The 55,485-nt window shown below is 42.2% G+C and overlaps 1 protein-coding gene across 1 annotated transcript; it reads left to right on the top strand.

Annotated features, from left to right (window-relative positions):
* The first annotated feature begins 19,177 nt into the window (after positions 1-19,177).
* LOC106602213 (GTPase IMAP family member 9) lies at positions 19,178-22,848 on the top strand. The gene is made up of 2 exons (XM_082974124.1): positions 19,178-19,208; positions 20,338-22,848. Exons 1-2 carry the CDS (start codon positions 19,202-19,204, stop codon positions 21,342-21,344), a joined length of 1,014 nt encoding a protein of 337 aa, XP_082830250.1. The 5' UTR covers positions 19,178-19,201; the 3' UTR covers positions 21,345-22,848.
* The last annotated feature ends 32,637 nt before the right edge of the window (positions 22,849-55,485 follow it).

Raw genomic sequence — 55,485 nt, 5'->3', positions numbered from 1 at the left:
TGTGTATGTTTATATTGATGTGAAATTATTATTTTCTAAATACAAATTCACAAAATCCCCTCTCAAAACTACAATTTGACCAAATCAACCAGTATTGCATAGGTCCATTATTGAATGATACAATATGTTTTGCTTTTTAAATGTCATTTTGTGTCTTTCTGGTTAAACACAAAATCCATTCTGTAAAACAAGAGACAATAAACTTAATACTCTTCATATTCAAAAAGAAAGTCAACCAGATGTCTGTAATTGTAGCATTCATTTGATTTGACCCTCTCATATGAGGGAAATGTTAGTATTTTCCAACCTTCCTCTATCTCCTCATTATTAGGTTAATGATTACGTACATGGTTCCTCCTGCTGCTGCTGCGAGAAGCAATGCCTTCCCAGCTATGCTATCCTTCACCATTTCCCAGCGTCTCTCCTGTCTTACTGGCTAGCACTGCTGCTTTCTCCAGAGGAGAACATGTTGTTTTCATCTTGTATATGACCACTACTGTCATCAGCACTGCTGCAAAGATGAGATCGGCTTTTTTCCATGACCAGCTATTTTTGTTTTTCATTCGGGTTTCTATTTTCTCTAAAAGCTCTCTGACCTGGTTGTTGGTGCCGGTGTCATGATTTCTGAACAGATGGTATCCACCACCGCTTTTCTTAACCAGCCTCTGCAGATTTCTATCCTCTCAGATAAACTCATCTATGGTTGTTTCTGTCAGTCTCTCCCCATAAGTGAAAAGCACCACTGCGTCTCTATGATATGGGGTAATCCAATGAGCAACACTGCAGATGTTGACAGCAAGTGGTCATCATTCACGACATATGCTTCTAGGTCTTCTACTGTACTGTGGTAGAAAGTGTTGACAACAGAAAAATACTATACATCAATAGTTCAAAAGAGGTAGCTTATCTTTGGCCGGCTGTCATATTCAAATAAATGAGCTGATGATTTTTTGACGATGATTTTTATCCAATAAAGTAGGTAAGGTTATAGACATAAATTTAACTCATGACTGTGCATGCATCCATTGCATGATCAATGTTGCAACGGTGAAGTGCAAGCCATTGATTACAGGCCTATCACATGTGGATGCAGGAAGAGATATATTTAGATTTCTAATATCAGATACCTATATGAATGAATAGGCAGGTCCATGTTAATTCTGGTATGAGGCAATGGGCTATCGGTTTCATAAAATGTATGAATCCTTTTCCTGGTTATTTCTATGGCCTCTTCTATAGTAATATACTAATAAAATTTGATTTGATTTGAATATGCGCTGTTGACTGACAGGCTCTCTGAGCACCCTCAGCGGGTTGATCACAATCGGAGGCATCCGGTTTTCATGGGAAAAGGAAGATGGCCTGAGATGTGACTTCTGGTTTTGGACGAGAGCATCGCTGTTAACAAGGAGGAAGTTCTATTATACTGACCCGGGGTAAACGGGGCTTCGCATCACCCGGCAAAAGCGGTGAGGGAGGAGCGCCTAGCTAAAATTGAGTCATAATATCAACAAAACAGCATGAATCATTATTCAGGAACATAGAACATGTATTTTCTATCCAATTTTCAGTCGTTTTCCTTGGGAAGGCTGGTAAAGCAATATATGTTTCTTTATAAACTGGGTGGTTCGAGCCCTGAATGCTGATTGGCTAACAGCCTTGGTATATCAGACCATATACCACGGGTATATACCACATTTATTTATACTGCTCTAATTACGTTGGTAACCAGTTTATAATCAAATCAAATGAATTTATATAGCCCTTTTTACATCAGCTGATATCTCAAAGTGCTGTACAGAAACCCAGCCTAAAACCCCAAACAGCAAGCAATGCCGGTGTAGAAGCACGGTGGCTAGGAAACACTCCCTAGAAAGGCCAAAACCTAGGAAGAAACCTAGAGAGGAACCAGGCTATGAGGGGTGGCCAGTCCTCTTCTAATAGCAATGCACCTTGGCTAAGGGCTGTATCCAGGCACTCTGCATTGTGTCGTGCTAAGAACAGCCCTTAGCTGTGGTATATTGGCCATATACCACACCCCCTTATGCTTTATTACTTAAATAAAACACTTAAGATTCAGTGCCATCACAACTTATTACTACGCTTGCTTGACATTCGTCACTTTTGTTTTCAGCCGACTTCACCGTCGGCTTTGACCGTGGCACCCAGCTCACCCTGGCAAGGCAGCCCTGTCTAACTAAACCCGGTTTACACATTAATCGAATCCCCTCATGGTGACACTCCATCTTAACTCCTCCTCCACATGTACTGGATTGGTTGAACAGTGCAGAATAGAACCCCATCAGTTTTTTATTCTTCTCCTCAAGACCAGGAAGTGGGGCATCCCGCTCAGGTGTTTCTGTTACACCTGCTACATTAGGTTATTCCCAGTAACAGCATGCCATTGTTTCAGAACGTTCAACGTCCAGAATGTTCAAAAGTCCTTTGCAAACTGTTGATTTTAAAATCATATTGTGCATTTTGTTGTTGTTGATCAAATCAAAAACAATACTATGGTGCCTGGTGAAGGGTTTCCTTCTCCATGACCTCTTGTTTCATGTACAACCTTTACATTGAAAATGTCATACACAGTCTTCATACACTGAGTATAGCAAACATTAGGAACACCTGCTGGTGTCGTCGCAACATGTCGTCGCAATCACAAAATAGTCTGAACGATTGGGAATTATTTCACGCTGGGAAGATTTTTACACGACACTGTGCACCTTCCCATTTACACCAGAGATCTGTATATAATGATGAGATGCTCATGTCTCCGCCCTAAAAATAGGAGTTGCTGTCTCAAAGGCGGGAAGGCAGGCGACAAGGTTAAAAATAAACACAAAGAAACTAATTGGGCTTATTTTGGACAGATTTTGGCGAGAGTGAAACCTCTCGCTTTGCCTCTTTCTCCCAAGTCCCTCCCCTACCACTCACAACAACACAGATGAGAGCTCACTTCTTCCTCTGATAAACTGTTTCAACTCGCTATTTGCATTTGAGGTTTGGTCCAAAATAATCGGTCATATGGACATCAAAACACACGGAGACATTATTGTACTGTAATGGAGGAGAAGTTAACCTTTTGAACCATACCCTCGGACTCCTGAGTGGCGCAGTGGTCTAAGGCATTGCATCACAGTGAAAGAGGCATCACTACCGACCCTGGTTCAATCCTGGGCTGTATCACATCTGGCCGTAATGGGGAGTCCCATTGGGCGGTGCACAATTGGCCCAGCATTGTCCTGGATAGGGTTTGGCCGGTGTAGGCTGTCATTGTAAATAAGAATTTGTTCTCAACTGACTTGCCTATCTAAATAAAGGTTAAAAAAATCAACTCTTCAAATTTCAAGCAGAGCAGACTCTACTAAAACAGATGTACCATTGAACATTAATTCTGGAAAATAAATGCTCAGTTTGTTGCTCACGCATTACGGTGCCACGTATCGCTAGCAGCATTTTAATAAAATAAAGATTGTTATACTAGCTGTTTAGTCTGTATTTTATAAATGTGCAATAAGCATAAAACAATTATATAAGGATTCGGCAACTCGTTCTCATTCTGAGAAATAAAGTAGGCCACTTGATTTCAACATCTGAACAAAGTGGGCAAGCTAGCATGCTGTTCAAACAGTTGGAGATGGACAGAAGGATGTGTTCATAACAATTCAACTGTTTTGCCTTGTTAACTTAATTCTGAGCTTGTGAAATTATACCTAGATCCAAGTTAACTAAACTTGAAATATAAATATTAGCTGGCTACTCAGTACCACGTGGGCTTGTGCTTGAGAAATTGTTTATGAGACCTGTGTAAATGTTCTATAATGCCTACTACATTATTAATGAATGTGCATTATGCATGGTTCTGGTTACATTAGTAACAAAAAGGGCATTTTTAAAGACAGACCTGAAAGCCAGATCAGTGATTATGATCTTATGGTTGTTGAAGGCCTATATTCAGCCCAGGTTTAATTAGCCAAGCTCTGAATTCATTAGATTATTGCTGACTGTTTTAAATACAGTGGATTTGACCTTTAATTGTACAACAAAGCTTAATTAGAGAACATTTAAAACACCCAAAAGTAAAAAATAAATAATATCTAAGTATGAGTTTTAAGCCATTTCGTCCACACCTGCCCTCATTGCTGAATCATATCCTCATGAAATCATGTGATATTACATCTCCCGTCCTTGCCACCTCCCCTCGTATCACCCTTCCCCCTGTCCCTCCTTTCTCTGCTGTCACCCTTCCTGTGTCTCCCATCACCCTTTTGAGTGCTCCCGAGTGACGCAGCAGTCTAAGCCACTGCATCTCAGTACAAGATGTGTCACTGTACTTCCTGGTTCGGATCCAGGGTGTATCACATCCGGCCGTGATTGGGAGTCCCATAGGGAAGCGCACAATTGGCCCAGTGTTGTCCAGGTTCGGCCAGGGTAGGCCGTCATTGTAAATAAGAATTTGTTCTTCAAAAAGAAAGGAGGACCAAGGCACTCTTCATATAATTGATTAAACTGCCTTTATTAGTATGGCATGTTCAATAGAAACAATGTTTATAAAAATCCGACGCGTTTCGGCTGCATGGCCTTCGTCAGGGAGTACAAAGAAATAATACAATGTTCTCTTTTTAACAGCTTTTCCAATTAACCCTAATTTGAAGAGGGAGTGGTTAAAATTGATTGGACACACCTAGTAAGCAATAGTATACACACTTTAAAGTGAAATACTGTAGCTATGTTATCATAAAAATTTAACTCCAAGCTAGAAGTATCAGAACAGTTAGAAAGGTAGTTCTAACCTTAAATATGTCTGGGAGAAGTGTCAAGAATAAGAAAGCAATATATTCCATAGTACACTAGAACACAGCAAAACATGAACAACAAGAGTCTAAACATAGCTGAGGGCAATTGAGCAAAATATCCACTAGATGACAGCAAATGTACCCATCACAACCCTACAGGAAGGGTGAGAAATCCATATCTTCATTTAAACCCGGGTATTTAGTGGCCTGTAGTTTGTAAATCCAAAAACTTTCCATTTGGTTTAACTGTTTAAGACGGTCCCCTTTTCTAATAGAGGCCGGGATATGATCAATACCCATAGCTTGTAGGGAGGCAGGGTTGCCATGGTGTAAGGACTTGTAGTGCCTTGCCATGGGGTAGTCTTCATTGCCTACCCGTATGGCATACTTGTGTTCCACTAGGCGATCTTGAAGGCGTCTCTTTGTCCGTCCAATGTAGAACACCTTGCACTGTGGACATACCAATCTATAGATGACATGAGTGGTTTTGCAGTTAATGAAATGCTTGACGTAATACTCCATTTTGGAAGCTGTATCAACAAAATACTTTTTCTGTGCAATATTTCTGCAATGGTTGCACTGGTTACATTTAAAAGAGCCCTTGAGTTTGTGGCCAAGCCAAGTTTTTTTCAGAGTCACCCGGAAGATAACTGTGGACTAATTTGTCCCTAAGGGTAGGACATCTCTTAAAGCGTATGACTGGTGGCTCAGGAAAGACTTGGTGTAGTAGCGTATCACTTTGGATGATTCCCCAAGTATTTTTTATGATTCTTTTAATGTTCTCTGCTTCAGTGCTGTATTTTGTAACAAAATACACTCTCTCTGATGCATCACGAGGCACTCCCCTTCGCAACAAGTTCTCTCTGTCAAGTAATCCAGCCCTTATACCTGCATCTTTCAGGACCTGGACGCTGTAGCCCCGATTCAAGAAACGATTCTCCAATTCAGCAGATTTGACACTATAGTCTGTTTCCTGATCGCAAATTCTGCAGACTCTTTGTAATTGGATTTATGGAAAATTCTCTTTTAGCCTTTTGGGGTGAAAGCTGTCTGCCCTCAGAATGGTATTCCCATCTGTAGGCTTCCTAAAGATTGATGTGTGCAAACAACCTTTGTCATTTTTACTGATGTCGAGGTCCAAAAAATGAATGTTATCCTTGCTGTACTCCATAGTTAGTTTGATGTTAGGGTTAATGCTGTTAAGGTATTGGTGGAAGGAAATAAGTCCATCTTCTGAGCCGGACCAAAAAAGGCAAACATCATCAATATAGCGTCCCCACCATATAATCCGGTCAAAGAAATGGTTATTAGAAGGATCCAAAATGAAGTCATTTTCCCATTTACCCAAGTACAAACCAGCGTAGGAAGGGCTGTAGCAAGCTCCCATGGCACATCCTTTGACCTGTTTAAAAATACGGTCCTGAAAGATAAAGATCTTATGATTAAGAGTCCATTCAGTCAGTGAGACAATGAATTCTGTAGGAGGCATCTCAGTTTCAGGTCGGGTACTCAAGAAATGGTGCATAGCTGCCAAACCTTGTTCATGTTCAATGGTGGTGTAAAGAGACTCCACATCCATGGTGACTAAAAAGGAAGCTGTACCTATATTATTCAATTCCTTAATTTTGTTCAACACATCTGTGGTATCTTGAAGATAGGCTGGGAGTGACGTCAGAAAAGGCTTAATGAAGTAATCAATGTACTTAGAGATGGGTTCTGTCAGACTTTCATTACCACTAATGACTGGCCTGCCTGGGGGATTTTCAAGATTTTTGTGGACTTTTGGAAGAAGGTAAAAAGAAGCCATACGTGGACTGCCATTGAAAAGAAATTTGAACTCATTGTCTGAAATGTAGCCATTCTCCTTAGCTTCTGTGAGGATCCCTTTCAACTCAATTTTTAGGTCCTCTGTAGGGTTGAAGCTAAGTAGGTAGGCTTCTGTCACATATTTGTCTTTACTCCACACTACTGTAGCGCCACCTTTGTCTGCTTTTTTAACCACAACCCGTTCATTTTTGGTCAATGATTCAACTGCATCCCTCTCTATCTTAGAAAGATTACGTCGTGATTGGTTGGAGTCAATTTTACCCTTAAACAGATTCTCCACATCAAAATTCACCTTCTTGGCAAATGTATTTAGTGTGGCATTCTGGACAATGGGACAAAGGTGGACTTGGGCTTAAAAGGTGTTTTTGAGGGAACAGAAACTGCCTGACCTGAGACATTGGCGTCTGTAGTTGGAGAGATGTTTTGCTTATACCAGGCCTTCAGATGTAGATTCCTGTAGAAACGAAATAGGTCAATCTTTGTATTAAATTCATTAGTTGAGTATGTGGGGGCAAAGGACAGTCCTTTAGACAATACCCTTACGCAATCATCAGAAAGGGGTTCTCCAGAAATGTTGATCACAGCCTTGTTCTGGTCCTGCTCTGTGTGGTTGGATAGTCTTGATTTCTTCCTCCCCCTCCGTGTTGGCCTCTTCCGCGTCCTCTCCCTCCCTTGTTGAGATACCTGCGTGACTCCTCTTCCTGATCTAAAAAATCTTGGGAGGAGCTGGCCTCTGAATGTATGGGGTGATCCTCCTCGTCACTGCTTGTAAGGTTGAAAGAGACAGATCTAGGCTTCCTCCTCTGCAGATGTGATCCTGAATTCTTGCGCGTTGGTTTTCTCCAGGCAAAGACCTTGCCATCTCTATAGTCTACTTCATCTCTTCTAAATTTTCTTAGCTTATCTTGCTTCAATGTCAAAGTGAATGTGTCTACTTTCTCTTTCAAGATCTCATCACATTGTGCTTTGTTGGAATTGTCACTGTGTTCTGTGATTTTCTTTTTTACTTCTTTTATTTCTGTTTGGACTACTTGTCTGTCCTTTTTAGATTCTTCTATTAGAAGTAGCATTAGGTAAAAATAACACTTGTTGAGAATAGCCTCCCATTTATCTCTAAATTCAGTTGTACCTTGTGCTCCAGTAGCTGGAAACTTCATAATACAGAGTCCTCTGGGGATTAGGCCTTTCCTCCAATAGTCAGACAAGGTAATAGAATTGAGGTCAAGTTTGGTATCTTTCTCCATAAGCTGTTGCAAGTCTCTGTAAGCCTTGTTTAAGTCCATTCCAGTATTCTCTGTGGCTGTCATCTCATCTAGCAATGAGGTAGTGGTAATAATCCTTTGGCCCTCTTCATGGGAATAGGAAAATCTTGTAGCCTCTTGGGTAAAATCCATAGTTTGAGTTGAAAAATGTCCCCAAAAACACAGAAAAAATTACTGTGGAGCTGCTTCCTCTAAGCACCACCCAAGTGCTATGCTTAACTAGTAGAAAGAGGAGGGAGGGAAGCGCTACTAAGGTACACAATAGTAAATGTTGGTAGACAGAAGGTGCTCTTTGGTAAAAGGGGTGAGTTGGTCATCAAAAAGAAAGGAGGACCAAGCCACTCTTCATATAATTGATTAAACTGCCTTTATTAGTATGGCATGTTCAATAGAAACAATGTTTTTAAAAATCTGACACGTTTCGGCTGCATGGCCTTCGTCAGGGAGTACAAAGAAATAATAGAATTTGTTCTTAACTGATTTGCCTAGATAAATAAAGGTTAAAAAAATAAAAATACCTTCCTGTCTCTATCAGCCTTCCTGTCTCTCCCATCACCCCTCTTGTCTCTCCTATCACCCCCCTCGTCTATCACCCCTCCTGTCTCTCATACCACATCTCCTACTCCTCCTGTCACTCCAGTCACCCCTCCTGTCTCTCCTACCACATCTCCTACTCCTCCTGTCACTCCAGTCACCCCTCCTGTCTCTCCTATTGCCCTTCCTGTCTCTCCTATCACCCCTCCCTTCTCTCCTATCACCCCTCCCATCTCTCTTATCATCCCACTAATTTCTCCTTCCACCCCTCCTGTCCCTGCCATAGGGGAACATTCCTGAAAACAATAGCAGTTTACCTTGATCAAACCACTGCCAGTTCATGTCCTTAAAGATTGGTGTTCCAATGTGGTTAGCCAAAAAGATTACGAGATAATTCACAGTGTCATCATATGATCAATAGGCTAAACATATCGTAGATCAGCACTTCTACTCTGAGATGTGATGAATACGTGCCCAGACTTTAAGTCTGCTATTGCAGCACATTCTTTAGAATGTAGGTATGTCTGCATATTTATTCTACAACAACAGGGAAAGAGAAAGATGAAAAGAGGAACGTATTGTGAAAGGAAAGGAGAAGTGGAAGAGTGGTCAGGATTATAAGACATCCCCCTAACAGTCCACTGTGGTACCATGTGACTCATTTTAAGTCCTATACCATTTATTGTAAAACTATCTTTCTTGACCTTCAGTAGGCCCTACAAGGCCTTACAATAAACAAGCCATTGACCCTACAATAGGCTAGCTAGCAACTCTACAATAGGCTAGGTATCAACCCTACAACAGACTAGCCATATGGGGGCTTTTTTTCTATCTATGGTCTTTGTCTGTGACAATGTGAATAGTTATTCAGGGTCTTGTGTGGGAAATGTAGGTCTCAATCTTTTTCAATAACTTTCTTCACACCATGTAAACTCTGCCAGTCAACTTTTTTTGGGGGGGTGAACTTCACACGTGTGCTTTTACTTGATCTTTGGTGTCAAGGCCAAGTTACTGTAAAAGCAGCTCATCCTCTAAAAAGGGCTCAGTCTCAATAAGTATTTCTGGGATTACTCGCATCCTATCTCCTCTCCTCCTTCTCAACCCTATTAAATGAGAAGGTCTAAGGTCCCTACCCTTGGACTGTATTCTCCAATGAGTTTTGTGAAGGGGCGAGGAGAGAGGATGTGAGGACTGGAGGAAAGTTGAATTGAGACAGAACCAAGATCTCTACAGTTTCAGAGATTTAAGGGAAAGTAAATTAAAATATAACATGATCGAATATGAAGGGGGAAGAAAAACTTCCACACAGTGTATTATGAAAAGAATATATGTTATCTTTAAAGTCTCTTAGTACAACAGAATATACATATACATGCCAGTATCTATAGTCACTAACTCTCATTATCTTAGTTAGTTATGAGATAGCACAACTGATTGCGCATGACATCAACCTACATGAACTAATATACAACTCTATAGCTCTACTCTATTCCACAGGACGAGAGAAAGCATCACACAGATCCAGGGACAGAGTCAAAGGTGGCCCTCTGGTGGATGAAGTACTAACTACAGGTACAGCTGTAGTGTTGATGACAGAGACCTGGGTGGATGTAGTACTGACTACTGTAGCTCAGTTGGGAGAGCACGGTGCTTGCAACGCCAGGGTTGTGGGTTCGATTCCCACGGGGGGCCAGTATTTAAAAAAATCGTAATAAAATATATGCAGTCTACTGTAAGTCGCTCTGGATAAGAGCGTCTGCTAAATGACTAAAATGTAAAATCATGGTATTTGTAGTTCTTTATGATAGCCACATTAGCAGACAATAGGCATCACATTTTTCAAGGGGTTAATACAGGTGAATATATTGATAAGTCACTTTGTCCTAGAGAGATTTACACAGTTATCAAAATGTCACTCCAGGGTAAGCCACTGAAACACATGTTTGTTGTTGTCACAATACACTATTTTGAAGTTTTTCTTCCCCCTTCAAATTCGATCATATTATGTTTTAATTTAATTTCCCTTAAATCTCTGAAACTGTGGAGATCTTAGCTCCGTCTCAATTTCCTCCAGTCCTCGCATCCTCTCACCTCGCCGCCTTCACAAAACTCATTGGAGAATATACTTTTTTTTTTATTTAACTAGGCATTCCAAGGGGAGGGAACTTGGACCTTCTCCTCATATAGGGTTGAGAAGGAGAGGAGATAGGATGCAAGGAATCTCAGAAATACAAATTGAGACTGAGCCCTTTTCAGAGGATTGGCTGCACACAGTGCTTTCACAGTAACTTGGCCTTGTCCTGAAAGAACAAGCAAAAGAACACGTGTGAGGTTCCTCCTAAAAAAAAGTTGACTGGCATAGTTTACATGGTGTGAAGAACATTATTGAAAAACCTATTGAGAAAGACTGAGACCTACATTTCCCACACAAGACCCTGAATAACTATTCTCACTAGCTAGCCTATTGTAGGGTTGCTAACTAGCTTATTGTACGTGTTGCTAGCTAGCCTATTGTAGGGATGCTAGTTAACTGTTTTTAGGGTCAATACCTAGCTTATTGTAAGGCCTTGTATGGCCTACTGTAGGTCAAGAAAGATCAGCCTGTTTTACAAGAAATGGTATAGTACTTAAAATAAGTCACATGGTACCACAGTGTAGTGTTAGTGGTATTCCTTATTATCCTGACAGCTCCTCCACTTCTCATTTTTTTCACCATACTTTCCTCTTTTCATCTTTCTCTTCCCCTGTTGTTGTTGTAGAAAATACAGACATATCTAAAGAATGTGCTGCGTTAGCAGACTCAAGTCAGGGCCCGTATTTATCACGTCTCAGAGTAGAAGTGCTGATCTAGGATCTGTTTAGCCTTTTGATCATATGAAGACACTGAATTATCTTGTCATCTTTTTGGCTAACCACATTGGAACACTGATCTTTAAGGACATGAACTGGCAGTGGATTGATCATAGTATACTGCCATTGTTTTCAGGAATGTTCCCCTATGGCAGGGACAGGAGGGTGATGAGAGGTGTGATAGGAGAGACAGGAAGGCTGATTAGCAGTGGCAGGGACGGGAGATGTGAAATCACATGATTTCATGAGAATATGTTTCGGCAGTGAGGGTGTGTAATGCTCCTGAGTGGCGCAGCGGTGTAAGGCACTGCATCTCAGTGCAAGAGGGGTCACTGCAGTCCCTGGTTTGAATCCAGGCTGCATCACATCCGGCCGTGATTGGGAGTCCCATAGGGCAGTGCACAATTGGTCCAGCGTCGTCTAGGTTTGGCCGGGGTAGGCCATCATTGTAAATAAGAATTTGTTCTTAACTGACTTGCATAGCTAAATAAAGGTTAAATAAAATAAACAAAAAAATAAATAATGTGAGGTGTCCTACGATGAATGTCAACAAGATGTATAACCAGCGTTGTTAAAAGACCCACACATCTAACTGAAGTGTCTGTAGGCTGAGAGACAGTGATGGCCTAAACAATGGGGTGACTGACTATTGGCTCTTTGCCACCTGGAACACAACAATGGTTTCTGTTCCGCACCCTCCTCATAATCCCCATGAAACAATGTTTTGATTAAATCTGAACATACCAGTTCATGCCTTTGAGAAACAATAAAAAAAAGCACTCGCCACGCTTGTTTTGGTAAAGAGAAACGGGCCTGGAGAAATATAACCACTCTCAAATTCATAGACAGAGCTATGGCTGCAAGGACTGTAGTTTAACCATGTCTTAAGGCTTTACAGAGTTAGTTACATTGAAATAAATACTATTTTATTTGTCACATGCGCTGAATACAACAGCGTGAAAGGCTTACTTACAAGACCTTAACCAACAATGCAGTCCAATAAATAAATAATCTAAAGTAAAACATTAAATAAAAAGTAACACAATAAAATAACAATAATGAGGCTATATATAGGGGTTGGTACCAAGTCAATGTGCAGGCGTACAGGTTAGTCGAGGTAATTTGCACACGTAGGTAGGGGTGACTATGCATTTATAATAAACAGCGAGTAGCAGCAGTGTAAAAACAAAGGGGGGGTTCAATGTAAAATGTCCGGGTGGCCATTGATTTATTGTTCAGCAGTCTTATGGCTTGGGTGTAGAAGCTGTTAAGGGGCTTTTTGGACCTAGACTTGGCGCTCCGGTATGTAGCAGAGAGAACATTCTATGACTTGGGTGACTGGAGTCTTTGACAATGTTTTGGGCCTTCCTCTGACACCGTCTAATACAGTGGGGGAAAAAAGTATTTGATCCCCTGTTGATTTTATACGTTTGCCCACTGACAAAGAAATTATCAGTCTATAATTTTAAGTGTAGGTTTATTTGAACAGTGAGAGACAGAATAACAACAAAGGAATCCAGAAAAACGCATGTCAAAAATGTTATAAAATGATTTACATTTTCATGAGGGAAATAAGCATTTGACCCCCCTGCAAAACATGACTTAGTACTTGGTGGCAAAACCCTTGTTGGCAATCACAGAGGTCAGACGTTTCTTGTAGTTGGCCACCAGGTTTGCACACATCTCAGGAGGGATTTTGTCCCACTCCTCTTTGCAGATCTTCTCCAAGTCATTAAGGTTTCGAGGCTGACGTTTGGCAACTCGAACCTTCAGCTCCCTCCACAGATGTTCTATGGGATTAAGGTCTGGAGACTGGCTAGGCCACTCCAGGACCTTAATGTGCTTCTTCTTGAGCCACTCCTTTGTTGCCTTGGCCGTGTGTTTTGGGTCATTGTCATGCTGGAATTCCCATCCACGACCCATTTTCAATGCCCTGGCTGAGGGAAGGAGGTTCTCACCCAAGATTTGACGGTACATGGCCCTGTCCATCGTCCCTTTGATGCGGTGAAGTTGTCCTGTCCCCTTAGCAGAAAAACACCCCCAAAGCATAATGTTTCCATCTCCATGTTTGACGGTGGAGATGGTGTTCTTGGGGTCATTGGCAGCATTCCTCCTCCTCCAAACACGGCGAGTTGAGTTGATGTCAAAGAGCTCCATTTTGGTCTCATCTGACCACAACACTTTCACCAGTTGTCCTCTGAGTCATTCAGATGTGCATTGGCAAACTTCAGACGGGCAGGTATATGTATTCTTGAGCAGGGGGACCTTGCGGGTGCTGCTGGATTTCAGTCCTTCACGGCGTAGTGTGTTACCAATTGTTTTCTTGGTGACTATGGTCCCATCTGCCTTGAGATCATTGACAAGATCCTCCCGTGTAGTTCTGGGCTGATTCCTCACCGTTCTCATGATCATTGCAACTCCACGAGGTGAGATCTTGCATGGAGCCCCAGGCCGAGGGACATTGACAGTTCTTTTGTGTTTCTTCTATTTGCGAATAATCGCACCAAATGTTGTCACCTTCTCACCAAGCTGCTTGGCGATGGTCTTGTAGCCCATTCCAGCCTTGTGTAGGTCTTTAATCTTGTCCCTGACATCCTTGGAGAGCTCTTTGGTCTTGGCCATGGTGGAGAGTTTGTAATCTGATTGATTGCTTCTGTGGACAGGTGTCTTTTTTTACAGGTAACAAGCTGCGGTTAGGAGCACTCCCTTTAAGATTGTGCTCCTAATCTCAGCTCGTTACCTGTATAAAAGACACCTGGGAGCCAGAAATCTTTCTGATTGAGAGGGGGTCAAATACTTATTTCCCTCATTAAAATGCAAATCAATTTATAACATTTCTGGCATGCGTTTTTCTGGATTTATTTGTTGTTATTCTGTCTCTCACTGTTCAAATAAACCTACCATTAAAATTATAGACTGATCCTTTCTTTGTCAGTGGGCAAACGTACAAAATCAGCAGGGGATCAAATCCTTTTTTCCCCCACTGTATATAGGTCCTGAATGGCAGGAAGCTTGGCCCCCTGGTGATGTACTGGGCCGTACGCACTACCCTCTGTAGTGCCTTACGGTCTGATGCCGAGCAGTTGCCATACCAGGCGGTGATGCAACCGGTCGGGATGCTCTCGGTGGTGCAGCTGTAGGACTATTTGAGGATCTGAGGACCCATGCAAAATCTTTTCAGTCTTTAGAGGGGGAAAAGGTGTTGTCGTGCCCTCCTCATGACTGTCTTTGTGTGTTTGGACCATGATAGTTTGTTGGTGATGTGGACACCAAGGAACATGAAACTCTTGATCCGCTCCACTACAGCCCATCGATCTTAATGGGGGCCTGTTTGTTTGTTGTCATGGTACCACACTGCCAAGTCCTTGACCTCCTCCCTATAGGCTGTCTCATCGTTGTCGGTGATCAGGCCTACCACTGTTGTGTCATCAGCAAACGTAATGATGGTGTTGGAGTCGTGCTTAGCCACGCAGTTGTGGGTGAACAGGGAGTACAGGAGTGGGCTGAGATGTGTTGTTGCCTACCCTTACTACCTGGGGGCGGCCGTCAGGAAGTCCAGGATCCAGTTGCAGAGGGAGGTGTTTATTCCCAGGGTCCTTAGCTTAGTAATGAGCTTTGAGGGCACTATGGTGTTGAATGCTGAGCTGTAGTCAGTGAACAGCATTCTCACATAGGTGTTCCTTTTGTCCAGGTGGAAAAGGGCAGTGTAGAGTGTGATTGTACCATATGTGGATCTGTTGGGGTGGTATATACGAATTGGAGTGGGTCTAGGGATTCCGGGATGATAGTGTTGATGTGAGTCATGGCCAGCCTTTCAAAGCACTTCATGGCTACCAACGTGAGTGCTACGGGGATGTAGTCATTTAGGCAGGTTACCTTCGCTTTCTTGGGCACAGGGACTATGGTGGTCTGCTTGAAACATGTAGGTATCACATACTCGGTCAGGGAGAGGTTGAATATGTCAGCAAAGACACCTGACAGTTGGTCCACACATGCTCTGAGTACACGTCCTGGAAATCCATCTGGCCCTGCGGCTTTGTGAATGTTGACCTGTTTAAAGGTCTTGCTCACATTGGCTACAGAGAGCGTGATCACACAGTCGTCCGGAACAGCTGGTGCTCTCATGCATGCTTCAATGTTGCTTGTGTTGCATGTGTTACATGTGTGTTAGTTTACATTTACATGTGTGATGTGCATGTCTTAATTAACCCAGGTGTATGTATCTGTCTCCAGGTGCAACTCATTGCAATTAGGGACGGTGCTTGGCTGATTTAAATCTTGCGTTTGGGTCAGTCTCATGCATGCTTCGATGTTGCTTGTGTTACATGTGTGGTTCAGTCTACAGATCCCCATGATGTATGAAGGTTGGTGTACCCTGGGAGGATAGAAGCTGAGATGGTGTCGTTTTTTTATTAAATTCCAGTGTGGCTGACTGGAGTTTGATGTGTAGCGGTGTGAGGGTACAATCACTGGGGAAGCAATAACAATAAGAAGACACAGTGGCAGAATAAATTAAACCACACCGCTGTTTCATCACAAAACCGGATAATAACCTCTGTCCAGTGAAGTCCACAAACCATATTGCATGTAACAAACAGTTTCATGACCTACAGCATGGTCAAGCAAGTTAATGTTTTCAACATTTTTGGACCACTCAACATCTATTGATTTAGAACCACAGAGAGTTACTGCTTGTCACCAAGAAAACAGGAGCTGCCTCCACTATTCCGGCACCATTTCAACTTCAACATTTAAACATAATCAAATCACCTCTGCTTAGTCTAGTGACAACTAAAAGATACCAAAAACTATTTAGTCCAATCAACAGAAGCTAAAAATTATGTGGCTGTCCACGGTTCTGATTTCTGTGTGCGTGTGTGTGTGTGCGTTCGTGCAAGTAGAAAAACATGTTGACTCACCCTACTTGTAGAAAAATGCCAATGCCGTCTTCCTCTCTTTCATGTGAACGAAACGGTCAATCACTCTGTTATACAGTACACGCTTTTTATTTTTTGTTGTCTTAGGCTACCTGGTTAAAATGCTTGCTCGCAAGCCTAACTTCCATTAATGGACAACATTAGCTAGTTAACATTAGCCTTCTACATCTAGCTACATATTGAACTTCCATCCTCCTAGGCCAGGGGCACAATGGTTGGATCAGAATCGCCATTATAATCATTGGCCAGTAAGGAGAACTAAGTAAAAAAAAAGTCAAAATCCCGATCTCCATCCATGGCTAATTTAGGAACGGGGAAACTAGACACTGGAGGACAACAACACAACGAGATGCAACAATTCAAGTTTGTCTGTCACGGACACATGCTCTCAATAGGATTTGATAGGAGTGACGCCAAATCCAAGCTGGCTTCCCCCTTCCCCTTCCCTTGAATGTGCACCATAATTTACAGAAATACTCATCATAAACGTTGACAAAAATATAACAATTAATTAAAGAAGTATAGATTAACTATTCCTTTATGCAACCGCTTTGTCAGATTTCAAAATAACTTTACGGAGAAAGCACATTGTTCAATATTCTGAGTACTGAACACCATGCTATTCAGTTAGCCGTCCAGCCACGGCATCCCCAAAACGCTGAAATATGGTAAAAATATTATCGTACCTTTGCTGATCTTTGGCTGAATGCACTCAGAAGGTCTCCCACTTCCACAAGAAATGTTAATTTGTTCGATAAAGTCCATCATTTATGTCGAAATAAATCCGTTTTGATGGCGCGTCCAGATCACCATTCCAAAATGCATCTTTCCACAGTCGACGAAAAGTTATAAAGTTCCCTCAGCGTTTGTAGTAACATGTCAAACCATGTTCACAATCAATCTTTAGGGTGTTTTAATGGTAGAATTGCGATAATATTCCAACCGGACAATAGCAGATTCATTACAAAAGAAAAAGAAAAATGGCTAATCCTTCGTGAGCGCGCACGAGGTAAAGCAATGACACCAGGTCGAATACTTACTGTTCCGAGTCTTATTCAATCAAATTGTATTGTAGAAACCTCAAACGAGGTTCTAATGAGTGTTGACATCTAGTGGAAGCCTTAGGAAGTGCAAAATGACATCACAGACACTGTAGTTTAGATAGAACATCATTTGAAATGACCACAGCCATCTGAGGTCAAACTTCCCGTTTGGATTTTTCTCAGGTTTTTGCCTGCCATATGAGTTCTGTTATACTCACATACATCATTCAAACAGTTTTAGAAACTTCTGAGTGTTTCTATCCAAATCTACTAATAATATGCATATGCACCCTACCTTCTGAGTCTGAGGCCATTTAATTTGGGTACGTTTTTCATCCGGCCGTGAAAATAATGCCCCCTAGCCCAAACAGGTTAATGGTCGATTATTCTGTCACATTGGTATAAAGGGATCGGGAGACAGGCGCAGGAATGCGTAATAGGGGTTTTATTTACCCAAATTACAGCATGTCATGTAAAGGTACAGGGACGAAGACCAAACAAACACGTATTCAAAACGCAGGGTTGAAACCCAAACAAAAGAGCAAGTTGCATGGCTTTGGAACATTGTCAGCACATTTTAAGGAACTTGACAAAAAAAAACATTGTTTTCTTCGTATTTCATTACATTAACAGAACGTTTCCTAAAAGTTCAAACTTGGTTATATTTAATTTCAATTTTGGTTATGTTCTAGGAATGTTCTCCAACTGGTTTGACATTGGTAATGTTCTCACATTGTTCAGGGAACATTAAGAAACAACGTTCTTCTGTGCGAATTTGGTGCTTCTCCATAATGTTTCCTACAGGTTATTTTCTCTCTCTCAGTCTTGTGCGTCCATGTTGACAGTGTTGTGTGGCATCAGTTTCTAGGAAATGTCATAAATTGCCTCCGCAGTCTAATCTTGCTTCGTCTTTAAAAAAATGACAAAAGTGAATGACATTTTGGAGAGATGGAACAAAGATACCCTGGGAGCAGACTGGGGAATTCTTTCATTTCACCTTTGGTTTCAGTTGGCCCCAAGCTAATAAAATACCACACCTGACCAACGGAAACCTACAGACACTATTTTGAGTCAACACAAACATGTCTAGAGGCTACGGAGTTCTAATGCAGACACATTTTCTATGAAATCATGTGACTTAGGCTGCTACACACTCAAAGAGATGGCAGCATAATGCAAAGTATAGGTCTAAAAGGGAGGTAACATTGTTGCAGAAGAGGTATATGGTGTATAAACTGTAATTTCCTCTTCTAGTTTCTGTGCTTTGAGTTGTAGTTTTCTCTTCACCCTTTCACATTAGCAATTGTGGGCCTCTCATGATGACAGGGGCAGGGAGTTGAAATGTGAAATCATGTGAGTTAAGCTGCACTTATGGTGGCATGTCATATTATCAAAATATATTGTTAGTGTTCACCCACATTTTGGATTCAATTGTTTAACCAACCAAACAATCAATAAACCACTGACTGCTGTAAACAGGCAACACGATCCTGACCCAAACTGATCAACACAATACCCATTTACTGTACTGTACACAACTCAATCAGCTTGAGTTGAGTTGACACACGTGGACACAGTCAATACAGAATAACGGTGAATGAGACCTTACTCTTTGAAGTCTTCTTAATAGCGCTAAAACCTCAAATAAAGAGAGATCTTCTCTGAGGATGAGCCAGGAACAGCATAACTGCTGTTTGCAGGTAAAAATAACAACATCACAGATATTGATGCTAAGTTGTATGTTCCATGTTTGTATTGTGATTATTGTTACATTTAGAAAAATACTAAATAAATATTGTTGCACGGTGTAATAAAGTGGTTATGAGTATTTTCCATTTAGAAAAGGAAGATAATATCAAGGTGTGGGTGTGTCTTTGGGGCTGAGCACCAGAGTGATACAATACAACTAGCAGTTCTCTAGACAGACCACAGCTGACAGCACACCAAACATGACTGGTGAGTAGTCTTCACTTCACTCTATGTACAAGACACTTTTACATTTTTATAGATCAGTTTTCTTGATATTTGTTTATTTATTACTATTATTATTATTATTATTATATTACTATTATTTAATTTCAATGTAGACCTACATGTAGGTAGCTTAATAATTGATATACAGTATAATGTATTTGTTAATTACTTACAGTTTATATGCTATAGATCATTGGACGAATTCACATAGTTCTGAGCAATAGTTCGAATCAGAGTTTGATTATTTGTTACATTGTATTTTTTTAAATAATTTGCTCCGGTTGGTTTTACATTGCCAAATTAACTAAAATGCTTAAACAAAGCCATGTGTTCATGCAAGTCATTTGTTTATTGGAGAAAAATGCTGAAGTTAAATTCATCTATGATTATCAAGAAGCATAACTTGTGTGTACCAAACTTTATATTACTTACACTTTTACACTTTTGGTACAACAACAAATCAAATGTTATTAGTCACATGCACCGAAATGCTTACTTATGAGCCCCTAACCAACAATGAAGTTTAAAAAAAATAGAGATAAGAATAAGAAAGTGAGGAAACAGCGCAATAGATGCAATAGATGCTCCAACTGCGATGGAAATAGGCTATAGCCTATTCAGTGTCTATATCCCCAGTATAGCCCCAGTCTCCCCTAATCTGCATCGGATGAGATACTACTAACACAATGTTTCAGAGATATCACGTTATGGTACTGCTTGCATTTGATCAAATTCTCACAGTAAAATACCTAATAATACTGCGTGCCTCTGGTTCTTTTCCTGTGCTTGGTCCGGACTGCGTTCTCACCGGCAACCAACCGCAGCACGATACGAATTGAATCAGACCAAGACCACCCTTTGAGCGAATCACGTGAATTGTTTAATGCGCTCCCGAGTGCGGGTAGAATGTTCACACTAGTCCAAACAAACGAAAATAATGGGGAAAGGTGCCAGATTTCAGAAAAACCAAATCCAAATCAATTTGGTGTGAAAGCCCCCTAAGAAACAATGCGAGGCTGAAAATATAGCTGTTCTGCAAGATGCCCCCCAGAAAAAGAATGTCAACATCAGACTTCTCTCTACAGTAACACATATCCTTTTTATCCAACAGAGACACACAATAATGAGGCCCGGATGGTTCTGGTGGGGAAGACTGGAGCTGGGAAAAGTGCAGCAGGAAACACCATTGTTGGGAAAAAAACTTTCTCATCAAAGTTTTCCTCCAATTCTCTGACAAAAGACTGTGATAAGGCCAGAGGGGAGGTGACTGGGCAAAGTGTAGCTGTTATCGACACCCCAGGTTTGTTTGATACTACAATGTCCAATGAGGAGGCACTGAAAAAGATCGCTCTGTGCATCTCTCTCTCTGCTCCTGGTCCCCATGTGTTCCTGATTGTGATCAAGCTGGGAAAATTCACTGAAGAGGAGCAGAACACTGTGGAGTTGATTCATAGATTCTTTGGTGATGAAGCATTGAAATACACCATGGTTCTCTTCACACATGGAGACCTTCTTGATGATGATGATGATGATGTAAGAATTGAAGACTTCCTGCTTGAAAATCCAGGTCTGCAAAGTTTAGTTGACCAATGCAAGGGGGGATATCATGTCTTCAACAACAAAGATAAGAATCGCTCCCAGGTCACTGAGCTGCTTGAGAAGATAAACAAGATGGTCATGAGGAATGGAGGAAACTATTACACATCTGAGATGTTCCAGAAGGTTGAGAGAGCGATTGAAGAGGAGAAGAACAGGATCCTGAGAGAGAATAAAGAGAAGATATGCAGAGAGATGGAGGAACTGAATAAAATATGGGAAGGAGAACATCTATATGAAGAGCAAGAGAAGCTGAGGAAAATGCATGAACGAAAAGCTAGAGAGGAAGCTGAAAGATCGAACAGCTTTGTAAGGGAAGTTGCGGTTGCAGTAACGATCGGTGTTGGAATCGGGTCGGTTTTGGGAATAGTTGGAGGCCCAGTTGGTGTGTTATTGGGGGCAGCAGTGGGGGCAGCAATAGGTAATGCAGTAGGAACTGCTAAAGGTTGTGAGAGAATAGGGATACCACTAGGAACACAATTTGAGAGGAGGTTGGCAGAGAATAAGTGCTGTATACAATGAAAATCTGAAACGATGCTGTTCCATCTAACAATGCTGTGCCATCTAACAATGCTGTACCATCTAACAATGCTGTGCCATCTAACAATGCTGTGCCATCTAACAATGCTGTACCATCTAACAATGCTGTACCATCTAACAATGCTGTGCCATCTAACAATGCTGTGCCATCTAACAATGCTGTGCCATCTAACAATGCTGTACCATCTAACAATGCTGTGCCATCTAACAATGCTGTACCATCTAACAATGCTGTGCCATCTAACAATGCTGTGCCATCTAACAATGCTGTGCCATCTAACAATGCTGTACCATCTAACAATGCTGTTCCATGTAAATACGAAAGGGAGGCCAGAGAGGAAGCTGAAGGAGAAAACGGCTTTATAGATATATTTTTTTTAAAGGAGTGATGAAAGCAGTGGGGAAAGCAGTGGGTGAAGGAGCGGTGACAGTGGGGAATGGAGTGGTGAAAGCAGTGGGGAAAGCAGTGGGTGAAGGAGCGGTGACAGTGGGGAATGGAGTGGTGAAAGCATTGGGGAAAGCAGTGGGTGAAGGAGCGGTGACAGTGGGGAAAACAGTGAAACCTTGAATAATACTACAGTACACAATGACAATCTGAAACAATGCTGTTCTAGAGTCCAAAGCTTAGTCATATTGAATTTAATTGTAATTACAACTGAATTGCATTGCATTGAATACTGGCATATACAGCTTACACTGTTGTCATTCTAATGTTATAGTCTAACTGTGGACCCATTGACTTCTATAGATGTATATTATATAGCTTACATAAAGCTCTAAGACATTTAACCTGGCTCTGTTTATGTCACCAGTAAACATGATGGAATGATCAATTAACACAAATGCCAGATAAAAACATTTAATGACTATGTTATTTGTATTCAATGAGGACGTTTTCTTTAAATAACATGAATAATTATTATGTCTGTTTATTAAAACTGGTAATTCCCAATGATGATACTTACAGTAACAATGCCAATCAGAAGTGAAAAATTGGCTAATCGGGAGCCTGTAGGTCAGGCTGAATACGTGTAGTGTCTGCCCGGCTTTAGTTTCACAAAGTCACACCTCAAGTGACCCCATTTGCTATAGTCTATAGTTTGGGTATTGAAAGCCCTATAATGTGAATAATAATAGTTATAATGACAATACTGAAAATAACGCATTTATTTGTAAGGCAATTGTCCTACACTTCAATATGCAACGCACAAAGCAAAGAATAACAAAATGAAAGATAAGTAGGTCTAAATCTATGCCACCATTAGTGTAATGAAACTACAGCAGCATGGTCTGAATTGGCTGCTTCCTCTAAGTCACGTGATTGTATAGAAAACGTGTCTTTGCATTACAACTTCCTGATCCCTGACACAAAGCGTTTGAATTGAGTCGTACTAAATTATCTTTACTGATGAGGTCTACTGATATACCCTCCACTATATGTTTTTGTACAGTGACGCTAAAATAAAGAATGTGGCTCTATACTTTAGCATTTTGGATTAGAGTTCAAATGTTTCATATGAGGTGACAGTACAGAATGTCACCTTTTATTTAAAAGGTACACTGTACATTATTTATTTTCAAAAAAAATTGTAGGGGTGGATCAGCTTTAATATTGCAGATAGATTGTAACTTCCATCAATGTAATTGTCTGTATCATTTCCAATCCCTCATATATGTTTTTGCAAATAAATAAATATATATATATATATATATATATATATATATATATATATATTCCAATTAAGGGAGGGGAGGTAGGGTAAGAAAGAAATAAAGAAAACATAATTTAAAAAAGGATATGTATATTTTTTGTATGAATATGTATGTATGTATGTATGTATGTATGTATGTATGTATGTATGTATGTATGTATGTATGTATGTATGTATGTATGTACAGTTGAAGTCGGATTTTTACATACACCTTAGCCAAATACATTTAAACTCAGTTTTTCACAATTCCTGACATTTAACCCTAGGCAAATTCCCTGTTTTAGGTCAGTTAGGATCACCACTTTATTTTAAGAATGTGAAATGTCAGAATAATAGTAGAGAGAATGATTTATTTCATATTTTACTACTTTCATCACATTCCCAGTGGGTCAGAAGTTTACATACACTCAATTATTATTTGGTAGCATTGCCTTTAAATTGGTTAACTTGGGTCAAACGTTTTGGGTAGCCTTCCACAAACTTCCCACAATAAGTTAGGTGAATTTTGGCCCATTCCTCCTGACAGAGCTGGTGTAACTGAGTCAGGTTTGTAGACCTTGCTCGCACACGCCTTTTCAGTTCTGCCCACAAATGTTCTATCGGATTGAGGTCAGGGATTGCAAACTATTACAGACAACAAAGGGAAGCACAGCCGCGAGCTGCCAAGTGACACAAGCCTACCAGACAAGCTAAATCACTTCTATGCTCGCTTCGAGGTAAGCAACACTGAGGCATGCATGAGAGCATCAGCTGTTCCGGACGACTGTGTGATCACGCTCTCCGTAGCCGACGTGAGTAAGACCTTTAAACAGGTCAACATACACAAGGGTGCAGGGCCAGACGGATTACCAGGACGTGTGCTCCGGGCATGTGCTGACCAACTGGCAGGTGTCTTCACTGACATTTTCAACATGTCCCTGATTGTGTCTGTAATACCAACATGTTTCAAGCAGACCACCAAAGTCCCTGTGCCCAAGAGCACAAAGGCAACCTGCCTAAATGACTACAGACCCATAGCACTCATGTCTGTAGCCATGAAGTGCTTTGAAAGGCTGGTAATGGCTCACATCAACACCATTATCTCAGAAACCCTAGACCCACTCCAATTTGCATACCGCCCAAACAGATACACAGATGATGCAATCTCTATTGCACTTCACACTGCCCTTTCCCAACTGGACAAAAGGAACACCTATGTGAGAATGCTATTCATTGACTACAGCTCAGCGTTCAACACCATAGTACCCTCAAAGCTCATCATTAAGCTAAGGAACCTGGGACTAAACACCTCCCTCTGCAACTGGATCCTGGACTTTCTGACGGGCCGCTCCCAGGTGATAAGGGTAGGTAGCAACATATCTGCCACGCTGATCCTCAACACTGGAGCTCCCCAGGGGTGCGTGCTCAGTCCCCTCCTGTACTCCATGTTCACCCACGACTGCATGGCCAGGCACGACTCCACAATCATTAAGTTTGGAGACGACACAACAGTGGTAGTCCTGATCACCTACAACGACGAGACAGCCTATAGGGAGGAGGTCAGAGACCTGGCCGGGTGGTGCCAGAATAACAACCTATCCCTCAACGTAACCTAGACTAAGGAGATGATTGTGGACTACAGGAAAAGGAGCACCGAGCATGCCCCATTCTCATCGACGGGGCTGTAGTGGAGCAGGTTGAGAGCTTCAAGTTCCTTGGTGTTCACATCAACAACAAACTAGAATGGTCCAAACACACCAAGGCAGTCGTGAAGAGGGCACGACAAAGCCTATTCCCCCTCAGGAAACTAAAAAGATTTGTCATGGGTCCTGAGATCCTGAAAAGGTTCTACAGCTGCAACATCGCGAGCATCCTGACCGGTTGCATCACTGCCTGGTACGGCAATTGCTCGACCTCCGATCGCAAGGCACTTCAGAGGGTAGTGCGTACGGCCCAGTACATCACTGGGGCAAAGCTGCCTGCCATCCAGGACCTCTACACCAGGTGGTGTCAGAGGAAGGCCCTAAAAATTGGCAAAGACCCCAGCAACCCCAGTCATAGACTTATCTCTACTACCGCATGGCAAATGGTACCGTAGTGCCAAGTCTAGGACAAAAAGGCTTCTCAACAGTTTCTACCCCCAAGCCATAAGACTTCTGAGCAGGTATCCAAATGGTTACCCGGACTATTTGCATCGTGTGCACCCCTCCCCCAACCCCTCTTTTACGCTGCTGCTACTCTGTTTATCATATATGCATAGTCACTTTAACTATACATTCATGTACATACAACCTCAATTTTGCACCCCAGTATCTCTACTTGCACATCTACCTTTCCAGTGTTTAATTGCTATATTGTAATTACTTCGCCACCATGGCCTATTTATTGCCTTAACTTACCTCATTTGCACTCACTGTATATAGACTTTGTTTTCTTTTGTTCTACTGTATTATTGACTGTATGTTTTGTTTATTCCATGTCTAACTCTATGTTGTTGTATGTGTCGAATTGCTATGCTTTATCTTGGCAAGGTCGCAGTTGCAAATGAGAACTTGTTCTCAACTAGCCTACCTGGTTAAATAAAGGTGAAATAAAATAGAAAATGTAAAAATTGGCCCGACCAACCAGTGCTCCTGCACATTGGCTAACCGGGCTATCTGCATTGTGTCCCAGCACCCGCCAACCCCTCTTTTTACGCTACTGCTACTCTCTGTTCATCATATATGCATAGTCACTTTAACCATACCTACATGTACATACTACCTTAATAAACCTGACTAACCAGTGTCTGTATATAGCCTTGCTACTGTTATTTTTCAAATGTCTTTTTACTGTTGTTTTATTTCTTTACTTACCTACACACACACACACACACACACACACACACACACACACACACACACACACACCTTTTTTTCGCACTATTGGTTAGAGCCTGTAAGTAAGCATTTCACTGTAAGTTCTACACCTGTTGTATTCGGCGCACGTGACAAATAAACTTTGATTTGATTTATGTATGTATACATATATTTCTTTCTAACCCTACGTCCCCTCCCTTAATTGGAGTAAACAACATCGCTTAGGCCTATATTCCTAGCTTATACATACTATATACATTTTATGGACTCAATTTTACAATAGTTTGTTAATAATTTTGTTTGTTTTTACTCCTGTATTTGAAGGTATTTTGATACATATCTGATTTACCGTTTGGAAAATGAATGCACCTTAGAGATCTAGTCCCCCCATTTGAAGATGTCATAAGTATTTCGACACATTTCACTTACAGTGCACCAAAATAGTAATGGTCCAATATTCCTAGCACGCAATGACTACATCAAGCTTGTGACTCTACAAACTCGTTGGATGCATTTACAGTTTGTTTTAGTTGTGTTTGGGTTAAGTTTTTGCCAAATAGGAACATAATGGCAAAAATGCAACATTGGGCTTCAGGAAAAATGTGTATTAAGAAAATTGTGAAATTCTACAAAAATCTGATCAAAATGGATCAAAAGCATTTACATGTGATGGAAGATATTGTCTAATGGTATAAAAATCTGAAATGAAGTTGTATTTTGTCTGAAATATACATATCGATCAACTCGATCCAATATTTTGTATTTCACTATCAAAAACATATATTTTTGTAAGAGTAAACCATTTTGTGGGTTTTATTTTGTTGTCCTTTCTGGCTTAATTTGGAGATAGCCTCCTGTCATACTTCTTCACCATACCATTAATGGTCGGCAATGGCCGAATTCCGACCTCAAAAAGCACACATATGTTGTTTTTATGTGTTGAGGGAACATCAAAGTACTCTTGAAGAATGTGGTTGTCCATATTTGCTGAATTTGGAAGGGAAACAGTCTCTCTAGCTTGTCTATCAATATGTGAATGTGGCCTTCTGTCTCAGTTTGGGAACCCTTTCAGCCTAATTGTGTTTTTTGCAACACTTACAAAACTAGCTATTGCTCAGAGTTTTTGTTTCTCAATTTCCTTTTTTTATACACAATTAATACATATTAGAGAAGACAGGAACAAATATTTCAAGTAATGTTCTTGCATGGAAGGACTACAACATATGCGTGTGTAGGGGGACCCGTGTCGTGTCAGATGAGTAGACAGGCTTTTAATGTTTCAGTGACTACGATTCCACAATAATCATACTTGCACAACACCTTTTCCAGAATGACAGGGAAGGCAAGGCCAACTTTCACTCTTATTCTTTGTCATTCAGGCTTGGGGTCAATTCCATTTCCATTCAATTCAGGAAGTACACTGAAATCCAATTCCAATTATCTTCAATGCTTTTCAATTAGGAAAATTTGGAATTTGGTGTACTTTCTGTATCAACTGGAATTGAATTGGAAGTAATCCCAACCATGCTATCAGTACTTCAAAACCTCAAGAAAGATTCAAAACACCATGATCGTGTAATGAAACCATGAAACCATACTTTTCATTGGAACTTTACACACTGAACCACACAGGCACACTGTAAAAAATGATTCTGTAGTGAATTTCACAAATAAAAAAAACATACTTACTTAGCAGCATGAAGAAGGGGTGCAGAAAAAGAAAATCAGAATAAAACATTTTTTCTCCACAAAAGTAGTGCACTGGGCCTTTAAAACTTCTTCCGGATTGATGGGTCCCCTGCGGGATGATGAGCTAACATATGCTAATTGCATTAGCCTGAGGTTGTATGTAACAAGAACATTTCCCAGGACATAGACATATATGATATTGGCAGATAGCTTAAATTCTTGTTAATTGTGTTGTATTAGCGGACAGATAATGTGTCTGTTGTGCAGGCAAAATATATTTTCAGCACCCCCACCCCCCACTACTTCCTGTGGCTATATATACACACACTTGAAAATACCCCCTTGAAAATAATTATACCAAATAATACAAAAGAAAAACGCAGCACCACCAATGTTCTTCCTATATACTTAATAACAATGAATACAAGTAGTTTCAATGATTTACCCCAAACATGTCAGGATAAATCCAACTTAATATGTTGCTCAAAATATAAGTATATTTTATGAGGATAACCAAATATAGAGAAAATGTAGTGATTGAACTAATTGGAATTCTGGTTTTAATCTGTCAGTGTTATCTGGAATCCTTGGGACATCTCTATCCTAAATCCTAGCCCCTACCTCTCCCTAACCTTAACCATAGCCATTTCATAACCCTAACCTTAACCATTTTCAATGTAAACTTCAGTGGGGTAGGGAAGTCTCAAAGATTATTGATAGCACAGACCGTTTAATCTTCTTGCACTTCCTATCTTGCCACAATGGCTTTTTTTCAAAGAATTGTGGGAAATTCAAAATATTTAGACTTACTTATTTTAAACAATGTATGCATGCTTGAAGAATGAAAATTATAATATCTATTAGTATTAAGCAGTGTGTTGTGCCATGAGGTGTAGGCCTAATGTATGATGAACAGATATCGAAACCGTCTGATAAAATGACATTCAATGATGAGACGACCCATTCCCACATCTCTGACGTTTAATGGTAGAGGCAAATGCAGCGTCATACAACAATTGCTGTAAAACCTGCAGTCACTGGTGGGTTAAGCACTATGCCTGCAAAAATGGGTTAAACTGGTAAATGATCAGATACATTAACCAATGTTTAACCTTAAAATACTCCAGAAGAAGTGGTCTAGTTTTATGTTTTATGTGAATAAATTGACTGTGGTGCATAGTGGACAATGAGGCTTTCTTGCAATTATGAGAACCATCGTTCTGAGAGGTCCTAAGAATAACACAATACAGAATTATTACATGGATGAAGTAATTAATTACATTTTGTCCCTTAGGGAAATTTACTTGACAAATGCTTGATGGCTGAAATGTGTCCATTGTGAGTATTAATAATAAATCTAAGTAATACTTTATTTGTGAGTTTCTCCCATATTTTTCAGGAGTCTGTTACTCCTGATAAAATGTAACTCAATACAACAACCTTTTCCAGTGATCACCAAAAAATAATAACAAAAACAGCTGAATATTTGTTCATCAACACCCTAAGTATCATTCTTAATGTAGGATACAATAACAGTAGACTATATTTATTTGTATTTATTACGTTTATTTGAACAGGGACAATGTACAACAAAACATAAGTCTCAGAAGTCCCTTTACATTTGTTCTGTGTAGATTATGTATGTGTTTGATGTATTCCCAGCAAGACTAAAGAACACACAACTTTTAATATTTAGAGAGGTGAGTTATTCTTGTAGATATTATTAAGCACAATCATGGAGAAAATATATTTTTCACTACCACAAGGATAAAAAGTCATATATTGTACATGTGGAAATCAGTAACACAATTATGTATAGAAATATTCCGGTTTCTATACAACTTTGAATGTGAGTGAATCACTGATTGTATATGTTATAGGAATCCATTGCCCGACAGCACAGTCGTGGCAGGCAACCATTGGTTGATGCATGTAACATCTGAGAAGGGGAAAGTGACCTAATTCTGCATTCATAACCAAGTTGGAAGGTGGTAATTACCAGTTGTGATGTCGTGAATACCAGATGGATACATTCACATGCTTTGAACTCGTTGAGAAACGCTGATTGACTAATAGCCAACAAGCTGCATCGACTGTAAACAAAAAGTACAGCTATCAATTTTATAAACAAATTATTAATAGATTTATTTGTATAAATAATGTGTTGTTGTTGCATGTAACTGCCAAATGCTAAAGTAAGTGTTGTTGAGGTAAATTTCTTAGTAGGTGATGTCAGAGGTCAGCTACTACTGCACAGTCGATAAAGTGGCACGCAATGTTAGTTGATTCATGCATCATCTGAGCAGGGGAACAACTTCCTGCCCCTGTCACCATTAGACACCCACAATTACTACCGTTAGGGGGTGGAGAAAGACTAAGACTCAAAGCACAGAGACCAGAAGAGGAAATTACTGTTTATCTCCCCACTTCCTCCTGTTGAAGCCAGCCATCATTGTGGAAAAGTCCCATGATTTTATCAAACATGTGTCTTTGCGTTATAACTCCCTGCCCTCTAGACACACAACTTCATTTTTTAACTCATAATACATACATGATAGCATTCACTGTGCAACAATGTTACTTCCCCTTTAGGTCTATCCTTCCTATTATGCTGCCCTCTCTTTCAGTGTGTAGCAGCCTAAGTCACATGATTTCATAGAAAATCTGTCTTTGCATTAGAACTCCCTGCCCTCTAGACACGTTTGTGTTGACTTCCAAGTGTCCATAATGTATCAAGTTTCTACACTGATACAACATGAGGGAATAAATTAACTGTGGTGCATAGTGGTTAATGAAGCTTTCTTTCAATTATGAGAATCATGGTTCTGTGAGGTCCTAAAAATAAGACAATACAGAATTAGCACATGGATGAAGTCATTCATTACATTATGTCCCTTGACAAATTGCTTGACATATGCATGATGGCTGAAATGTGTATAGTGAAAATGCTTACTTACAAGCCCTTAACCAACAATGCAGTTGTATGAAAAAAATCAGTGTTATGTAAAAAATTTAAATAACAAATAATTAAAGAGCAGCAGTAAAATAGTCAATGTGAGGGGGCACCGGTTAGTCGAGGTAATATGTATGTGTAGGTAGAGTTAAAGTGACTATGCATAGATAATAAACAGAGAGTAGCAGCAGCGTTAAGGGGGGGGGGGGACGACGACGACGACAACGCAAATAATCTTGGTAGCCATCTGATTAGCTGTTCAGGAGTCTTATGACTTGGGGGTAGAAGCTGTTAAGAAGGCTTTTGGACCAAGATTTGGCGCACCAGCACCGCTTGCCGTGTAATAGCAGAGAGCACAATCTATGACTAGGGTGGATGGAGTCTTTGACAATTTTTAGGGCCTTCCTCTGACAGAGATGGCAAGAAGCTTAACCCTAACCCTGTCTTGGTGTGTTTGGACCATGATAGTTTGTTGGTGATGTGGACACCACAGCCCCGTCGATGAGAATGGGGGCGTGCTCGGTCCTCCTTTTCCTGTCGTCCACAATCATCTCCTTTGTCTTGATCACATTGAGGGAGAGGTTGTTATCCTGCCACCACACGGCCAGGTCTCTGACTTCCTCCTTATAGGCTGTCTCGTCATTGTTGGTGATCAGGCCTACCACTGTTGTGTCGTCGGCAAACTTCATGATGGTGTTGGAGTCTTGCCTGGCCATACAGTCATGGGTGAACAGGGAGTACAGGAAGGGACTGAGCATGCAGCCCTGAGGGGCCCCGTGTTGAGGATCAGCATAGCAGATGTGTTGTTACCTACCCTTACCATGTGGGGGCGGCCCATCAGGAAGTCCAGGACCCACTCGCTGAGGGAGGTGTATAGTCCCAGGGTCATTATCTTAGTAATGAGCTTTGAGGGCACTATGGTGTTGAACGCTGAGCTTTAGCCAATAAATAGCATTCTCACATAGGTGTTGCTTTTGTCCAGGTGGGAAAGGGCAGTGTGGAGTGCAATAGAGATCGCATCATCTGTGGATCTGTTGGGGCGGTATGCACTTTGGAGTGTGTCTAGGGTTTCTGGGATAATGGTGTTGATGTTGTCACAGTATCTAACGAAGGTGGCGCCCCTCCTCGGTCGGGCGGCGCTCGGCGGTCGTCGTCGCCGGCCTATTAGCTGCCACCGATCGTTGTTTCTGTGTCTTTTGGTTTTGTCTGTCTGTCTATCTCGCACCTGTTTTGTGTTTGTCATTAGTGGGGGGTTATTTAGTGTGTATTTTCAGTTGGGGTTCTCGTGCGGGATTGTTTATTGTCCACTCAGGACAGTTGTGATTGTAAATTGTTATTGTCGATTATTATTGCCGGGCTGCGCCCCGTGCGCTTTTTGTTTCCAGTGCGCTTATTTTGGGAAGGTGTTTTTCCCCTGGCAGACTTCGCCACGCGCCTGGTGCCCTACGGCTATTGCGTGTTACTAATATTATTAAAACACAGTTGCTCCGGCCCTCTGTCTCCTGCTCCTGATTCCACATCTCCACTGGTCCTAGACAGCCGTGACAGATGTGAGCCATGACCAGCCTTTCAAAGCAATTCATGGCTACAGACATTATTGCGATGGGTCGGAGGTCATTTAGGCAGGTTTCTATATTGTTCTTGGGCACAAGGACTATGGTGGTCTGCTTGAAACATGTTGGTATTACAGACTCAGTCAGGAACATGTTGAAAATGTCAGTGAAAACACTTGCCAGTTGGTCAGCGCATGCTCGGAGTACATGTCCTGGTAATGAGTCTGGCCCTGCGGCCTTGTGAATGTTGACCTGTTTAAAGCTCTTACTTACATCGGTTACAGAGAGCGCGATCACACAGTCATCTGGAACAGCTGATGCTCTCATGCATGCTTCAGTGTTGCTGGCCTCGAAGCGAGCATAGAAGTCATTTAGCTCGTCTGGCAGGCTTGTGTCACTGGGCATCTCGCGGCTGTGCTTCCCTTTGTTGTCTGTAATAGTTTGCAAGCCCTGCCACATCCGACCAGCGTCGGAGCCGGTGTAGTACGAGTCAATCTTTGTCCTGCATTGACACTTTGCCTGTTTGATGGTTCGTCGGATGGTATAGAGGGTTAGAGTCCCGCTCCTAGAAAGCGGCAGCTCTACCCTTTAGCTCAGTGCGGATGTTGCCTGTAATCCATGGCTTCTGGTTGGGGTATGTACGCGCGGTCACTGTGAGGATGACGTCATCAATGCACTTATTTATGAAGCCAGTGACTGTTGTGGTGTACTCCTCAATGCCATCGGAAGAATCCCGGGAACATATTCCAGTCTGTGCTAGCAAAACAGTCTTGTAGCTTAGCATCTGCGTCGTCTGACCACTTCTGTATTGAGCGAGTCACAGGTGCTTCCTGCTTTAGTTTTTGCTTGTAAGCAGGAATCAGGAGGATAGAATTATGGTGAGATTTGCCAAATGGAGGGTGAGGGAGAACTTTGTACGCATCTCTGTGGAGTAAAGGTGGTCTAGAGTTTTTTTTTCTTTTGGTTGCACATTTAACATGCTGGTAGAAATGAGGTAAAACGGATTTAAGTTTCCCTGCATTAAAGTCCCCGGCCACTAGGAGTGCCCCTTCTGGATGAGCATTTTCCTGTTTGCTTTTGGCCTTATACAGCTCATTGAGTGTGGTCTTAGTACCAGCATCGGTTTGTGGTGGTAAATAGACAGCTACGAAAAATATAGATGAAAACTCTCTTGGTAAATAGTGTGGTTTACAGCTTATCATGAGATACTCTACCTCAGGTGAGCAAAACCTCGAGACTTCCTTAATTTTAGATTTTGTGCACCAGGAGTTGTTTACAAATATACACAGACCGCCACCCCTTGTCTTACCGGAGGCAGCTGTTCTGTCTTGCTGATGCAGCGTAAACCCCGCTAGCTGTATGTTATCCATGTCATCGCTCAGGCACGACTCGGTGAAATATAAGATAATACAGTTAATGTCCCTTTGTTAGGATATTTGTGATCGTAGCTCTTCTATTTTATTATCCAATGATTGTACGTTGGCTAATAGTACTAATGGTAGAGGCAGATTATCCACTCGCAGTCAGATCCTTACAAGGCACCCCGACCTACGTCCCCGATATCTCTGTCTCATGTGAATGACAGGGATTTGGGCCTTGTCAGGTGTCTGAAGTAAATCCTTTGCGTCCGACTAGTTTAAGAAAAAAATCTTCGTCCAGTCTGAGGTGAGTAATCGCTGTCCTGATATCCAGAAGCTCTTTTCAATCATAAGAGACAGTGGCAGAAATATTATGTACAAAATAAGTAACAAATAATGCAAAAAAAACACACACAATAGCACAATTGGTTAGGTGCCCATAAAACAGCAGCCATCTCCTCTGGCGCCATGAGTTAGTAGTCCATTGTGAGTGTTAATAATACATCTAAGTAATACTTTATTAGCGAGTGTTAATAATACATCTAAGTAATACTTTATTAGTGAGTGTTAATACATCTAAGTAATACTTTATTAGCGAGTGTTAATAATACATCTAAGTAATACTTTATTAGTGATTGTTAATAATACATCTAAGTAATACTTTATTAGTGAGTGCCTCCCATCTTTTTCAGGAGTCTGTTACACCTGATAAAATGTAACTCAATATAACCACCTTTTCCAGTGATTACTACAACATAATAACAAAAACAGCTAAATATTTCCTAATAAACTCCAAGTGTCATACTTATTGTAGGCTACAATAACAGTATAATATATTTATTAAGTTTATTTGAGCAGGAACAATGTACAGTATGGCTAAGCATGAGTCTCAGAAGTGAGAAGTGTAACATCTACTTTACATCTGCAGTCTTCCTGTAAACGTGCCTTGTGGTAACCACATTACTTTCCATCTCTCATTACTTGTCTCTACAGTAAGACGACCATTTAGATGTCTTTCTCCAAGTGTTCAGTGTAGATAATCCAGTGAGGTTCTATCCAGCAAAATACGGTCTATTGTCCAATGTTCCCTTTGCATACCTTATATCTCCATCTCCCTATACTGTCACGTCCTGACCGGTAATAGGGGTTATTTGTTATTGTAGTTTGGTCAGGACGTGGCAGAGGGTATTTGTTTTATGTGGTTCGGGGTGGTTGGTTGTTTAGAAGGGTGTTTGATTTATTATTTCCGGGTTTTTGGCTATGTTCATTCTAGTATTAGTATTTCTTTGTTTAGGTCATTGGGTGTTGGACTCTCAATTGGAGGCAGGTGTTTCCTAGTTGCCTCTGATTGAGAGTCCTATATATAGGTATGTGTTTGTGTTGGTAGTTTGTGGGAGATTGTGCTAGGTATAGCCTTTATGCCTTACCGGCCTGTTATTCGTCATTGTGTTTTGTGTACGTGTTTATTTAGTTTTTTCCTTCTTTGCCAATTTAATAAAAGAAGATGAGTGCATATAACCCCGCTGCGTTTTGGTCCGACAATGATTTTTCTTTATCATCTGACGAAGAAGAATGTGACATATACCCTGTACTAGTTAGATGATAGCACGGAAAGGAAGAAGTTAAGGAGATAGTCCTTTGCTTTTTTATTTCGGAATTGGCAATAAAAACAATGGGTATAAAAATAGGGAGGTATTTTCAGTGGACCTTGATTTTATAGTGCCATGAAATAACTATGAAATGAATAGTAATGGTTTGTGCTTAAATATTGAATCTCCATTCATCATGATTCTGAGGCAGCAATGGGAGCTGTGACTGTGACTGCAACTGTAAATTCATTTTACAGTAGCATATAGCTTATACCACCTGACAGGCAGAAAAACGTTTAACTTTCACCTTTACTCAGGGGGAAATAAAATTCTGCGCTGTCAAATGTGCAATACCCAGATCTATCTTTATGTTCATCCTCTAAGTACTGATGACAGACATTTCCAAGGATTCTATCCTGTAAACGATGAGAGTTAATGTCTGGTGTTCTCTGTCTTGGCTGAAGAGCTTGGCTGCCCTGACGTGTTCCAGTTAAAATGTCTTTAGGCCTGTTTCCAGGCTGATAGGAAGGGCAAGGCCCACTTTCACTCTCTTAATCGCTATCAGTTCTTCAAGAAGTCCACCTAGGTTTTTTTCTGCCGCTTTCTAGTGCCCTCTAGTGGCTATGCTAGTTACATTTGTTCCGTGTAGATTGTATGTGTCTGATCCCTTCACACACATACCTCCCCTTAAACAATTTTACCACAGTATTACTATGGTGCTTTCATTCATACCATGGTATAGTCTTAATCATGGAAATGTAGCATGGTTTTAACCTTGAAGTATGATAATACTACAATAGTACTAACATTATACCTAAATATGACCATGGTCTTGCATCATTTATACCATGGTATAGATCTGAATGACCCTGAAGAAGGAACAGTGATGCCAAAACATTGGTGGTGTTTTACCGAATAAATTACTGGGAGGTTATACATATGGAGTGAGCGACTCTTTGTTTTTATAGCTTACAGTCAATCAATTGTATTTATAAAGCCCTTCTTACATCAGCTGATGTCACAAAGTGCTGTACAGAAACTCAGCCTAAAACCCCAAATAGCAAGCAATGCAGGTGTAGAAGCACAGTTTATTCTCCGTTAGTCAGCACCTTTACACTAAATACTTTTCTCTGGGTGTGCGCCAGCTCATGCTTTTTAATAGATGATTTTAGCTTTGAAGTATGATGGAACTGCCATGCACCTAAATAATACCATGGTATTGCCTCATTTATACCATAGTATAGATATGGAAATAACATGGTTTGAAATTAGCAATGTGGGTCGACACAAGTTAACTTGACAATCTATGAATACACAGACAAGCTTTCATGTTTAATTGAAGTGACGTTTATTGTACTTATCAATGTTATGGATGAGCGCCATGTTTGTTTCTGTAAATGTGTTATATTGTTCTATATTGTATTACGATAAACCGATTGCAAAGGTTCAATTAATATAATTCCTGAGATGTTTAGCTGAGTGGCTTTGATGTTTGCAATGGCTTAAATAATGAAGGAGTTTGGTATGTTCTGATGGGAGGGGCTTCCCCTAGAAAATGAGCCTCTCTTTCAGTTCAAGGGAGGGACCGTTTTGATTGAGCTGTTGATGGGGCAGCACTGTTTTAGCTGTCCCACAATGTATACTTTAATGGCAGTACTGTTTTTCTTCCAGAATCACATACTTTTGCGGCTCTGCCATCGTTTTATTTGATAGAGGTTAGGTTCTTCAGTTTAGCCTTCTGGCCTACTCTACGCGACAATGATAAATGGTACCAAAAATTATCATATGGTACCATCTTTTGGAATTGTGCATTACCATAGTACAATGGCAGTATAATGCATTAAATAAATAAACCCCAAGGTCAAGAGGTTGGTTTGTAGTATACTGATGAATTTATATACCAGTATGGACAAGTTTCTGATCAAGTCTGAGGCAGGCTACTATTGTTGGTCCTAGTTTGTCTGTAACATCAAATAAAAAGAGTCAGTTGCTGTGAGAAAAGGGTACTACTTTATGTATTAGTAGTTTTTTGCTCATGTTTGGGCGCGTGCTTTGAGTGGGTGTTGCTATGGTGACCAGTGAGCTGAGAAAAGGCGAAGCTTTACCTAGCAAAGACTTATAGATGACCTGGAGCCAGTGGGTTTGGCAACAAATATGTAGTGAGGACCAGCCAATGAGAGCATACAGGTCGCAGTGGTGGGTAGTATATGGGGCTTTGGTTACAAAACGGATGTCACTGTGATAGACTGCATACAATTTGCTGAGTAGACTGTTGGAGGCTATTTTGTAAATGACATCGCCGAAGTCAAGGATCGGTAGGATAGTCAGTTTTACGACAGTATGTTTGGCAGTGTGAGTGAAGGAGGCTGTGTTGCGAAATAGGAAGCCGATTCTAGATTTAAATTTGGATTTGAGATGCTTAATATGAGTCTGGAAGGAGAGTTGACAATCTAACCAGACACCTAGGTATTTGTAGTTGTCCACATATTCTAAGTCAGAACCATCCAGAGTAGTGATGCTAGTCGGGCGTGCAGGTGCGGGCAGCGATCGGTTGAAGAGCATGCATTTCATTTTACTAGCATTTAAGAGCAGTTGGAGGCCACGAAAGGAGTGTTGTATGGCATTGAAACTCATTTGGAGGTTTGTTAACACAGTGTCCAAAGAAGGGACCGATGTATACCGAATGGTGTAGTCTGCGTAGAGGTGGATCAAAGAATCACCTGCAGCAAGAGCGACATCATTGATGTATACAGAGAAAAGCGTCGGCCCGAGAATTGAACCCTGTGGCACCCCCATAGAGACTGGCAGAGGTCCAGACAACAGGCCCTCCGACTTGATACACTGAACTCTGTCTGAGAAGTAGTTGGTGAACCAGGCGAGGCAGTCACTTGAGAAACCAAGGCTGTTGAATCTGCCAATAAGAATGTGGTGATTGACAGAGTCGAAAGCCTTGGCCAGGTCGATGAGTACAGCTGCACAGTATTGTCTTTTATCGATGGCGGTTATGATATCGTTTAGGACCTTGAGCGTGGCTGAGGTGCACCCATGACCAGCTCGGAAACCAGATTGCATAGTGGAGAAGGTACGGTGGGATTCGAAATGGTCGGTGATCTGTTTGTTAACTTGGCTTTCGAAGATCTTCGAAAGTCAGGGTAGGATAGATATAGGTCTGTAACAGTTTGGGTCTAGTGTGTCTCCCCTTTGATGATTGTAGATCTTTGGGGATCTCAGACGATACGAAAGAGGTTGAACAGGCTTGTAATAGAGGTTGCAACAATTGCGGCGGATAATTTTTGAAAAAGAGGGTCCAGATTGAAGCTTGTCATCGTCACTGACCTTTATTGCCACATGGGTCCCATCCACAGCACCACGGACATTGGGGAAGTTAGCCACCTCAAACTTTTGTTTAGCGCTTATTTGTTCAGCTGATGGGAACTTGGTGAATCTTTGCACATGACGACACAGTGCATCACACACTGCACTAACAACCCGACTCACAGAGGACTGACTAACTCCCACTGTCCCTGCAAGCAAGGCTTTAAAGGATCCCGATGCTAGGAATCTCAGGGCTATCATTATTTGTAGAATGATTGGAAGAGGGCACGATCTCATGGTCTTTCTTTTTATGTTTTAATTTATAAGGTCAGCCAAGTACATGATAGAGTGTCGTGGTAGTCGATATTGCCTCAGTAGAACATGGTCAGGGACATGTAGGAAATCCATCCGATTTCTGAGAGGCCGCTGTGGGTTCTCCCTCTCTCTAGCAGCTACCCAAAGAACTTCCATCTTTTAATGTACAGTATCATAGTAAGCTTTGAATCACTAAATATTCCTGGTTGATTTTTCAGTCTTTGGACTATTGTTTTTTTAATAACTTTTCTAATCAATACAGTTATAATGTATTTTTAAAATGCTCACCTCCTGGGCCCAGTCTGCACAATATAAGGGTTTAGCTGTCCTAAAGTTAAGGACATTTCCAAGAAGAAATCCTAAAGCTTTTTTTTCAAGAATCCCATTTCTTCTTAACTTTTTTCTTAGGAAGAAACTTAAACCTTAAGAACATTTCCAATAACTTTATTAAGGAATAGCAACTTTGCTTAACTTTCATCTTAAGTCTGTAGTTAAGGAAAAAAAATGGCAGTTAAGACATTTCTTCTTAAGAAGGTTTTGTGAATCTGGCCCCAGGTCCTTGCTGTTACTATAGTATGCTTCACCACTACTACTGCTCCTTCTGTTGCTGTCCCTACAGCGACTGCCGTGAGAATAGCTATTGCATAGACTGTCTCCTGTTCCTGATCTCCTATTGCTTTTGTGGTTCACTGATAGATCTAGGACTGAATCTTTCACATACTCCCTACCTGTCTGCCATGGTTTTCTAGCCACCAACATCTCCAATGACATCCTATGTTCTGCTACAGTCGGTATCTGTGGATAAAACTTCCCTGTGCTCAGGTTAGATACACTACTCTCATTTGTCATGACTGTCCTGTGAGGATCCAAATAGGTCAGATCAGGTTTGCAAGAATAACTTCAACCAGACCCCCTCTCACCCGCAGAGGGGGGAGGAGGGAACTGGTGGGGGTTAACAACTCACACCCTGTTGTAAATCAAGGAGAAAATGTTCACCAGAGGAATGGGTCTTTGTTTCACAGACTTTTCCCAACTAAACTCTAACACATTCTAAAGTGAACTACTGGAACAATATTTCTAACATAGAATGTGAGGAACAGTCAACGGCGAGCTAAAGAACACTAATGACATTTTGTTGGTTATTTTTTTTTTATTGAACCTTTATTTTAACAGGTAAGCGGCAGGTAGCCTAGTGGTTAGAGCGTTGGGTCAGTAACCGAAAGGTTGGTGGATCGAATCCCTGAGCTGACAAAGTAAAAATCTGTCCTTTTGCCCATGAAGAAGGCAGTTAACCCACTGTTCCTAGGCTGTCATTGTAAATAAGAATGTGTTCTTAACTGACTTGCCTAGTTAAATAGAAAAATAAAATAAAAAAGTTGACTGAGAACACATTCTAATTTACAGCAATGACCTGGGGAATAGTTACAGGGGAGAGGAGGGGGGATGAATGAGCCAATTGTAAGCTGGGGATGATTAGGTGACTGTGATGGTATGAGGGCCAGATTGGGAATTTAGCCAGGACACTGGGTTAACACCGCTACACTTATGATGATGAGTGCCATGGTATATCAAATCAAAGTTTATTTGTCACGTGCGCCGAATACAACAGGTGTAGACCTTAGAGTGAAATGCTTACTTACAGGCTCTAACCAACAGTGGAGTTAAGTAAAATAATAGATAAGTAAAGGAAAACAATAGATAAGTAAATAGGTAAACAATAGATAAGTAAAGAAAAAAAAGTGTAAAATGACAGAGTCAATGTACAGAGTCAATGTGCGAGGGAATCGGTTAGTCAGTCTAATTGAGGTAATATGTACATGTAGGTATATTTAAAGTGACTATGCATAGATGGTAAACAGAGAGTAGCAGCAGCGTAAAAGAGGGGTTAGCGGGAAACACAATGCAAATAGTCCGGGTAGCCATTTTATTACCTGTTTGGGAGTCTTATGGCTTGGGGTTACAAGCTGTTGAGAAGCCTTTAGGTCCTAGACTTGGCACTCTGGTACCGCTTGCCATGAGGTAGCAGAGAGAACAGTCTATGACTGGGGTGGCTGGGGTCTTTGACAATTTTTAGGGCTTTCCTATGACACCTCCTGGTATAGAGGTCCTGGATGGCAGGAAGCTTGGCCCCAATGATGTACTGGGCCGTGCGCGCGCACTACCCTCTGTAGTGCCTTGCGGTGTTGGGCCGAGCAGTTCCGTACCAGGCAGTGATGCAACCAGTCAGGATGCTCTCGATGTTGCAGCTATACTATGGGGCTCTCTGTGTTCACCGTTCGTGGTGAATTACTCTGCCTCGATTTGTTTTGTCCGAATGTCTGCCTGGCAACAGCGTGAACAGTATCAACGTCGGTGCGTGGGGTTTCGATTTCCATTGCTCTCATTCTCATGTCAGTGACTTCAGCATTGCGGCACATTTCAATGGCAGTTGCTAATGTTAACCTTCTCTCTCATAGTAGACGCAGGCGCGTATCCTCATTTGCAATTCCCAGTACTATTTTGTCACAAATCAATTCATCTTTCAATCCCCCGTATTCACAAGTAGCGGATTTTTCTCTCAAAACGAGTTACAAAGTTGTGTACTGACTCACCCTCTTCCTGTTTGCAGTTTCCGAAAACTGAACCGCTCGAAAATTAAGTTCCTGACAGGTTTGAAGTAATTCTCCAATGCGTCCAATATAGCCTTTGCATCACACTGTTGTCGTGCTGTGAGGTTGAAATTGTGCCGGTAGATATGCCTGCATTCGCTGCCCATTAAACTCCTCAGTTGCCCCTTGGATCTCGTTGGGTTTCTCATGTAGACCAGTCGCCAGTGTATAGTCCTCAAATTCATCCCTGAAGTTGTCCCAATTAGCATTCCAGTGCGCTGTGAGAACCATGGGATTTGGTGGCGGAATGTTTGCTGCCATAGCGATGGAATAAGAGATCTCTTTGCCTTCAGCCATCGAGGTAAGAGGTGATGCCAGCTAACAACGAGTTGGTCAGTGTTGTGAGTAGGAAATGGCGTGTGTTCGCATATGGAACGTAACTGCGCCTATACTGTACTTAGCTACAAAAATAACAAACTTGTGGTTTTCGAGCCACTGTACTGTTATTTTGGGTTGCACTATCAAAAACGTAGCCTGTGTGTGTGTACTGTTATTCATCTGTGTGATGTGATCAATCAGTTTTTTCGGGTTAAAAAAAAAGGATGTCTTGTATTTAACAGCAACAGTTACAACCTAGACAGATGTGTGTTTTTAATGTGGAAAAATAAACATTAATAGCTATTTATATGGGTATTTAATTGTTATTTTGTTTATATTGTATTTGTTTTAGGCATAAGGGCTATGAAATATACCAATATTTACACATAGTTGTATATTTTCATAACCTTGGGTCCAAAATAACAGAATTTCTAATTTGGGTCCCAGGCTGAAACAGTTTTAAGAACCCATGCTTAGATAGGGGGACAGAGTCAAAGATGGCCGTCTGGTGGATGTAGTACTAACTACAGGTACAGCTGTAGTGTTGGTGACAGAGACCTGGGTGGATGTAGTACTAACTACAGGTACAGCTGTAGTGTTGGTGACAGAGACCTGGGTGGATGTAGTACTAAATACAGGTACAGCTGTAGTGTTGGTGACAGAGACCTGGGTGGATGTAGTACTAACTACAGGTACAGCTGTAGTGTTGGTGACAGAGACCTGGGTGGATGTAGTACTAACTACAGGTACAGCTGTAGTGTTGGTGACAGAGACCTGGGTGGATGTAGTACTAACTACAGGTACAGCTGTAGTGTTTGTGACAGAGACCTGGGTGGATGTAGTACTAACTACAGGTACAGCTATAGTGTTGGTGTCAGAGACCTGGGTGGATGTAGTATAGACTACAGGTAAAGCTGTTTTGAACAGATAATTATCACACTCAACTTACAAATGCTGGTAAACACTAAAATACATTCAAATACAGTCAGCTACTACTTGGGCTACAATACCTATTTTTGCCAACTGGCTTGGACCCCCGCTGACTCATCACGACTGGACCACCGACGTGATCTGTCCGATGGGATTTTTCTCAACTGGCTCCGCTGTCGCTTCATCCCCTGAAATCCCATCCGCTAGCATGCTAGCTGCGGCCTGCTAGCTGTCCAGAGCACATCGGACTGTTAGCTTAAGAGGCCCACCGGACAAATTATTTGGCCACTATACCTATTCTGCCAATTGGCCTGGTTTACCACACGGAGCCCTGCTGATCCATCTGCCGATGTAATAGCACGAGGGGGCCACAACAGACTTTCTTCCGTCGCGACATCCCTCCAAGGCCCTTCTGTTAGCTTGCTAGCCCCGGCACGCAAGCTGCCTGAAGCCACTCACTGGACTCCTATGATCACTCGGCTACGCATGCCTCTCGCTAACGTCAATATGCCTTGTCCATCGCTGTTTTGGTTAGTATTTATTGCCTTATTTCACTGTAGAGCATCTAGCCCTGCTCAATACGCCTTATTTAACACTTTAGTTCCACCTACCACACATGCGGTGACATCACCTGGTTTAAATTATATTTCTAGGGACAAGATCTCTTTCATCGTCACTCTAGGCACAGGTTTACCCTCACTGTATCCACATTCTACCATACCTTTGTCTGTACATTATGCCTTGAATCTATTCTACCGTGCCCAGAAATCTGCTCCTTTTACTCAGAAATCCTACCTCATACTAAACGACCAGTTATTTTTGCCTTTAGCAGTACCCTTAACCTACTCCTCCTATGTTCCTCTGGTGATGTGGAGGTTAATCCAGGCCCTGCAGTGCCTAGCTCCACTCCCATTCTCCAGGCGCTACCATCTTAAATAAGTATGCCCCTTTCAAAAAATGTAGAACCAGGAACAGATATAGCCCTTGGTTCTCTCCAGACCTGACTGCCCTTGACCAGCACAAAAACATCCTGTGGCGTTCATCATTAGCATCGAATAGCCCCCGTGATATGCAACTTTTCAGGGAAGTCAGGAACAAATATACACAGGCAGTTAGGAAAGCTAGGGCTAGCTTTTTCAAGTAGAAATTTGCATCCTGTAGCACAAGCTCAAAAGGTTCTGGGACACTGTAAAGTCCATGGAGAATAAGAGCACCTCCTCCCAGCTGCCCACTGCAATGAGGCTAGGAAACACTGTCACCACCGATAAATCCTCTATAATTGAGAATTTCAATAAGCATTTTTCTACTGCTGGCCATGCTTTCCACCTGGCAACCCCTTCCCCGGTCAACAGCCCTGCACTCCCCACATCAACTCGCCCAAGCCTCCCCTATTTCTCCTTCACCCAAATCCAGATAGCTGATGTTCTTAAAGAACTGCAAAACCTGGATCCCTACAAATCAGCCGGGCTAGACAATCTGGACCCTCTCTTTTTAAAATTATCTGCTGAAATTGTTGCAACCCCTATTACTATCCTGTTCAAACTCTCTTTCGTATCATCTGAGATTCCCAAAGATTGGAAAGCTGCTGCGGTCATCCCCCTCTTCAAAGGGGGAGACACTCTAGACCTAAATTGCTAAAGACCTATATCTGTCCTATCCTGCCTTTCTAAGGTCTTCGAAAGCCAAGTCAACAAACAGATTACCGACCACTTCGAATCCCACCGTACCTTTTCCGCTATGCAATCTGGTTTCAGAGCTGGTCATAGGTGCACCTCAGCCACACTCAAGGTCCTAAACGATATCATAACCACCATTGATAAGAGACATTACTGTGCAGCCGTATTCATCGACGTGGCCAAGGCTATCGACTCTATCACCACATTCTTATTGGCAGACTCATTAGACTTGGTTTTTCAAATGATTGCCTCGCCTGGTTCACCAACTACTTCTCTGATAGAGTTCAGTGTGTCAAATCGGAGGGCCTGTTGTCCAGACCTCTTGCAGTCTCTATTGGGGTGCCACAGGGTTCAATTCTCGGGCCGACTCTCTTCTCTGTATACATCAATGATGTCGCTCTCGCTGCTGGTGATTCTCTGATCCACCTCTACGCAGACGACACCATTCTGTATACTTCTGGCCCTTCCTTGGACACTGTGTTAACTAACCTCCAAACGAGCTTCAATGCCATACAACTCTCCTTCCGTGGCCTCCAACTGCTCTTAAATGCAAGTAAAACTAAGTGCATGCTCTTCAACCGATCACTGCCTGCAACTGCTCGCCCGTCCAGCATCACTACTCTGGACGGTTCTGACTTAGAATATGTTGACAACTACAAATACCTAGGTGTCTGGCTAGACTGTAAACTCTCCTTCCAGAGCATCTCCAATCCCAAATTAAATCTAGAATCGGCTTCCTATTTCGCAACAAAGCATCCAACAAAGCCAAACAAACGCTCGTAAAACTCACCATCCTACCGATCCTCGACTTCGGCGATGTCATCTATGAAATAGCCTCCAACACTCTACTCAACAAATTGGATGCAGTCTATCACAGTGCCATCCGTTTTGTCACCAAAGCCCCATTTATTACCCACCACCACGACCTGTACGTTCTCAGTGGCTGGCCATCGCTTCATACTCGTTGCCAAACCCACTGGCTCCTGGTCATCTACAAGTCTCTGCTAGGTAAAGCCCTGCCTTATCTCAGCTCACTGGTCACCATAGCAGCACCCACCCGTAGCACGCGCTCCAGCAGGTATACCTCACTGGTCACCCCCAAAGCCAATTCCTCCTTTGGCCGCCTCTCCTTCCAGTTCTCTGCTGCCAATGACTGGAACGAACTGCAAAAATCTCTGAAGCTGGAGACTCTTACCTCCCTCACTAGCTTTAAGCACCAGCTGTCAGAGCAGCTCACAGATCACTGCACCTGTACATAGCTCATCTGTAATTAGCCCATCCAATCTACCTCATCCCCATACTGTATGTATGTATTTATCTTGCTCCTTTGCACCCCAGTATCTCTACTTCCACATTCATCTTCTGTACATCCTACCATTCCAGTGTTTAATTGCTATATTGTAATTACTTCGCCACCATGGCCTATTTATTGCTTTACCTCTCTTATCCTACCCCATTTGCGCATGCTGTATGTGGATTTTTCTACTGTTTTGTTGATTGTATGTTTGTTTATCCCATGTGTAACTCTGTGTTATTGTATGTGTCGAACTGCTTTGCTTTATCTTGGCCAGGTCGGAGTTGCAAATGAGAACTTGTTCTCAACTAGCCTACCTGATTAAATAAAGGTGAAAAAAAATCTATAGGATTGAGGTCAGGGCTTTGTGATGGCCACTCCAATACTTTAATTTTGTTGTCCTTAAGACATTTGCCACAACTTTGGAAGTACAGTATGCTTGGGGTCATTGTCCATTTGGAAGACCCATTTGCGACCAAGCTTTAACTTCCTGACCGATGTCTTGAGATGTTGCTTCAATATATCCACATACTTTTCTTTCCTTGTGATGCCATCTATTTTGTGAAGTACACCAGTCCCTCTTGCAGCAAATCACCCCCACTACATGATGCTGCCACCCCCGTGCTTCACGGTTGGGATGGTGTTCTTCGGCTTGCAAGCCTCCCCCTTTTTCCTCCAAACATAATGATGGTCATTATGGCCAAACAGTTCAATTTTTGTTCCATCAGACCAGAGGACATTTCTCCAAAAAGTATAATCTTTGTCCCCATGTGCAGTTGCAAACCGTAGTCTGGCTTTTTTATGGAGGTTTTGGAGCAGTGGCTTCTTCCTTGCTGAGCGGGCTTTCAGGTTATGTCGATATAGGACTTGTTTTACTGTGGATATAGATACTTTTGTTCCTGTTTCCTCCAGCATCTTCACATGGTCCTTTGCTGTTGTTCTGGGATTGATTTGCAGTTTTCGCACCAAAGTAAGTTCATCTCCAGGGGACAGAACGCATCTCCTTGTGGAGGTCTACTATTTTTTTTCAGAGGTCTTGGCTGATTTCTTTTGATTTTCCCATGATGTCAAGCAAAGAGGCACTGAGTTTGAAGGTAGGCCTTGAAATACATCCACAGGTACACCTCCAATTGACTCAAACAATGTCAATTAGCCTATCAGTAGCTTCTAAAGCCATGACATCATTTTCTGGAATTTTCCAAGCTGTTTAAAGGCACAGTCAACTTAGTGTATGTAAACTTCTGACCCACTGGAATTGTGATACCGTGAATCATGAGTGAAATAATCTATCTGTAAACAATTGTTGGAAAAAATACTTGTGTCACATAGTATATGTCCTAACCAACTTGCCAAAACTCTTGTTTGTTAAGTGTATGTAACTTACTTAACTTAAGTGTATGTAAACTTCCGACTTCAACTGTATATATAATATATATATTATATTTTTTCCTTTTGTTATTTTCCCCTAACCCTTCCACCCCTCCCCTAATTGGAGTAAACTAATGGACAACAACACTTAGGCTTCTACTTACAACACTTAGGCTTCCAGCTTATACATACTATATACATTTTATGGACACAGTATATTTGACAATCTTGTTATTTTTAGACCCACCCTTTAGCTCCACTCAACCCCTCCCATCTATCTCTGAACATCATCCAGCTTTGATTTCTATTTGCATATATTTTTCAACTGTGCTCTGATGTTTCACAAAAGTTCAGAATCATTCTATTCCCATAGTTTTTACAGATTGTAAATGAAAGATACATGTTTAGATTTAGTTAAAGCCTTAGTTTCATGGTGGATAAGAGGGGGGTGTGGTACTGAAACCATTGTTGGGTTCCAGGTGGCAAAGAGCCAAAAGTCATTCACCCAATGTTTGTTTAGGTATGTGTGTTTATTTTACAACGTCGGTCATGCATCTTGTTGACATTCATCCAAGGACATCTCGACTTGCATTACACACCCTCACTATAGAAACCTTATCTAAAAAAAATAATGTGACTTATAGTTAGAGAGAACATTCCTTTAAACGCGTCCTGCTACAAGCAGGAAACAAGTTGTGGTCGAACCTGAAACATTTTAAGACGTGTATCACCTTCCTCACTTTCCCCTCCTCTCATCTCTCCCATCCTTGTTATTGTCTCACAAATCCCTCCTCTCTCTCCTATCACCCCTCTTGTCTCTCGTATCACCCCTCTTTTCTCTCTCCTATCACCCTTCCAGTCCCTCCTATCACCCCTCCTGTCTCTCTTATCTCTGAACATCAAACAGTCCATTGTCCAATGTTCCCTTTGCATACCTTATATCTCCATCTCCCTATACACTGTAGTAGTTAGACTATAGCAAGGAAAGGAAGCAGTTAAGGAGATAGAGAGGACTTTTCAGTGGACCTTTATTTTATAGTATGATGAAATAACTATGACATTAATAGTAATGGTTAAATAGTAAATCTCCATTCATTATGCTTCTTAGGCAGCAATGTGAGCTGTGACTGCAACTGTAAATTAATCTTATAGTAGCATGTAGCTTTTTAGCTTGACAGGCTGAAATACACTTAACTTTCATCCTTACTTAGGGAAATTCTGCGCTTTCAAATGTGCAAATGTTTTTCTCCACGGCATGTAGGTCCAGGTTGCAGACTTTACTGTTTTCTAAACTGAGTATTGTATTTCCTGAGACATTGTAACATATATTAATGTATTGTTTAGTGTTATGTTGAAAACTGGTTGAGTTTGCCCCACCAAGATGTACATGCTAAAATCACCACTTCAAAGCTTGCAGAACATTCCTGATGATTGGCTGCAAAAGTGAACCCCGCTGTTCTCTGAAGTGTCGATGCCAGGATGCTGGATTGTCATGCACTCAGGGTCGGAGTTATCGGCAGGCCTTAGGGGTCTGACCCACCCTACCTCCTTGACCATCCAAAGGAAATATTTAAATATTGGTAATTTATTTGACTGAGACACATGGCAACATAATGATGCATCACACTCAGATAAATCACCCGAGCAAGCAAAACAGCGCCCCTCTGTCTCAGTATGTACGTATAGTCCATGTATCTGACACTGGCATGCCATACATACTCTTTTAGGCCAGACAGCATCAGATACAAGTACATTGGCTATATATAGTAAAACAAAGGGGGGTACTGGTTCACTCGCTCTAATGCTTTCTCAGGTGAGCCAGTTTCAGCCACTTGTGAATTGAAAAGTTGGCAGTTTACAGTTTACTGTTCGGATGGAACTATTTTGGACGAACGTGTGAAGGTAACCTACTTTTGAAGTGATTTGTTTGACAATCAGATGAAAACATGTCTGGTTATACTCATGCCACATTAAAAAGGTAATACATTTTAAAGTTAAATTACATGTCTTTACTATGTCGTTCTGCCCTTGAGCAAGACAGTTAACCCACTGTTCCCTGGGCGCCGAAGACATGGATGTCGATTAAGGCAACCCTCCACACCTCTCTGATTCAGAGGGGTTGGGTTAAATACGGAAGACACATAATTAATCAGAGATGTGTTGCACCGCTTCATTTTCAACCTGGATGAGATAATCTAAGGTTAAATAACTAAACTATGATTAGTCACGTGTCATAATTGATTCACCATTGCAATATGTTCAAATTCTATTTCGATTAAAATAAACCAGCACCAGTCATAATTGCTAGCTTATTAGCAAAAGGCTAAATTATTAAATTAATTAACTTTTTGGTGAAATTTGTTAGCTGGCTAGTTGACATTGCATGAGGCCACATGAGCAAAAAAAAATATTGCACCAAAAATACAACACTTACACTGAGATTTGATTAACTTCAACCTCCTCCAGTAGCAGTTTAGATTTAATCCCTAAACTAAATTTTAATTTGATTTTTTTTTTAAAATGGAGCAACAAGACTAAATGTGATCTTAGTTTAAAGTAAACATTAAACTTAGTTTAGAAGAAGGATTACATTTGGGATAAATTTAAAACTAGGTTTAAAGTTTGGTGCAACAAGATTAATAGATAAACCTTGATTTAACTCAGTTTAAGAGTTAATCCATGTTGATGCAACCCACCCTAAGTCTATCAGTCCATCCATAGCTCTGTCCATGAATTTGAGAGTGCTTACATTTCTCCAGCCCCAGCCCCAGCCCTTAGCTTTTTAGCGTAATGGGAGGGGAGGACGCTTTGTTATTGTTTCAAATAAGGATTCTAGCTTTAAAAGGGTAAGAGAGCTTTTATAGTGCATGCTGCAAAATTATAGAATCAATTGCCAGAAATCACTAGAAGTGCAGAATGTGTAATATACATTAGTCCCGTTTTAGGAATGTGCATAACGTCTACATCATAACGCCTACATCATAACGCCTACATCATAACGTCTACATCATAACGTCTACATCATAACGCCTACATCATAACGCCTACATCATAACGCCTACATCATAATGCATTTATTTACAAATGAGATTTACATTTACATTACATTTAAGTCATTTAGCAGACGCTCTTATCCAGAGCGACTTACAAAATGGTGCGTTCACCTTATGATATCCAGTGGAACAACCACTTTACAATGTGCATCTAAATATTTTAAGGGGGGGGGGGGGGCGTTAGAAGGATTACTTTATCCTATCCTAGGTATTCCTTAAAGAGGTGGGGTTTCAGGTGTCTCCGGAAGGTGGTGATTGACTCTGCTGTCCTGGCGTCGTGAGGGAGCTTGTTCCACCATTGGGGTGCCAGAGCAGCGAACAGTTTTGACTGGGCTGAGCGGGAACTGTGCTTCCTCAGAGGTAGGGGGGCCAGCAGGCCAGTGGTGGATGAACGCAGTGCCCTTGTTTGGGTGTAGGGCCTGATCAGAGCCTGAAGGTATGGAGGTGCCGTTCCCTTCACAGCTCCGTAGGCAATCACCATGGTCTTGTAGCGGATGCGAGCTTCAACTGGAAGCCAGTGGAGAGAGCGGAGGAGCGGGGTGACGTGAGAGAACTTGGGAAGGTTGAACACCAGACGGGCTGCGGCGTTCTGGATGAGTTGTAGGGGTTTAATGGCACAGGCAGGGAGCCCAGCCAACAGCGAGTTGCAGTAATCCAGACGGGAGATGACAAGTGCCTGGATTAGGACCTGCGCCGCTTCCTGTGTGAGGTAGGGTCGTACTCTGCGAATGTTGTAGAGCATGAACCTACAGGATCGGGTCACCGCCTTGATGTTAGTGGAGAACGACAGGGTGTTGTCCAGGATCACGCCAAGGTTCTTAGCACTCTGGGAGGAGGACACAAGGGAGTTGTCAACCGTGATGGCGAGATCATGGAACGGGCAGTCCTTCCCCGGGAGGAAGAGCAGCTCCGTCTCGCCGAGGTTCAGCTTGAGCTGGTGATCCGTCATCCACACTGATATGTCTGACAGACATGCAGAGATGCGATTCGCCGCCTGGTTATCAGAAGGGGGAAAGGAGAAGATTAATTGTGTGTCGTCTGCATAGCAATGATAGGAGAGACCATGTGAGGATATGACAGAGCCAAGTGACTTGGTGTATAGCGAGAATAGGAGAGGGCCTAGAACAGAGCCCTGGGGGACACCAGTGGTGAGAGCGCATGGTGCGGAGACAGATTCTCGCCACGCCACCTGGTAGGAGCGACCTGTCAGGTAGGACGCAATCCAAGCGTGGGCCGCGCCGGAGATGCCCAACTCGGAGAGGGTGGAGAGGAGGATCTGATGGTTCACAGTATCAAAGGCAGCAGATAGGTCTAGAAGTATGAGAGCAGAGGAGAGAGAGTTAGCTTTAGCAGTGCGGAGAGCCTCCGTGACACAGAGAAGAGCAGTCTCAGTTGAATGCCCAGTCTTGAAACCTGACTGATTAGGATCAAGAAGGTCATTCTGAGAGAGATAGCAGGAGAGCTGGCCAAGGACGGCACGTTCAAGAGTTTTGGAGAGAAAAGAAAGAAGGGATACTGGTCTGTAGTTGTTGACATCGGAGGGATCGAGTGTAGGTTTTTTCAGAAGGGGTGCAACTCTCGCTCTCTTGAAGACGGAAGGGACGTATGATGTTTTCATTACATTTACATTTACATTTAAGTCATTTAGCAGACGCTCTTATCCAGAGCGACTTACAAATTGGTGCATTCACCTTATGATATCCAGTGGAACAACCACTTTACAATAGTGCATCTAAATCTTTTTTCATTAGTTACTCTCCTTACAATAAACATATTATAGAAGACTTTGTATAAAATAAATTACATATGCTTACTGACAGTTGTGGCTGCTTTGGGTGATGTATTGTTGTCTCTACCTTCTTGCCCTTTGTGCTGTTGTCTGTGCCCAATAATGTTTGTACCATGTTTTGTTTGTACCATGTTGTGTTGCTACCATGCAGCCCAACCTCACATTTAATTTGTGCATATATGTACATAATGTATTTTAGCAGATTTTGTGCGTTTTTGTGCATTTTGTGTGGTTTAATTTGTGAGAAAAGACACAAATTTATGTGATACTTAATTTGTGCGAAAGACACATTTAACCAGTAGTCTTTGCAACAACAATAGACGCGATAGCCTATATTTGTTTTGTTTATTTTATACGTTATGAATATGTAAGTTAGATATTTTGTCTTTATTTAATCCCTATTAAAACACTGTAGTTGTATGCGTATATGTACTGTTTTCTATTTTTCTGAACAGACCTTTCTGAACAGAATGAATTTAAGCAATGCATGATGGCTAATGGTGGGTAGGTCCATGTATTTCTTACAAAAAAACAAAAGTGTAAACCATTTTATTGACCAGAATGTAACTGAAAATACAATAGCAGCCTTGCCATTGTCCATCAATACCACTTTCTTTTTTTTTGTATAACATTCTAGGAAATGTATGCAGTCATTGCAGTCTTATAATATTGTTGGCCAACCAAAATGACCAAAACGTTAACCAGTAATAAAGCTAGGGTGAAATTGTAGTTTGAGCTGGCTGAGTGTCAATACATGTCTCTGAGTGTAAGCACCTTTTAACTAGAAACGTTCACTCCAATATATTGGTATCACTCCGCGGCGGAGGGATACATCCGAGGTGAGGATTTACAGTTTTACTCCCATGTACTGTCACGGCTGGGGTCCGCCCCTATATATAGACCCCATGGCCGCGACACAGGTTCTCTTTCATTTTCTCGGCAGATGTCCATATGGTTTGAGGTACAAACTTTCTGAAGTTCGCTTAGTAAGTCACTTGTAAGTGTAATATCTTGCTTAGAAGTATTTTCACTGGCTGTTTGCACCCTGGAGCAGCTGTCCACATGACCAGCCCATCCTCGTGAGTGCTCCACTCGCTACGCGCGGTTGATCTGTATCTTCCGCCAGGGTTTGTCGTGCTTGTGTTTCGTTAGCGTTACACTATGACTCTGTGTGCATCCATTAATATATTGGTGGCTCTTGCTGCCACAAACTGTATATACCTTACACAACTTGCCAACTGGTTTTATGTGTGTTGTGAATTGCTTGTCCCCACGCCATATTTTTTTATTTTACCTTTATTTAACTAGGCAAGTCAATTAAGAACAAATTCTTATTTTCAATGACAGCCTAGGAACAGTGGGTTAACTGCCTTGTTCAGGGGCAGAACGACATATTTTTACCTTGTCAGCTCGGGGATTCAATCTTGCAACATTTCGGTGACTAGTCCAACGCTCTAACCACTAGGCTACCTGCGCGGGTTCTCTGCTAATTCCCATACAGGGTTTTCTTGTTCTTTCTCCTGCAGAATGTAAAAGTATGGTGGTGGGCTGCCACTAAGTTGAGACATTAACTTTGGAGTTCCTTAACGGAGTTACTCCATCATACGGTGCTGTTTTTTGTTTTCTGCTTGGATATTAAACCCGCTAGGTAATATCGCAGTTGGCATAAAACAACAAAACACATAAATCAAATCCATTACCTGGTTGTTGTTATTTTTTTGTCTGCCTGTTATTCCCACAGGGTTCTTCCCCTGTGTTTGAAGAGGTACTGGGTAATTTGTCCCTCACCGGGTTCCTATTTCTCCAAGTGGGTCACGACATGGCTCTCCCAGGACGTCGGACCCCTGCTCCATGGCCTTGATGCCTTGGCTGAGCTTATGGCTTCCCTTTGTGACAAGTGTGATGATGGCATCCCCTGGGGATTCGCATACCTTGTGTATGCACTGCCTGGGTTTGAGCCAGGCGGAGAGGAGCCACTGCAGCTAGAGCCCATCTGCTGGATGGGGGCATGAGTCGGACCACTGAGACCACCTTGAATGGAGGGCACATGCCCTGCGTCAGGAGGTTGATAGCTTCGATGGCAAGGACAGCTGTTCCCAGTTGGCCAGTGAGAGGCTGTTCCTGGGGGATAATGCTGGCACTGTTCACCACGTGAGCGGGGCTACCAGGCGGACAGGCCATCAGCGGGGCTTCATCGCCCCAGCGGCTCGAGAGGCTATGAGAGGCCTACTCACTTGGGTAGCCACTGCACTGGACATCAACTGGTGGACAGTGAGGACTCTCCATCTGTCGCCATCTCTGCTGAGTTCCGTGAGGCCTTACAGGAGAGCTGAACCTCTGCCAGGGCGGAACCCGTGACTGAAGACGGGACCCCCGCAGAGTCTTTGATGCGGACTTGGGAGCCACATATGGGTCCCTCTGCTCTCTTGGCCATCTTACCAGCACAGCCACGCTGCTGCAGGCCAACCTGCAGACTCTGTTTTCCTGGCTACAGGAGGGCACATAGGAGCTCCTCCGGGAAGTGATGGCGGTGTCTCGCCTGCTTCCCCTGCTCCAGAGGGATGTGGCTCGTGCCAATGGACGGGCCATGGTGCAGGTGGTTATCTTCTGGCACATTTGCCCCTCAACTCATCACCCCAGGGCTGAAGTTGGCCCAGGGGTTGATGACATTCTAGAGCAGACTGATAAGGTTCGTAGGGACCGGGGGACCCTGAGACGGTTCATGCCGCCACCTCAGGCCTCCGGGTCCAAGGCAGACAGACTGTTGACACCCACCTGCACCCGAACGACGGTGGGGTCCCTCTCCTGCCCCATTGCCTCGTGCTAAGGGATGACAGCGGGGAGGGGCACAGTGTGAGGTGAAGCAACAGCCTGTTTTTCCCACATGGGTCTTCCCTGGTTTTTGCAGAGGTACTGGTTAATTTATCCCTCACCGGGTTCCTATTCCTCCAAGCGGGTCACGACATAAGCTCTACCAGGGCTTCGGACCCCTGAACTGTGGCCTTGTTGGCTTGGCTGAGCTTATGGCTTCCCTTTGTGACAGGTGTGATGGTTTCAACCGTCACCGTCATAGGGACGTGCTTGGGGGACCCATGCGCTCGAGGTGCCAGAGGAGAGGCGGGCCCCGGCAGGTCTCCTGACACACCCTTCCCCGGCCTCGGCCGCTTCTCTCAATCTCAAAGGGCCTCCCCGATCTCAAAGCCCCCCCCACCACCCACCCCCTCCCAATGAATTGAGACATCAGAATGGCTAGGTGGGTTCTACTCCACTTATTTTGTAGTCCCAAATAGAGACGGAGAGTTTCGACCGATTCTGGACCTGCACAACCTCAATGGGTACTTGAAGGTACTGAGGTTCCACATGCTGTCCCCAGCCCGCGTGTTGCAGGCCGTGTCCAGGGACCTGATGGATGCGTACTTCCATGTTTCTGTTCACCCAGCTCATTGGCAGTACCTCCGATTTGCTTTCGAAGGGAGGGCTTACGAATTCATGGTTCTTCCCTTCGGCCTCTCCTTGGCATCCCGCACTTTCACAAAGTGCATGGATGCTATCCTGGCACCTCTCACATCCCGAGGATTGTTGATCCTCAATTACCTGGACGATTGGCTGATTTGTGCCCCAACCAGGACCCAGGTCCTGTCAGACAGAGACATGCTCCTGACCCACACCGGTAGGCTGGGCATTACTGTAAACGACAAGAAGAGTCATCTGACACCCACCCAGAGG

The sequence above is a fragment of the Salmo salar genome, chromosome 04, assembly GCF_965601325.2.
Source record: "Salmo salar chromosome 04, fSalSal1, whole genome shotgun sequence".
NCBI classification, from domain to species: Eukaryota; Metazoa; Chordata; class Actinopteri; order Salmoniformes; family Salmonidae; genus Salmo; species Salmo salar.
The sequence above is the reverse complement of the archived record's forward strand: the minus strand, read 5'-3'. Positions and strand labels throughout refer to the sequence as shown.